Genomic DNA, 72,089 nt, shown 5'->3' with positions numbered 1-72,089 from the left:
CCAGTTTAAAAGACGACATTGCCTACAACTATATCAAAAGTTGGATAATTACAACATCAGTGTGTCAAGTATGGTTTTACAGACTGTAGCTTCTCAATTCCCATATGTTCGCATAGGAAAAAAATCTGAATTTTCAAGGTAAATCTGGCACCTCAAGACAAAGTTCAATCTCTCTGAAATTTTTACAGGGTCCATTTTTGGTCATTTGGAGATGTGTTGGGTAGTGTCACATTGCATTTTCTAAAATTCGGTTTTCGGGACCACCCTAATCAAGATGTATAAGGTGATAATCTGCTTTTATTCCAACGTTTTGTCACTCAGACATGACTCACTTCTTCAGTCGGAATAAAAAATTATCACATACATACATTTTTTTGATAGTTCAGATTAGATTAGTATCATGAGATTTAACTAAATGCATGGTGAACAGCCTTATTCAATTCTTAAAAAGATTAAGTTGCAGTGAAAGCTTTTACGCTGTTGAAGCCAAAGCTCTATGCAAAGCAAGGTGTCTTTCCAGCACGCCCTTTTGTGGAATTGCTTCGAAAGGATGGTTCAGTGGAGCAAACTTAGTTTTAAATCAACATGTTCACCGCTCAATCATTACTTTACATCATACTCCTACAAGAATGCTCCTGTGTAAATAAAACAGAAATTGATAATATTATGGCGTGATTGTATATGATAGAACAAAATAAAATATATTGGTTTGCTAAAAAAAGGAACAATAGTGCTTTCAAGTTGTCTTCTGAATGTTCACACAATGATATCTGCTTGAAGGACTCTTCAGTCTTCACCCAAGCAATTTGTTACATAAACTATTTCATTAATAGCAAAAGTTAGGACAATTTGCAAAAATTTGCAGCGTGACATGTCTTCCAAATAAATATTAAAAGTAAGTTACATATATATATGTACAGTACACTTGACCCTTGTATTTCTAAACTAAATAGTACAGGTCCCGGTCAAGACTCAAGATAACGAAAAAGTCCGGACAACACTTTATAATTATATTATGTAATGCAAATAAGATGGGTACTTTCTTGTTATAACTGACCACTGGCAAGAGGGTCAAAAACAGTGTTTTTTACCACTGGTATCTGAGCAAAAACACAATACAAAAATATACATGAGCCAAGAGGAAACACTCAATCCAAACCTCACCCCAAATAAAATAGGATATCGGCACCCCACCCAATATTAAATAAATTGTTTTTTTAGGACATTGATTAGTTAAAGGTGTGAATTTGCATAGGGAATTACGTCAACTATCAGCCATCCAGACTCAACATTTTATCCTGACAGTGTCCCGATAAAGCAAGATCTGGATTAACGAGGGTTGAGTGTATAATATATGATACAAAATTGTTAATAATGCTTTTAATTTTACAGCAAAAATTCCACGTAAACACTTATATATAACTTTCCTAGAGTTACTAAACTACTTCATATCAGAGAAGCTTGTCAAAAGTATCATCAAATAGAAAAAAATTATTACATCACAATTAGGGGAAGACTCCATGCGGGTAATTGACAACTAAAATTGAGCATAAATTACACAAGATATCACAACATGGACATAATTTGAAAAACCCAATACATATATACCGGTAATTCAGTATAGCTTATTGCCATTAGGGATATGGCTTAAAAATGGCTGGACGTTTCCCAATTTAAAATACTGTGATAGGATTTAGACCAAAAGGAAACAACTAACTTGAAAAGAAATTGTTCAATGGAGTTACACACAAATTTGATTGTATAAAGGTGACGAACATTGATAGAAGATTGCTGTGTGGCAAAATACTTCGTCAATATGGACTCTTTCGAAAAATATTTGGAATGGATCAGAGGAAAAGGACACGAGAGAACAAAAAGATACAAAACAATGTTGTACTGAAAAACACAAAGCTTTTTTCAGTTGTGATAAAGAGCAGTTAGGGAATCTAACTTGACAATTCACTAGAAACAGTGAAATGCAACAGTACAAAGTGAACACTTGTTTAACCAACAATGATGAAGATGCTACTACACTGCCACATGGTATTCAATAGCTGCTATTACAACGAAATTTGATCAAGTTTGTTAAGAAAATTATCCAAAAATTTTATTCTAAAACGGAATTAACTGAGTTCAATTTAACAGTGTTAGCTACATCAGCTAACGTTTCAAACAAGCTTGCTCAAAGAATTTGACAAATTTAAAGTTGAAAAACTTACGCACTGATTAGACAATTTAGGTGCAGTATATATTTTTGTAAAATATGACAAAAAAAACAGTAAAAATGGAAAATACATTAATGAAAATGAAATACATCAGAAAAAAAAATTAAATCGTTGGAATTGATCATAACCATCTTTCTAAACAACATTCCATGCAACCAGACACCATCCAACTTTAACCTTTGTCCACGCACTTAGAAGCAGCTTTGAAGCTTTCTAACAATATGCAAAAGCTTTCTGTTTGCAATAAGTGGGCATAAACATAAAGTGAATGCACTTAAACCATTCTTTCCAGTTAGCAAAACAGCTTCTGGTGATTAAAGGGCTGCCTACTACTTTCCACAACTTAATATAATGTGAGAAAAAATTATGTGCAGAAGTCTTCTTGTACATTGCGGTGAAATAGAAATTTAAGTGGACACATCTTTTGAAGTAGTAAAATAGGATTAGTGGAAAATGCTATCATACAGAAAGCCATGAAGTTTTACTGCTTTATGGCTTCATTGTCATACAAAGCCAAGAAGTCACTTCTAAATATTACAAAGCTAGGTTCAAGAATACAATTTGATAAAATATGGAACATCACATACCATTTTATGATATATTATACTGTAATTTAACGTATATAACTGCAGACAGAAAACCACTGTTTCGACCTTAACGAATATTATATTTCATGACATGTAACTATGTACTATATATGCACATAACGTATGTATGTACAACTAAGTACACAACAAAGAGACAACAATTGTCTAAATAGCTCAAAAGAATGTGAACATTCATGGAATGTGCTATTAGAAGTTGTTGACAAATATGAAAAATACAAGTCTTGTTTATGCCAAATCATCCATGTCTTCTACCATTTTTTCCAGTTCCTTAATGGCTTCTCTCTCTTTAGTTCTTTCCTTTTCCACTTCACCAAGTAAATTATCACGATCTTTTTGCAACTTCACCACATCTTTCTCTGCTAACTCACGAGCATCTTCGGTTTCATTTAACTTTAGTGTAAGACTACGAATTTCTTCCTCTGCTCCATCGACGTCGTTTTCAAGTGCATTATATGTTTCAGTCAGATTCTTTACTTTATTTTCCACCTCTAACTTTTCATCCTCTTCTCTAGCAACATCCGCTGTCAAAGCTTCTATTTTCTCTTGTTTATCAGCGACGGCCGCCTGCAAGGTCCGAATCTTTGACTTGATTTGTTCCATATTACTTTACAAATGTAATGTAATTGTAATGTAACTTGACAACTACAAGTCCTACAACAGAACATAAGCAAACTTATTAAATGTAAAATTAATGAATTATTATTACACTCAAAGCATTAGAGCAATTAAAAATGTATCCTTGTCCATAGGCGCCGACTTTTATTTTTGCACGGGGTGGCGGATAGCACAATATGGCAACCTAAAAACTTTCAAACTGCATGTTTTTGTTTGATTTTTACTAGGCTTATTACGTAGATGCAATTGTCTTTTCACACCTGATTTGTAGCTCGATAATTTACAAAGCAACTTTAAAACAAAGCACAGGATGTACCGTATGTATGTATGTATGTATAAATAGTAATAACTATATTTGATTTAATTAGCTCTGCTTTGCTTTTTTGCTTAGCATTGAGCACTTTTTGTAGTATTAATAGTTTTTATGTATGAATGTCTTGAATTTTATTGTTACGTTGCTGCTCTGACCCTTAACATTTGGCAAAAGTATTTTTGCGAACAGCAGCTCTTTCAATCCAACTGTTAATCAACTGGTCAAGTTGTAACCGTGAAGCTTCAGCTTGATAAACATTTAAAATTAGGACGTGGTTTGATCGATGTAGCATCATGGTAGATCGCAAGTAGGTTTTTATGCGCCTGAGTGCACTAAACAATCACTCCGCCTCGCAGGTGGTGGAAGGCAACGATAAGTATATTTTTACAATGCAGACCAAGTTTGGAAGCATTAATGAAATTGTTTCATTGCTTGCAAATAGATCAAGCAGTTGCGACATTGTTGCAAATCAGACAGAATGCTCTATCTTTGCATCTATCGTATTCTAGCCACGGGAATTCGCTCTCCCACGATTTTTGATAGCTTCTCCCTTCAACAGCGATCCTGCTCGTGCTCGTTTCTTCCACCTCCCTGATTGTGCTAACACCTTTTGGCAGTGGCACACTTTCGTTTCGTTCAGGCATTTGGTCACTTTCATGCTGGCTGAAATCCTGACTAGACGCAACAAAAATGACTCAATGGAGGGCTGCAATTTTGAACGCTTTTTCGGTGGCATCTTTAAGCTGAATAAAACTGGAATGTCGGCGAAAACTTTTACTGGACGACTTTTTCGTATTTTTTTCTATGATGTAACAAGCAACTCCTATGTCAGACCAATAAATTACCGCCTCACAGTTTGTCACGCAATATTACTGCATGAAGTAGATAACAAAGTAGAAATGAAAGCATGAAGTAGATGACAGTACACTCCAATTGAAATCGGAAAATAATTCAAAATGCAAAATCTTGAGTAATTGAAAAGGCTTGCTTTTATTATTGGAAATTGGCAGGGAGTGTAGCTTTCCTCGAATAGAATCATGTAAACGTGTAAATTTGCAGAACGTTAAAACTGCTACTTTACTAAGTGCACTTTTTAAATACAACTCAAAAAGTTTCGAAAATTGCATTTTTTTTAATGAAATTTGAAAATAGATATTCATTTAGGGCAGCGTTTCTCAACCTGGGGGTCGCGACCCCCAAGGGGGCCGCGAAGGTCATTTCATGGGGGTCGCAAAGATATTCATAAAAGATTTTCGAAATCGCAAAAATTTCCGTATAAATGAAAAATCTTTGTAGCAATCACTTTAGTATACAGTAATGTCGTAGCAAGTGACTAATTGGTTACACTGTTACGAAAGAGAACGCGTAGCTCGGTTGTAGGCCAATTTATCATCATCATAATCCATCATCGGTTTGTTCCCCACTAGTGGGGGTGGCCGATTGTGTTGTGAGTAGAAAGTATTGAGATGGAGGATTGGACTGTTGGAAAAAAAGTAGTAGTATTATACTTGTCATTTGAAATCAATATTTAATGATTCGAATATTTTTTCAGAAAGTAAGCAAAATGATGATTGCAAATTGTTGACATTGGCAGTTCCTCTTTTTCAAGTTCAATCCCAGTGTCACGATTTCTTTCTATCTCTTACCAGGAAAAAGACTTGGAAAGGTTCAATGACGTAGCCTAGTTTAATGGGTCAAACCGAAAAGCAGTCAATTAAATGTCGAATAATTCTACTAGTGAAATGATAATCTGACTTCTTGAAGAACTTTAACGAACGGCTTCTCAAATAACTCTAAATTCGAACACAATTTATATCAGCACCAATTCTCATCTACTTGTATTCAATTACTTCAAGTCTCAATCACCAATAATTTCCGCATCAACTACCAATCCACAACTCATAGCACAACTCTCATAATCAACTCATAATAATAATAATAAACATTACACAAACTACACCACTATTTATAGTTGGTTGTTCAGTCCAGTAACTTCGAGAAGGTTACGTAAGGTTACATCATAAAGAACCATTGTTCTATCAAGCAGCATTTAAATGTAAACAACAGAAGTCTCTAGAATGTCACGTAGGGAAAATGATTCCAGAAAACACATTTTACATAATACAGATTTCGTAATCAGAGGTTACTTCAGGTCATAACCGATAATAACACATCGCACCAGAATTCTACAACCAAAACAACAAGCTCGTTGAAGATACAAAGCAAGCCATCGCGAGGCATTGCACCTTGATTGTGACACCCAGATTTCCATAGAACTAACTTTGTTTCAGTTTCAGAAAGGTCAGACAAAGCTATGTAGCTGTCCTTACGGCTATACCATTTCAAATGACAAGTACTATTACTTTTTTTTCCAACAGTGCAGTCCTCAATCTCAATACCTTCTACTCACAACACCCACTAACTAACCTACACAGGGTGTTCTCAGACAAAAAACACAATAGGGAAGCAGTCAGGTTTAAAAGAGCAGCCATTTTGAACCTCAACTAACAGGCTGATTGTTAAGAAATAATAACCATTATGATGTCATTAGTGTGCCTATTATTACATGACACAAGAGCAACAATGTAAGGCTTGGAAATGGACAAATTCTGTGAAAACCATACTTTACTTTAAAATTAAATTAAAAAAAAAATAACAAAAAACACCTCTAATTTTTTTCTTTTTTGTAATAAAATACATCTTTGATTATATATCTTACAAAAAAAAATTTTTCACTCTACGTTAGGGTGTTGCAGGCGCCCCGGCCCTCTCGGATTTTGCTTACCTTTTTTGTGGTACTGTGTTTAGCTCAGTAGATCACAAATATGAAGTTTCATAAATTTTCATCGACGTTTACCTCCACCGCCGAGGCCATTTTGAGGCCCACTTTTTGAAATTTTTCATGTATTTTGTCACTAGAGGGCAGTGTATAAGTTTTGCAATATTGGGGGTACATTTAAAAGATGCTCTATGATGTTCTGAATTGTTTAAAAAAAAAATTGGAGAAATGGGATAAGTATATCCTAAAATATTCAAGTTTTGTCACTCATTTTTTGCACAATACTGCCCCTAGTGGTAAAAAAAAAGTTAAAATATCTTGAAAACTACTCATCAAATTGTTATGGAACTTGCATGCCCCCCCCATTTTCATGGGTAAGGAGTTTGATTTCAGCAATATTTTTGCAAAATATTACCACTAGAGGGCGGTAGTTCTAATTTTGAATTATTTTCCTGTGAAAAGGCGATATTGTTGCATTTCTTGAGCTGTGCTTCTGAAGAATACAATTTCATGGTTTATGCACAACAAAATTTATTCAATTGTAAAGAAACTGCATGCATGCATGTACTATATCAATAAATCTAAACAGGCAATGTGAGTCTTAGTTAACACGATTTCCGCAAAGGCAGTTCTGCATCTTCATTGTGTTGATAAATGGCGTTTTCTAAGATTTGGTATCTTTTTTCGATTCTCCTCCACCACTTGAATATAGTTTTGCAGATTTTTTTCTTGTTTTGCTACATGAAGAAAGTCGGATACCACTTTTACACCTCTCTCTGCTGAATCATTACAGACTCTGAGTGCACTTATGATACCATTAGCAGAAGCATAGCCATCATCTATTTCCCACTTTTTTGGGTGTTTGACAAGAAAAGTTTTTGAAATGTGCAAAAGTTCAAATAACATTTTGCTGCTGGCATTTGCATAGGAGCACAATGACAGTGAGTTACCATTAACAATGTCTGGCAGCTCTGGCTTACCGTATCCATTACCAAACCTGTTTGTAACCTGGCCATGGAAACTTGCATTTAAACGCAGCAGAGTTCTAGCCAAAGCTTCCTTTTCATCAATAGTGACTTGTTTGTCCCATAGAACTAAGGGGATCAGCTCCCCAGTTACATACCATGTGTGCCTACCTAAAGCTTTTAAAGCAGCAAGACTGATAATTTTGTCTATTGCAGCATAGCTTTTGATGTCACTTACCAGTTGCAAATCTTCTCGGGGTGCTGATGCAGCAATTGGACAGTTGAACCACCATCCATTAAATACAAAACTGCAAAGGTCAACAAATCACTCTATGTTTTGTATTTGTGACTTGGAAATGATTCCTTGCGGTAGAAAGTCTTGCAGCATTACTATCTCATAGCAATAGAGCTGCTCTCCCATCCACCTTGCTCGATGGACAGCAGAGAGAAATGCATGCAGCAGAGAAATGGCCTTAAAAAAGAGAAAAATTTAAAACAACAACACCCAAAAACTTTTTTCAAGCCATCTCTCTGCTGTATGCATTTTTTTTCAAATAAAGCTAGACAAACCACTTCTCTGCCAAGCATGCAGAAAACACATTGGAGAAGTTATACTTTCTCATGTGTGGGAAGCCCTGTAAGTTGAAACGTCAAGATCTCCAGGCATTGAACTATTCGAAAGATTCCGGAACAAAGGATTCAATGCAACCCTACATGCTGCAGCTGTACTGCACACCAAAAATCCTCAAGAGTTGGGAGAATTTGTAACAACTCAAAGCAGAAAAGTGTAAGCACATGAAATTTGAGAGACTATATGCAAATTTATCAGAGGGGTGATTACAAAGAACTTTTAGACCTGATGACGGTGTAGATTGGAATCAACAGTGGACAGTACAACTTCATGAAATGTGGTACAGTCCATCGAACAAGGTGGATGGGAAAGCAGCTCTATTGCTATAAGATAGTTATGCTGTAAGACTTTCTACCGCAAGGAATCATTTTCAAGTCACAAATACAAAAATTAGAGTGATTTGTTGACCTTTGTGCTTTTGTATTAATTTAATGGATGGTGGTTCAACTGTCCAATTGCTGCATCAGCACCCCGAGAAGATTTGCAACTGGTAAGTAATATCAAAAGCTATGATGCAGTAGACAAAACTATCAGTATTGCTGCTTTAAAAGCTTTAGGTAGGCACACATGGTATGTAACTGGGGAGCTGATCCCATTAGCTCTATGGGACGAACATTCGAACAAGTCACTATGGATAAAAAGGAAGCTTTGGCTAGAACTCTGCTGCATTTAAATGCAAGTTTCCATGGCCAGGTTACAAACAGGTTTGGTAATGGATACGGTAAGCCAGAGCTGCCAGACATTGTTAATGATAACTCACTGTCATTGTGCTCCTATGCAAATGCCAGCAGCAAAATGTTTTTTGAACTTTTGCACATTTCAACAACTTTTCATGTCAAACACCCGAAAGACTGGGAAATAGATGATGGCAATGCTTCTGCTAATGGTATCATAAGTGCACTCAGAGTCTGTAATGACACAGCAGAGAGAGGTGTAAAACTGGTATCCGACTTTCTTCATGTAGCAAAACAAGAAAAAAATCTGCAAAACTATATTCAAGCGGTGGAGGAGGATTGAAGAAAGATACCAAATCTTAGAAAACGTCATTTATCAACACAATGAAGATGCAGAACTGCCTTTGCGGAAATCGTGTTAACTAAGACTCACATTGCCTGTTTGGATTTATTGATATAGTACATGCATGCATGCAGTTTCTTTACAATTGAATAAATTTTGTTGTGCATAAGCCATGAAATTGTATTCTTCAGAAGCACAGCTCAAGAAATGCAACAATATCGCCTTTTCACAGGAAAATAATTCAAAATTAGAACTACCGCCCTCTAGTGGTAATATTTTGCAAAAATATTGCTAAAATCAAACTCCTTACCCATGAAAATGGGGGGGTGCATGCAAGTTCCATAACAATTTGATGAGTAGTTTTCAAGATATTTTAATTTTTCTTTTCACCACTAGGGGCAGTATTGTGCAAAAAATGAGTGACAAAACTTGAATATTTTAGGATGTACTTATCCCATTTCTCCAATTTTTTTTTTAAACAATTCAGAACATCATAAGGCATCCTTTAAATATACCCCAATATTGCAAAACTTATACACTGCCCTCTAGTGGCAAAATACATGAAAAATTTTAAAAAGTGGGCCTCAAAATGGCCTCGGCGGTGGAGGTAAACGTCGATAAAAATTTATGAAACTTCATATTTGTGGTCTACTGATCTAAACACAGTACCACAAAAAAGGTAAGCATGGTGAAACCAAGATTTAAATTTCATGGGGCGCCTGCAACACCCTACTCTACGTGGATTCCCACAAGGCTTTTTGGGCATCTTTTTGCGACCACCTAAAAACAATAGAAGTTGCTATAACTTTTTTTGTGATAGTAATACACAGAAAACACTTGCATTTTTGGAATCCTCATCCTTAAAAATAGTGAAATCGAATGTTTGATCACCTCTCTATCATCAGGGGGCGCAACAAATGACATTTTTATGTTTGAGAGCTCATCAGCGCCACCAAGTGATCAAAAAATTTCAAAATGGCATATCTAGTGAACCGGTTGATCAATTTTCATAATTTTTTTTTTGTTGCATTCAGAATTTCATGCACATCAACATATTTAGAAACAAAAAAATTCCAAGAGGGGCGGGTTGCCTTCACTTGTTGAATTATAATGGAATGACCCAGTAAGGAATCAGCATCTGTACCAGTGGTGAGATGTCCTGGCACAGGTCAGCAGTGGTCAGTTGTCTGGCGGCAGGTTGGCCGCGGCTATGAACTACATATCATATACATATAAAGTGGTAAAATATTCAAATATTAGATAGTTGGGATCAAACTAGGGATGGGAAAAATAGAATACCAACTATAGAATAACTGGTTGTGAAGCCTAACCGGTTTCAAAATGCATATGAAATCGGATAATTGAAACCACTTTAACACTTTAGCTGCCAGCGTTTTGAAAAAGTGAGAGGAGTTCTCCTCTTTCTCTTGTTGCCATGGTAATGAAAAAATAGGTTGCCAAACTATTGAAACGCACTTTGAAATTTTGGAGCAAATCGGTGTTGCAATTGATCGTCGAAATGACGATTGCATTTACAAGCGCGCCAGTCAGCAAAACAGTTTTTATTTGCATTGAATCAACGTGTTCAGACGTGAAATCAATGTAAAGAAAAACGATAGGCCGAGTGATTCAACGTATTCAAACATTGAATCAAAGTAAATACAAACTGTTAGGCTAATTCGGTTCTTTGAACAAATCGAATGGCTTTTGTAAATATTTTTCAGTTGCAACCTATACCTGGTCAGCAAAAGTTCCTTTTTTACACGATTTCAAAGCCTGGCGACGTTGAAGCGATGTAAAAATGACAATTTTTGCTGGCCGGTAGCTAGGCTACTGTACGGTACCGAAGTTTAACTTAACTAACTAGGCGATTGCAAACATATTTCCTTTCGGTGAAACCTATAGGCTACCACGTTTGGTTTGCCTTTACATTACATTCAAAAGTTTTGTTGACATCATAGCATAGTCATGGCCTATATTCATAAGAAAATGCTTGCTTGGATTTTTTTAGCGACTAGGGTTAGATAGCCTTTTCATGAAATGATGCGTGAAAAAACCTGACTTCTATTACGTTTTTTACTTTCATAATAGCTTGTTGATGAGTCTTTGTGACGTCAGCCGCAATTCAATTTAAATCTATGCGGCATCAGGGATTGCTTACATTTATAACACTGAAGATGAAGACAGTATAGTTTTCGAAACGTTTGTTTGCTGAACATGAGTTTAGTATCTACATTTTGGGCTCTTTATGTTTTGATTAGATTAACCAGGCGTTCCAACCATTTTGCTCAAAAGTAGAATTGTTTATCGATTTCATGCAATCCGGAGTAGGGAAAACGCACAAGTTTCATTGTTTGCATTAAACAGATCTTTCTTGTCAAGCACTTTGTAGTCCTTACAATCTTGCGGAAGTATGTACGAGTAGTCGGATAGTTGGCTTTGTCTTAGCTTTTACTATGCCAGTACAGTGACATGGACGACTTGTTGAACTGTGAGATTTGTGCATTTGATGCTATATGCAGTAGTGAAGATGAATCAGCAAATTTGGCTTCCCCACCTTCAGAAATAGCTACTTATCTCACGTTGTTGAAAGCATCCACTACATCTGTTGAAAACGCCCAGGTTGTTTGATGGAAAGCAAATAAAAACCAATTTTGTTTATATCAGCAAGTTTCAAAATATTTTTGTGTACCTGCCACATCTGCTTTTTCAGAGAGATGTTTTTCCAGTGCAGGTTTAACTGCCACCAAGTTGAGATCCCGTTTGACTGGTGAACATATAGAAAGCCTAAATTTGTTACACTGCAGCCAATAAGCAATTTTTGTGAGAGCTGTGATGTCTATGTATGAGGATGCAAGAACAAAAGTGAGAGTTGGATCAAATTATTCAAACGAGTTTTCTGTGAAGGTTGGTGTACACCAGGGATCAGTTTTGTCACCTCTGATATTTGCTATTGTGGTTGACGTTGTAACTGAAGGAGTGAGGGAGGGCTTATTGAGTGAAATTTTGTATGCAGACGACCTGGTCTTGACAAGTAATAGTATGGAGGGAATGGAGAGAAAGTTTGAGAAATGGAAAGAAGCATTTGAAGCCAAGGGTATGAAGGTGAATCTTGAAAAAACAAAAGTGATGGTGAGTGGAGCAGAAGGAACAGTTGTTGAGAGCAAAGTAGATCCCTGTGGAATATGTGGCAAGAGAGTGATGAGAAATTCAATGCAATGCAAGGAATGTGGAAAGTGGATACATGCAAGATGTGCTAATGTCAAGAGAGCCGCAACAAGATTGGCGAAGTGTTTTGTTTGTGGGAAATGCAGTAAAGGAAGGAATGAAGTGGAAGGCCATGATGATGAGTTCTTCCATGGCATCGAAACAGTGACAGACTTCTGTTATCTGGGTGATCGGATAAATGGAAGTGGTGGATGTGAAGCAGCGGTGACAACAAGGGCAAGATTGGGCTGGGCAAAGTTCAGGGAATGTGGGAAAATGTTGCATGGCAGAAAATTTTCACTAAGGATGAAAGGAAAAGTATATCGGAGCTGTGTGCGGCCTGCAATGCTATATGGTAGCGAGACATGGGTATTGAGAGAGAGTGAACTGGCAATCCTGAGAAGAACGGAAAGGTCAATGGTGAGAGCAATGTGTGGGGTGAAAACGAGAAGGGAAAAAAGGACTGAAGAATTGTTGGATATGCTAGAGATGAGAGAGACCATAGACCAACTGGCAAGGGCAAATGGAGTAAGATGGTATGGACATGTGATAAGGAGGGAGGAAGGAAGTTTTCTTAGAAAGGCACTAGATCTAAAGGTGGATGGGAAGAGGAAACGCGGTCGTCCAAGAAGAACGTGGAAACAACAAGTGAAGGATGAGTTTAAAAAAGTCGGACTGAAGGAGGAAGATGCAAGGGACAGGGTGAAATGGATAAAAGGGATTAAGACAATTGCTGCGCGGAAACAATCGGCCACCCCCACTAGTGGGGAACAAACCGACGATGGATTATGATGATGATGTGATGTTCATTGTTTTTGTAAACTCATAAAAATTATTAAAATGTGTCAATAGTAAAACCGGTCAATTATTCTAAAACAGTGGTTCTTAAACTGGGGGGCGTGCCCCCCTTGGGGGGCGTATGAGTTTCACTTGAAAAGCTCTGCATGAATTATGACTAAACAATAAACATGTCTTCACAACTACGCTGGACAGTCGATTGTTGAAGATGAAATTTTGTGTTACAACAGTAGGCTACCAGTGTTTGTAGAGCGTGTTTTTGTCACATCTCGCATTCTTTGTGATGTTTTGGACGTTGCTAAGTGTTTCTGCGACACCTTAACTATCGTACCGGTACCACAACGGTTTTCTGGCACAGCAGCCTCAAGCTCTAATTGTAATAAAAATGGCAACGACTGACTGACAAGTGACAGCGGCTAGAAGTGCAGCAGTATCCCGAACTCTACAGCAGTAGCCTACCATGCGTAAACTCTTTTTTTAACATTGATTTAATTAGGTTTATTTGTAATTAATCAATTCTATTGACATACAGTAAAAAGAGTGGAAAAAAGAAAAAGTAGGCTATGTCGAAGATTATCTGAACTTTGACTTTATAGATGCCATAATAAATAAGTAATAAATGACCAAGTTGTAGGCTACCACGATGCGTCATATGTTTTTTAAATCTGAGCAACGACGCTTTGAGACCAACTTGTTCGCAGCGTCATCTTGAGAAAAAAAAAACGCCTTGACCATCAAAATAAACCTCTAGCTTTTTTCCAATGCAAGAGACTCTTTTAAAAAAATAAAGATTGCAAGTAGCAAATGCTTTCGCCAATCGTCATCGACGGAAGTTGTAGTAGCGTCTTTCGGAATTGCTCACATATGTTAGCTCGGGAGAAGAAACGCCACAGACAATTTAGGCTACAAGAGGAATTCTTGGAGCTAACTTGAAATTCTACTGAAAGAGACGACTTTGAAGCAATGCCACTAACTGAGTTCTAGGTGAAACTGAAACATATACAGATATTTACAAGAGTGTGGGTGTGGTGGCTATACGCACACTTCTTCCATTGTCATCCACTTACTTGTGCGGAAATGTTTTTTCTACGCTCATGAACATAAAGACAAAATCTAGACACAAACTTGACTGTGAAGCCGATCTGAGATGTGCATTTTCTGCTGCTAATCCTCGAATTAAACATTTAGTATCCAAAAAACAGTCCTTCGGATTAATGCAACTTACCTGGAAACGAATTGCTGTTCTGCTTAATAATGTTTTTTAATTTTGAAAGAAGGTGGGGCGCTGTTATAGTCGTCATTTTATTTACGTTGAATATATGTAACTCGTGACCAGCGTCACTACATAATCACAGTTCAGCGTTTTCTGGTACAGACGTTGGAATTGATTACTACCGCACTGCGCGTGTAATCAATTGAGCGTTCTGTACCACGTTCCTTAGTTGATTGTTTTGCGTTTCTTTCTTACTATATATATATTGCGTTGCTTTTATACACTGAGTCAGTAAGTAACAAGAGGTAAATGGTTTTCTCACTTGGTTGGCTATCGCTACAATTATTATTGTTTATTTTATATTAAACGTCTGGAAATACAACAGACATTTAACTGGCGTCGTCGGCAGGATCTTTACAGAATCTCTACAGGATTTTAGAAAACATGGAGAAGCTGATCGAAGTCCTGCAACAACAAATTGCCAACCAAGAACGCCAGACGAAGGAGCAAATTGCCAGACAAGAACAACGTCACCAAGAACAAGAACAACATCATCAAGATCAAATTGCCAACCAAGAAAAGCGCCACCTTGAACAACTACGAGAAATACGAGCCCAAACTTCAAGACCACAACCAACAACAATACAACAACAGGTATCTTTACCTAAGTTCGTAACGTTCAATGCCACCACTGAACTGTGGGCAGACTATTGGAAGAGGTTTAACACCTTTGTAGCAGCACATTCAGTCGCACAAGACAAAATGCCGCAGGTTTTTCTCACCAATCAATCACCTACAATCTACAAAATGTTAACAAATTTGGCTGCGCAGGAAACAAACCCAAAAGAAGTCAATGATCTCACCATGACGGAAATTACAAATTACATGGCTCAACAATTCGACCCAAAACGCTTCATCGTGAGGGAGCGATTCCGTTTCTGGAGCGAAATGAAGCGCAAGCCCGGTGAAACAGCTCAAGAACTAGCCATCCGCATACGCCAGGCAGCTGCCACCTGTGACTTCTCGTCCATTTCAAATCCATTGGACGAAGCTTTACGTACTCGTTTTATTTGTTCAACAGGTAACGAGGCGGTGCTTAAGGCGTTATTCAAAATCAGAGCTGATGAACTTACTTTCAAACGTGCGGTGGAGGTTGCATCAGAAACCGAAGAGGCAGTCAAGGTGGCCAAAGAAACTGTTTACGGCACTCCACCAGTACCAGTTGCAAAAGTAAGGCCATCAGCAAACCTCCAAAAACTAGGCAACTTACAGGTACTTTCTTTTCTTCTAAAAATAAAGAATGCTATCGCTGTGGTAATTCCAACCACAACGCCAATGATTGTAGGTTTAAGAAAGCCACTTGCCATTTCTGCAATATTACGGGACACTTACAGAGTGTTTGTCGAAAGAAAGCTAGACAGTTCAAACCTTCTAAGGTAAATTGTATCGAGGAAATTAACATGCTTTCTAGTTCTTGCAGAAAACCTCGAAATTCAAAGTTGGAAGTACCGATCTCCATTAATTCGGTAACCACACACTTAGAACTGGACACTGCTACAAATGGAAATTTTCTTTCCAACGACGTCTGGACTCGGGTAGGCGCACCTCAATTGCAAGCACCAGTGTCGCAGTTCCAATCTGCTACCAAGCACCTAGTACCAATCACTGGTTCTTTCACGGCCCAGGTAACTTGTCCTTCCACGGGAAGGTCAGATAATATTCCTTTTGTAGTCACGACAGTCAAATTTCATCTTTAGGAATTTCTATCGATAAATTCCTTCTGTCTAACTATTCTACTTTACAGAGTATCCAGTCATACGACAAGCCTGATAAGAGTCTGGAGAAAGCATGCTCCCTCTTATGTGACGAGTTCAAAGATGTTTTTAAGCCTGAACTCGGGTGCTTACGAGATTATGAACTAGACATAGATTTTAAGTCTGATACTAAACCTGTTTTTCTCAACCTAGGCCTGTACCTTTCGCGCTAAAGGAGGACTTAGCACAAGCCTATGATTCGGGCATTGCACGTGGTGTATGGACACCAGTTCAGTTTTGCGATTGGGGCACACCGGTTGCTCCAGTCCGTAAGCCTTCAAACTCTTCAGAAGCGAAGGCCAAGTTACGCATATGTGGCGATTATTCAGTCACGGTGAACCCTTCCCTGGAGACCCATCGTCACCCGTTACCCTTACCAGAAGACTTAATGCAAAAGTTGGGTGGTGGGTACGGTTTCAGCAAGATAGACTTGGCTAATGCCTACAATCAGATTCGACTTGGTCCTGACAGTCGAAAACGACTCGCATTAAGCACTCACCGTGGCGTACTTTTACAAAATGTTTTACCTTTTGGCATATCTTCTGCTCCAGGTTATTTTCAGAAGATCATGGACGACCTTACAGCCGACCTTCCAGGGGTTGCAGTCTACCTAGACGACATTCTTGTCAGTGGCACTACTGCTGAGGAGCATCTCCAGAATCTTAGACGGCTCCTCGATCGACTTCACTCAAAAGGCCTGAGGTGTAGGAAAGACAAGTGTAAGTTTGCACAACCTCAGGTAGAGTATCTCGGACACATTTTGTCCAGGCAGTGCATCTCCAAAGGTCCCAAGGTAAACGCCGTACTGGAGATGTCTGCCCCCACTGACGTATCTTCTCTTCGTTCGTTTTTAGGTTCCTTACAATTTTACTCGAAGTTTCTACCGTTGAACGCTTCTACTGTAGCAGAACCACTATACCATCTCACGAAAAAGGACATTCCTTGGAGATGGGGAAAACAAGAGGAAAACTCTTTTGCTCAGCTGAAGCATCATCTATCTACTGATGAGGTTCTTACACATTTCAATGCGTCACTTCCGGTAGGTATCGCATGTGATGCTTCTAGTGTGGGCATTGGTGCTACTTTGTTTCACCGTTACCCAGATGGCACAGAACGGCCTATAGCAAACGTTTCAAAAGTATTAACAGCCTCTCAGAGAAACTATAGTCAAATTCAGAAAGAGGCTTTGTCGATAATTTTTGCGCTAAAGAAATTCTATCAATATCTTTTTGGTAGATCATTCATTTTGGTCACAGATCATAAACCATTGCTTAGTCTTTTTGGCCCGACCAAATCGACACCTTCTTTGGCAGAAAATCGTTTGGCTCGTTGGGCACTCTTTTTGTCGCAATTTACATACACTATTGAGTACAGGAAGACAAAGGATCATCAAAACGCTGATGCTTTAAGTCGCTTACCAGCAGGAGGGGATAAAGTCTTCGATGAAGAGGAAAGTGCGGATGACATTGATATCGTCTGTGCTATCGATGCTTTGGATTTGCAGGTCCAGACCCCAAATGCCGCCTCACTGCGTAAAGAATCTTCTAAAGATCCTATCATTTCCACGGTAATGCGTTTCATTCATGAAGGAAGGCCGGCCAAGTCTTCTCCACAAGACCCGGTCGAACCGTTCCGTAAGTACGCAGACTCTCTTTCTACTTGTTACGGATGTCTACTAGGGTGGCTCATTTTCCTTGATGTTCTTTAAAATTTTTGTCAGTTTGGAATAATGTTCCATTTTGCTCACTGATATTTGTAAACCAAAAAATTTTGTTGGGTTTTGACCTTTGACCCTGGTTCACCCAAGGAGAAATTCTGAATTTTTCTGAAAATATAGTAAATTTTGAAGTGGTTTAGAAGTATCTCAAGAGAGGATTTCTCAAAATTTGACCACGTGATTTTGACGTCACTTCCTCTGTTAACTTCCACGTGGAACATCTTCACCCTACTCCAAGTCTGAGAGTCACTAATAGTGCATGCTTTTAGTGTCATTTTAGTTGATTTTACAGTCTTTTCGCAGTCAGTGAATCTATAACGTCGTAGACCAACAAAAAAATTTGGCATAAAAGATGAGAGTCATTTTAGAGTATTTAAGGGCCCCTGATTCCGAAAATGCACTTAGTTTTTTCGAATTGCCTCTAGTTTTCGAGATATTCGACAATGAAAATATTTTTGAAATCGTTTCTCAAAAGCATTCAATTAGCAAATTACTTATTTTCAGCCCTGGTTACCATTATGATGTCATAATTGCATTTGTCTAGTTCAATTGGTTCATATTGCACAAAAGTTCAAAACGCAAGCAAAGGTTGAAATGAACTGTGTTTAACGTAATCAAAAGTGGGAAGAACTAACTGGAAAAGGTGATCTGGTACTATGACACTTCCTCAAATGGGCGATCTACCTAATACAGAAAGCATATCACTAAGAAAACAAATCAATAGCTTTTTTTCCCTAAAGTCTGAACCTTAATTCATTTGTCCAGGCAAACACTCACAATAGTATTTCAATAAAATTTAAAATTTAATTTATGTCGTGGAACCGGTTTTCGTTCATTAGAACTCTTCAGCACAACTGGATCGAAACAAAATTACTTGAAACAAAAATTAGCCTACAAAATTATTAATAGATGTCACTGTCAGCATAACTGTACCAAAACGAACGAAAATTTACATACGGTATTAATTAGATAAAATGTTCATGTCTTCCATGTTCTTTTCTTTTTTTCTTTTCCTTTTCTTCATTTTTCATTTTTTTTTCTTTTCCTTTTCTTCATTTTTTTCCTTGTCACCTATTTCTGCCGCATTGAATGCTTAACCTTTTGCGTATGCTAGTTTTGCATGATGATGTAATAGAAGCGTTTGTTCTAGCTTTCACCGACAAAGCATTTCTGTTATCCTCCTGATTAGTAAATTTTATTTGAATTTTCAACTGTTTGCCTTTACTTAATCAAGCTAGGTCAAATTATAGTATTCGAAAGTTGCGTTTTTGCTAAAAAATGAAGAAAAGGAAAAGAAAAAAAGAAAAGAACATGGAAGACATGAACATTTTATCTAATTAATACCGTATGTAAATTTTCGTTCGTTTTGGTACAGTTATGCTGACAGTGACATCTATTAATAATTTTGTAGGCTAATTTTTGTTTCAAGTAATTTTGTTTCGATCCAGTTGTGCTGAAGAGTTCTAATGAACGAAAACCGGTTCCACGACATAAATTAAATTTTAAATTTTATTGAAATACTATTGTGAGTGTTTGCCTGGACAAATGAATTAAGGTTCAGACTTTAGGGAAAAAAAGCTATTGATTTGTTTTCTTAGTGTTTAACGTAAGGGAGACATAAATACTCAATGAAAACAGTTGTGAATCAGTAGGCCTACATCACTAGAAAAATATCCCGAAAGTCATGTGTTTATGAATGCAGCTTTATATTGAAAAGGTAGGCCTACTGAAATGGATACTTGTACAAATGAAGTTCTTTTCCAAGCCTTTGCTAAGGCCAAGTCTTTGCTGCAAGAAGTTTTTTTCTGGTCTATAGGTTAAATAAATGGCATATAGGCTAATAAAATATGCCTTTGACAAGTAGGATGCTGTACAAACAACCCAGATATATTTTGCTGCATGAAGCAACGCAGAGGACCAACACATTTTGCGATAGATACAGCGCTATATAAAAACAAGCATTATTATTATTACTTTGACATGAAGCTGGGTGATCAAGATAAGTCCTGGGTTCCTCCTAAAGTATGCAAACATTGCACTCAAACCCGTTTCTGGGCTCAAGGCTAAAAAGTTCAGAGTGCCATGACATAAAGAGAGCCGTGGAATCACCATGGAAATTGATACTTCTGCACGGTGAGGATGTTCGAAGGAAGTTGGAACATCATGTTTACATGGAGTGTGCAAGATAGTCATTGCATGGACGTTGCTATTTCTGTTTTTTGTTTGCCCTCTCTATAGTTTCAAGTGGTGATTTGCTTGAAACAATAGGAAAACGGGCATGACTGAGAGTAACCTCAATACCTTCAGTAATGTTTTGGAGCAAGGTCAAGTTTTTTTCTCAAAACCATTTCTACCACCTACTGTAGTAGTTAAAGATTTAGTTATCAAAAGTGGTAGCTGCAATCTTGGCTCCTCATCTCGATCAACATGGCATTCTTGACTCCAAGGCCAAGATTACGTTCTTCCGCAGCAAGGATAAATGCAGCTACTTTACTGAAGAACATAACTTTGTATTCTGTAATTATATAAATGGCCTTCGTACCTTGATGGGTGTTGCTCAGTAGGCCAATCATAATAAAGAGTTGCGTTTGTTCATTAGGGTGGTCCTTATTTTTTTACTTTTGAAATTTTAAGGTCTCACCCTCTCAAAAGGTTCCATTTTGGATAAAAACACCCTGTGTGAAATATTTTTGAAAAATATTAATGTTTAGAGGTTCCTCAAGGCCCTTGAAATTTCCCGATACACTATGTATAGGGGGTGTGATGCGGTATGAAATAAACTTTTTGAAACCCCTCTAGACAACTTTGTGCAGACATGAAAACACCTGAAAGCAATGAATATGATTACCATTGAGGAAGACAAACAGTTCCTTATGGCACAACGAGAAAAGGGTCGACGTGGATGTATGGACAAGATTGATGGGGTTTTATTGAGATAGCAGAAAAACGTAAAAGAGAAGTTTGAAAAACAAAAACGACACTTATTAGCAGAAAAAGCAGCAGTAGAACTAAAATCGATGGCAGTTCTAGAAGATAGTTCTACTTCTACAAACAATGATTCTGCAACTGACTCTGAGGATGCCACATGTTCATCCAGATCTCCACATCCAAAAAAACGGAAGCGAAATGTCAGCTGATCTTGCAATAAATTTAGACCGTACTAATGTCTCTGATCGTGCAGCTATGTTTATCATCTCTTCAACAGCTAAAAGCCTTGGTCATAATATTAGAGACCTTGCTTTGAATCGGTCAACAATCAGACGAAGCCGCCGGCAGCACAGAAAACAGATGGCGGAAGAGATCTTACAAGATTTTTCTCCTACTGCATCTTTGACTGTGCACTGGGACGGAAAACTTCTTCCAGATTTAACTGGCAACAAAAGTGTCGACCGCTTTGCTGAACTAGTTTCTTATCATGGACAAATGCAGCTTCTAGCCATACCTAATTTGCCATCTGGGACAGGTGAAGCCCAGGCTTTAGCAGTTCGCCATGCAATTAAGCACTGGGGTCTGGAGGAAAACGTACAAGCAATGTGCTTTGACACAACTAGCTCTAATACCGGCCGTATAAATGGAGCCTGTGTTATTGTTGAGCAGACCCTTGGTCGAGATCTACTGTATTTGGCATGTCACCATTATATCATGGAGCTTATCGCTGAAGCTGCCTAAAGGCAATGTCAACAACCTCTGCACCAGATGTTCTGCTCTTTAAACGGTTCAAGGAGCAGTGGAAGTACATAGCTCAAGAGAATTATGAAGATTCTTCCATTGATGAAGAAGCTGCAGCTGGTGTTAAAGATATCAAAGATGGCCTTATTCAGTTCATTCATGTTGTATTGGCCAAGGAAAAGCAACCTCGTGATGATTATCGTTAACTAATGGAAATCTTATTGCTTTTTCTTGGAGATACTACACTGGGGCAAGCTAATTTTAAAGCACCTGGTGCAAGCCATCATGCACGGTGGATGATGATTTCGAAGTCAGTTTCACCTGACGTGCCGTGAGTAAAACGGTTTCCGTGACCTATGTGTGGTTTTTACACGTATCTATATCAAGGCGTGGATTACAGCTCCTTTGGCTATAAAAGCTCCCAACAATGATTTGTCCTTATATAAAGAATTGGAAGCTTATAAAACTGTTAACAAAGGTATCTACAAAGCAACAACTGAAAAGATGAGTCGTCATCTGTGGTATCTTTCGGAAGAGCTTGTTGCCCTTTCTCTGTTTAATGATGATGTTGCAGCGAACATCATAGAAGAAATAGTGGAAAGGATGAGAATTGGAGAAGAAAATTTGGAAGCACCCAATAAAAGAGTCATCATGACACTTGACAGCTAAAACCTAAGACACTATCTTCATTTTCCAGTACAAACACAAAGTTGTTGTTCAAAAAATTAAGCCTTCCAGATTCTTTTCTCCATCTTCCTGTGTCAGAGTGGGAAGAAAACAGTGCTTATCAAACTGCTCGAGAACTATGTAAATCTCTAGCTGTGACCAATGATCATGCAGAAAGAGCTATAGCACTTATCCAAAACTTTTCTGGGCGACTCACTAAGGATGGGTTCAGTTGCAGTACTTTCTTCAAGCCGTTTCACAACATCAAAAATGCATTTGTCACAAGTGCAGTACCTGTGGCGAATATCAACCGCAATCAAAAACCCAGGTCCAATCATGGACGGTTCCAGAAGCACCGTGGAGTCGCTTACACATAGATCATGCGGTAGAATTCATGGGTTACCATTGGTTACTCAGCATTGATGCTTTTTCTAAATACCCTTGTATTCATGCTACTACTTCCTTATCTTCAACAGCTACCATCAACCTGCTAGAAGAAGATTTTGCTCATTTCGGCTATCCCCATACTGTAGTTACCGATAATGCTACTACTTTTAAATCCACAGAATTCCAAACTTTCTGTAAGGAGAGGGGTATGGTGCACATCACGGGTGCCCCTTACCATCCGGAAACCAATGGAGCAGCGGAGCGCCTCGTACGTACGTTCAAGCAAGCACTTCGCAAATCTTCCCTGGCTCCGAAACAAGCCGTCTTGAAATTCCTACAGCAGTATCGACGCACGCCCACTCCGAGTGGCTACTCTCCAAGCCAATTACTCAACAATCGTCAGATTCGAACCAAGATCGACACGCTTCTACCCACACCGTCTCAAGTGGTACCCCGACAAAACCCTCACAACACGGACGCCTCTGAAGTTACAAAACGACATTTCAAACCGGGAGATCCCTGTTACGCGCTATCATTCACTCCACGACGGAGCCAGGATCCTCGTTGGGTTCCAGCCGAGGTGATTAAGCGACAGGGTAGCCGAATCTTCCTGGTACGTCTGCTGCCACATGGTCCGACGTGGAGGCGCCATATGGACCAACTGCAACCTCGCTATGCATCATCGGAGGACCAGGAGCCGGGAGAAACTCCTGCACCAACAGTCGACTCCTCCGCTGTCTCCACCTCAGCTCGAACGGATTCGGACGACACACCGACTGTACCGGAATTCGGGCCACACAACCCACGAAGGTCGAGCCGTCGCCGCAGACCTCCGGCCCGTTACGGACTTTGAGAGTTATTGTTTAATTCGGTGTCTTGTTCATATTTTTCTTTGTGTATAAAAATTATCAGGGGAGGTGTTATAGTCGTCATTTTATTTACGTTGAATATATGTAACTCGTGACCAGCGTCACTACATAATCACAGTTCAGCGTTTTCTGGTACAGACGTTGGAATTGATTACTACCGCACTGCGCGTGTAATCAATTGAGCGTTCTGTACCACGTTCCTTAGTTGATTGTTTTGCGTTTCTTTCTTACTATATATATATTGCGTTGCTTTTATACACTGAGTCAGTAAGTAACAAGAGGTAAATGGTTTTCTCACTTGGTTGGCTATCGCTACAATTATTATTGTTTATTTTATATTAAACGTCTGGAAATACAACAGGCGCGAAGTTTGTTAGTATTGTAAAAGGGAGGCGTGTCTCAAAAAGTTTAAGAACCACTGTTCTAGAATAGATATTAGAGTGCATCAGTTGCCCCGATGTTGGAATTTTTGATCGGCCCTTGGTAATTTTGTTCCAAATAATGAAAAAACACAGGATGTAAAATATTTTGTCAATCGAAGTTGGTTGAGGGGTCAACATCCAAGTCAAAGTTTGATGTTTAAAGCTATTTTGTGAATATCCGTCGGTCAGGTTGTGGAGTTTTCCTGCAATCTGGCCCATAGTACGTCACAATGTTTTATTGTCTTTGAACAATCAACAAACTAGTCGTTGTATATTGTATAATATGCAGTTGAAATAACCGTTGTTTGATAATTGATTTGTTTGCTGTTTAGTTGGAGTAATGCTTGCTTAATGGTTTCTCGAAGCTAGCTAGATAGAAGATAGATAGAAGCTAGAAGCTTGAAGATAGATAACAGCAACGTAAATTAACTTTTATAAGACAGTCTTAACTTTTACATCGATTCAGTAGAGAGAAGTGACCATAGTTGCACAAATTCAACGTTCGACAATGTTGAATCGTTGTAAAAATGATGAATTTGGTATATAACTACGTTGGTGTGAACTTTTAAGTTTGCTTTGAAATATGTGCATGTCTGAGCTTAGTTAACGACTTTACTAAAACTTAATTTGGTCTATGTAACGCGTTCACAGACCTGGAGCATAGTCAGTAGTCAAGTGCTTCACTGACGTCCAATTCTCTAATTTTAATGACATCACTTCAACATTTCCACCTCTTATATTTTGTTTTATGTACACACTGATTTACGATGTAAACAGCCTGAGAAGCTGGTATGACACATAACCATAATATGGAAGTTACAGTGTAACTGTGTATATATTTATACCACTTTTCTTTCCTTACTTTGCTGTACATACTGTGATAACAGATGCGTTAATTTTCCAAAATTTCGAGTTCACTGTTGACCCCTTTAATGAAGTTCAAATTCAATAAAATTTTGGCTATGACGTTTTTTGGTGAATGGGAACAAAACTACTAAGGGCCGAGTTGAAATTCCAAATTTTCAAAAATAAAGGGGCAACTGAAGCACTCTAATAGATATATCTGTATTTTATAGTCGGTTTCAGTATTCTAGAATATTCTACAATAGCTAATTATTCTATTTTGCTCATCCCTACCTCAAATGATGCAAGCTTTTTTTCAGTAATGGTAGGTTTAAAAGGTGTCGATAATTACTTACCTTTATAGGCAGATGTCTGAAATTTTGAATTGGAAATTTTAAAAAATGCATGAGAAATTGGACACATAACCAATTAACCGTATGCAATATGCATAAGAGATTGAATTTTGATAAGTACCAGCTCCAGCACTGTAAGTAATATCTCTGAGCAAAGAAATTTCAACACAAGATATAAAAAACAAACAAGCCTCTTAAAGTCATTTGATTACAGCATAAAAGTGTTGCGGCATATGATGACAAACCATCATCACCAACGTAATCCAATGAATGGAAACTTCTCCTTCAATGCATCTTTTAGATTCCAAGCTGCTCTTGTATAATTTATGTTTGCAGAAATTTCTCAGTATTATATAAGAAAATATTCAGACCACATCCATAAATATCCACATAAAGAGAAAATTACAGTTTCATGAATAAAACATTTTACAAGCATTGCATTGTAAACAAACTCTATGAAAACCTTAGACACCTGAATATATGAAACAATATAATATAATGCAAGATATAAACTAAATCAAGTTTATCTTAATTCAGCTGCAAATACACAGTTTCAACACATTTTGAATATATATTTCTTTAAAAACAGGATATATTTGAGATTATCAACAACTGGAAGAGGATGGGTGGCCCATGAACATTGCAGCTTACAATGACATTACGGTTCATTTGCTCACAGACACATGTACTCAGAATGCATTGACTGGGGCTGTAATAGTGCAAAGATAAAAAAAAAAATTCTTATATACGGTATATAATTGTTCTCATGTGAAGGAAACAAACTGAACGGAAACAGCCAATAGACTTGATTGCCTTAGTGTAACTGTTGATTCAAAAAAACACGGATGTTTTTCTTTCAATAGGACTACACAGATTGTGATGGAATGTCATAGATAGACTATTTTGTGGAATTCAAAACTGTACATTGCATAAAAAATTTGGTTGAAGTTGGTGATACGGTACTTTAAATTTAGGAAACACATTATCAGTTGGATAACAACCAAGTAAAATAGACAAAGCAGTATATATATCCCATTTTAAGTGAATCTACTTTTAAAGCTGATTAGCGATGTCCTAAAATCATTATCGAATAAAAATTAACAAATTTCCAGTTGCTCATTTCAACTAACAATACAAAATCAACATGTGGGGTGGTAGGCTACCGGTACTATTAAAGACACAATATAAAAATGGCTCCATTTTTTTACCTTAGATAATTATTCAAATAATTGCTTCAATGAACCACACAATAAATCAAGAGACAATAAAATTATTCAATCACCCATTGCAATACAGCATTGCAGTGACTAACACTGAAAATGATATCTAAGTATAAAGAGATTGGCCTTTCCAAGATTCCAAACCTAACTCCTTCAGCATAATGCTACAAGTATTCAGGTAACACTTGTAAGCATTAGATTCAGCGAGAGTCAATGTCATCACCCACAATCAGAAACTTTGCGGCTCATGTTGACAAAACACTGAACATGTTTGTCATCTGACAAAGTAATCTAATAAAAATAGTACATAGTTGTGTTCTTAAATTATAACTATAAAAAATCTTACAGGGATCAATCTTTCAGACTGAGCAATATTGAAAAGAATATTTCAATGACTAGGCTAGCTTGGTAAATTCATTGCCAGCTGATGATATATAATTATACTTGGACAAAATTTGCAAAGTATATTAAACAAAAAGTTATGTAAACTTTGTGATAAAGCAAAGAAAAAACCAAAGGCACTTTTCAAAGTTTTAAAATATTTCCTACATTGCTCTTTTGTTGTTAAGACAAGGAATGAAAGCAGCCAACTTATGACAATGAAGCATATAACTTTCAATTAATCATGAAAAGTGTGATACATGATAGGATTGCAAAGCAAAGGGCAAAGCATTACTTCGTAAACCAGTAAGATTTCTTGAGAACATATGTTGACAACTCTTTTGAAACCATATGGAGTTATATTTCTGCATTAAACCAATCTTCATTCTTTTACAATTAAAGCGTCAAGCCAACAGTTGATCATTTCTGTTCCCATAACTCAAAAGCGTTCATATCAATCCGGAAGTTTGTTACAAAATAAAATGTAATGGCAGAAGAAATAACAGAATTTTCTACAATTTACACAACTTTTAAAGCTAAAAGTCACTCTTATTAATGAAAAATCCAATGTCTACTATGGTACATCGTTAAAAAATATCATTTAGGTTTAAATTGCAAGGATATGCTTTAAGACCTTTATCTACATGATATGCATAAGCCTGCAATTTAGAAAGTAGGCTGGCACAAAATGTACAAAAAATGACACCACAAGAATTATCACAATCCCAAATTGAAAAGTGTCATGTTTGCATATTGCATAACATTAGGCAATAGAATGTTTGCTTGCTTTGAGTAGAATATCAAATTTCATTAAGCTTGTGTTGACAAATCATGCTTGTTAACAAGGATAACTCAAATTTCATTTAGCTCAGCAAGAGTAACTTCATATTCTCGTTCTGCTTGCAGTCGATCTTCTTTTGCCTTTTCCAAATCTATTCCAAGATCATCAATTTCTTGTTCAAGCTCTTGAAGCTTCTTCTCTGCCTTATCACGTGTTTCCTCACTATCCGTCAATTTTTGTCGGAGATTTTCAATCTTGTCTTCATGTTTCTCCAACATTTCCTCAGACAGCTGGATTTTGTTCTTCAAACTGTTTAATTCTTTTTCAGCAAATTCTTTCTCTGCATTCTCAGTTTTTAACTTACTTTCTAATGCCTCTATTTCATCGTCTTTATTTTCTACTTCCTCTTTCAAGTCTGTAACTTTTCTTCTAATTTTTTCCATTTTACTTGATCAAAACAATAACAACTGGATAACAGAAGAAATATTTAAGGGTTACAATCACAAAACTGGGATAGGCCGATCGTCTAGCTCAGCTTTCAATCTTTAGAAGTCACGTGATCAATAAATGTTTCCAAGGTGGAAAAATTGCAAAAAAGGAGGGCACTCATAATCAGACAGTAGGAAAATTTATTTCAGTAGCCTACATAGAATTATAGCCTATCTAATTTCTATATTCTAATAACTTTAACAACATCTCGGTGTCATATTTTTCTATGAAGAAACAAAAAGCACAAGTACATAAAAGGTGTTGCAACGGTGCCATATTTTAAACTAACTGTCCTGTTTCGGGGTCAAGTTTGGTTTGGTTTTGAATCGTTATCCTCGGACTGACAAACCTTGATAGGTTTTATTCCTGGTAGTTTTGCATACTTGTAGAGGGTCTTGACGCAGGGCCGGTTACCGAGATTGGCAGAGTGAAATTTCCGATTGTTAAAGTGTTGTTGCCGGGGAATTATTCCATTCACTAAGTGTTGCTGAATGGAGAGCAGTCCTGAAATGCGTTGCTCAAGCGCACATCTCCAGAGTCGAACCAGCGCCGCGTGATCTTGAACCGGGCGCGTAACCACTGAGCTAACGGGGAGAATTCAAGTCAATTTATTTTGTTTCAATAGCGACGCACTTTATTTAACAAAGTAAACAAAATATAAAAACAATGCATTAAGTTACAGCAGTTGGTTAGATTATGGCGCAATCAGGATGGTGGCGAAAGACCATAAGCGGTCGCCGGTCATTCACCACACTCCCAAGTCCAGTAGCCTACGTGATAAGCCAAACGTTCGCGTTTTGTCGCTTCTAACTTTTTCTAGGCCTCTGCTAGCCTATACTTAGGCTTACCATACGTCCCGTTTTAGGCGGGACAGTCCCGCTTTTTAACGTCTTGTCCCGGCGTCCCGACCGGTAAGCCAAACGTCCCGCTTGGGCGTTCAGCCAGTCAGGATTACACGAACATTATCAATTAACATGTTCTCGTTACTGTTGTTGCTGTTTAGCGTAGCCTACCGGTAGCCTACTTGCTGAAGGTGAATGCGTGATTTTGTTTCTTTCGTTGTGCCGACAACTGCAACACTAAGTTTGGAGGTGTGAAAAGAAGAGGGCAAAATAATGTTTTCCTCAAAGTGAAAGAAAGGATTGAAAGAAATCTGACAGGGATCGGATGTGCAGCTCATATTGTTCACAACTGCCTCCAACATGCTGTGGATAGCCTACTCTCCCTGTATGTGTCGAAAGTCTTGGTGTGAAAATCTATAAATTTTTTCACATTTACACTGTTCGAGTTACTGAGCTGAAAATTTTTTGCGACTTTGTAGATATTGAGTATCAGCGTATCTTGCAACATGGCAATACAAGATTTCTCTCTTTGCTACTAGCTTTGCAAAGAATACTTGAAATGTTTGAGGGATTGAAAAGTTACTGCAACTCCCAAGAAGGTTGTCCAACTCTCATCAAAAGATGCTTCGAAGAACTAACACAAGAGCTCTATTTGAAATTTGTTCATGTGCAGTTGAAATACTTCAACGAGACTATTCTAAAGTTAGAAAAGGAAAACGCTAGTGCCGTAGATGTGGCACATGTTCTGTGAGAGCTAAAGCTAAACTTACTTGAAATGAAAGAAAACAACTTCATCCCATCTGCAGCATTGACTCTCTTAGGCAAGCTAGAAGAAGCAGGCGAAGTAAACGTAAACTTGTTTTACGAAGAAGCAAGATATTTTTACGATAAATGCTTATCGTATCTAGATCTGTATGATGGTTCTTATAAAGATGTGCTTTCTCATCTTTAGATCGACCTAAACAAAGAAATATTCTGGGTGCGAGTGCGTGAGTCTGCGAAAAAGATCAACATGATGTTTGGGAAGCAGGTGATCAACAGCGACTCTCTTTTCGACGCACCAGTAACTTAGGCCTACTAGTGAAACGGCACATGTCTGAACGTTGTAAGGAAGAGAGCTGGCAAAATGCGTCTTTGGAACAAAAGTGGGTGGAGATAAGTTATTCAAAGAATTTGAAAAAAATGCATACGCGTTTCAAACTTTCAAAAGCTGGTAAAGTTCATATTTTGTTTACCCGGAACATCCGCACCCGTTGAAAGAATTTTTTCCATCATGAAGAGCATGTGGTCTGAGAGCAGAAGCAGGATGCTGGAGCAGAACGTGAAAGCCGTTATCAAAAATACTGATTGGTCCTGCTCTGACTTTTAAGAGAATGTAAAATTGAACAATGTCTTTTTGAAGAAGGTGTTATCTACAGAAAGTAGGCTATGATTGGGCGAATAAGTGAATTTGCAAGTGCTTGTACGCAGTGTTGGGTAAATTCAGTGCAATTGGGAGTTACTTATCGACTTGAAAACCGCAGGCTATTTTATTATTCTTTCTTCCTTTTACTTTACAGAAAAGATCTAAATTCGAATTAATTTGTATCGTTAACATCAATTCCTTTTTATTTTTCGAACTGAAACCAATATTTCGACAGAGAATATGCGCATGAACTCTCGATGACAATACGGTCAATGAAGACAGCCGGGATGGCTTTAAATGTAGGCTAGGCCTATGTACTAATAATATGGAAAAATGTAGCCTAAAGTTAAAAAATTACAGCTAAGTGGTCTTGGTCTTTGGAGGCGTTCCGTTTTGAAGTCACAAAAATATGGTAAGCCTACCTATACTGTATTTGACATTGTTTTCCCTTGTGATGGTCAGAAATGAAATTAAACTGAACTGTTTTACTTTCTTTAAGATACTTGGTTTGATTTTGAATCTTTATACTCCGACTGACAAAAGCCTTGATAGTTTATTGCTGGTAGTTTCGTAGGCCTACTTGTAATGGCTTTTGACACACAACTTTTCCGCACTATTAATAAGCGATTAAGAAAAAAAGTTGAAAAACGATCCACCCTATTTCACATGCTTCTAGAAAATGTATGCCAGCTTGGGCCTGGTGCTATACGAGGTTTCTATTGCCTGAGATCTGGTGGAAGTCAATTCCTTTGCCGAAAAACATTTTAACAAATCACATAATAAGTTAAAATATAAAAAAGTAAACATTTGCAAAACTGTAAACGTGTTCAGAATACGACAGTCAAAGAATTTTTCATCGAATAAAGATGCAAACACGATTAGGGGCGCCTCGCGTTTCATGCAACAAATGACAAAGCGCATCACCGCGCCAATCGATCGACTTCTTCTGATGATATCTTGCGGTTTTCTGCATCGACTTTGTTACGTCATAAAGGACCGACAGTTTGGTGACGAGGCAAGGGAAAACTAACACGACAAGTGCACGTCGCGGGTTGGATCCTTTTATGTGTCCAGAACTGCGAGGTATTTTCTTTCGATGATCTTTGGAAGAAGTTTATGTCTAAACATGACAAAAACATGAGTAAGAAATTAATCCAGCCAGTCACTAAGCAGGAGGCACAACATTCTCAGCCACTAAGCAGGAGGCACGCTCTTTCTCATTTAAAAAAACAGTGGGCTGGAGAGTTAATACTACTATTATAAGTAGTAGCACTGTTAATATCTCGTGTTTAACTGTTATTACAAAAAATTTGCAATTTCAATTTGTATGTTGTATATGTTCTAAAAACAGTACAACGGCGCCATGGTCTTGTAATTTCGACAAACTTTTAAACCCTCGATAAGTTGACAAGAAACAGCTTTGGAACAAATCGTAAATCAAAGCGAATTTTGGATCAGCACCAATTATCTGCATTGTCTCCGCGACTGCTGCTCCACTCTTGAGGTCGTTAAAAATAGCAGTTGGGTCAGAGATATAAAACACCTGGCAACACTCCTACTTGACGTACTCTGTTTCAAGCGTTTTGTGTTTATAGTTCTCGTAATCTTTAGTTTCATGTTAACAAAAGTATTTATGGCTTCAGGTTTGTAACCCCCCTTGTACATTAGCACCATCTAGCGACCTGATTGGCAGCAAGAGGAGGATGATGATGGGGAAGATCATCTTGAGGTAGAAGAGATCGGCGAATCCAAACACGGACACAACCAACAGCTGCAGGACTTGGCAGATGGTGAAGAGATGTAACTTTCTCTGCGGTACCTTCCTCACGTAATGGTTGGGAGGATACGAGCTCTACGCGAGTAATTGTGATGTCATAAACCAGTAGTGTCGTGCAAAAAAAGATTCTGTTAGACGAAACTAGTCACAAGGTTTCGTCGCAAATGAAGAATTTCCGTAGAATTAAAAGTAATTAAAATAAAATATTAAAATAAACAAATTAAAAAATTGCCTACAATTGCCGAGGCATCTACGCAAGGACTCACCCCTTCCGTGAAGAGGAGCATCATCCGATCAAACATCTGGTTCCCGATAAATGAAGAGATTCCAATGTAGAGGAACAATCCCTGGAGAAACAAAAATGGAAAATAGAGATAATTTGTCTGGGGAAGATGAAAGATGCGAAGTTTTATGGTTTTGTGGAAGGACGCACAGAGAATGATGGAACGTGAAAGTTGCGACAATCCAAATGGAACCTCTCAATGAAATCTCATGTGAAGACCTTATGACGTTAATCCATGACGTTAATCCAATCAAAAAATAAAGAGCCCAAAATGTAGATACTAAACTCATGATCAACAAACATTTATAGAACTGAAGATGAAGACAGTGTAGTTTTCGAAACGTTTTCTGTTTTCTTTTCAGCTTTCTATTTTTTGATTAGATTAACCAGGTGTTCCGATCATTTTGCTTCCAAGACTCCACGTTCATCCCTGAATGAGAGCTCTAAACTTCTCTGCTCACCTGCAACACTGCAACTGGAACATATTGGAGCACAGGAATGATGAGGAGAGAGAGTCCGATCAAGATGTGGGAGATGATGCCTGTCATCCTCGTCTCCCGGACGTTGACGATCCTGAGAAGATTACGGAAGTGGTGCAATAGCCCACAGTTACAACCAAATATACACAAAGGCAATATTAATCAACTTTATTTAGACTATTAATTTGTTCAAGCAATTCTCTACTATTCTCAAGCATAATAGATCAGCATCCGGTCAATTGAAAGTTTGCCATTAAACATCATCTTCGAAGTATTCATCGTTCAAATCTACAAATATTCCATTCGACACTCAGTGGGTGAATACCGGTAATGACATTTCAACAACAATCGGAAACCCCCCGCTCTGTCAACCTACTCAGTGACCGGACCTGCGTCAGTGGCTCAAAGCCTTTACAAGTAGGCGAAACCACCAGGAATATCACAGAGAAGAGACAGTTTCAATCCCATAATGAATATTGCTTCAAAGTCGGTAATAAACATGTTTGATTGGTATTCTCTGTTTTTAACATTTCATCGTAAATCCAACGTTAAAAAACGTCACTTACTCGTCTTGAACCACTCCGACGTTGGAAACGTGCTGTTCGACATCAGCGAGGGCTTTGACGTGCATGGGGGAGTGGGGGAGAGAGGCGTGGACCCAGGGAAGGGTAAATATGGAGAGGACAATGTTGATGAGGCCCACGACCATCAGGTCCCAATGGTAGGCCGGCCCCTTCTTCAACCTGGGGAGGAATCGTTGGTTAGTCCCTCACATGTTGCACATGGGAGTAACCTGTCTCTTGTGATTGAAACAAAGGCACCAGCTACAACACACGATGCACCATGAACAATGAGCAAACCCCAGAACAATGAGCAAACCCCAGAACAATGAGCAAACCCCAGAACAATGAGCAAACCCCAGAACAATGAGCAAACCCCAGAACAATGAGCAAACCCCAGAACAATGAGCAAACCCCAGAACAATGAGCAAACCCCAGAACAATGAGCAAACCCTAGAACAATGAACAAACCCCAGAACAATGAGCAAACCCCAGAACAATGAGCAAACCCCAGAACAATGAGCAAACCCCAGAACAATGAGCAAACCCCAGAACAATGAGCAAACCCCAGAACAATGAGCAAACCCCACAAGTTGAAAGCGGACATTATCATTCTTCTCACAGGCGATCCATACGTGCTTGCGTCATTATTGCGTCACTCATGTACATCATGACGTGCTGATGAGTGCCAGAATCGTACGCAATAAGGTAGATGACGTCATTTATTGCCGACAAGTTATAAACTACACGCAACAATGAAGTTATACTAAGGCAATAAAGCCACTTCGTAAACATTACTTTTGCAGCATTTTTGTCTTTTAACCCCGAATTCTTTGCATTGATTTAATTTTGTTTCAACTACGATTTGGGCCAAAAAATGTTTCGAACAGTCCTGACTGCAGCATTGGAAATTCATAATGTTCACCCACTTGTTCTGAGGGGAGTTGACCAAGGCGGCCGATACGTTCTGGTCGACAAAGAAAAGGCAGCTGAGGCATAATCCAAGCCCCAGCGCTCCCACATGGGCGAGAGGGGACAGGGCAGCAACATCGGGAATAGTAAAAAGATTCCTCCCAGGGACGTACTTGAACCTTTCCACTGAAAACAAAGAGTTATGTGACCTCACGAATCGTTCAAACTGGCCCCTGCTGGGTGTGGCTGGCATTATCACGTTATTGTTGAGAAAACAACAAAACGAAATTAAATTTATTGCAAAAAGAACTGATTTAAAAACAAAATTATTGGGAATGCTCAATCTGAGTTAACAAAATGGGGCTAAAGTTCAAATTTTGATTTGAAGCCAGTGTAGTTTTGTCATCTTCACTGAAGATGAAACCAGTTTAGTTTTCGCATTTTCAACTTTTTTCTGAGACAAAAGTCATGTCACAAGATTGCTTGGAAGAACGCACGTGGGATGGCAAGGAACAAGTAGGATCCGCAAAATGAGAGGGCGATGACGGCGATCGGGAGGGCGTAGTCGGCCAGTATTTCACGCTTCGTTGCCGACAGGAATTGTCTGCGAAAACGTCATAATGAATAGTAACGAATTGTCATTGACAAAATGGGTGGAAAGTGGTATCCCAGATGTGAAGGCGAACATTGTCATTTGAAAGCCCCGATAGCTCATTTGGTTAGCGCGTGACTTCTGGAACGAAGACGCTTCAAGATCAAGCTGCGCTGGTTCGACTCTCGGGGTGTGCGTTTGAGCAACGCATTCTAAGGACTGCTTTCCATTCAGCGGCATCTAATGGATGGAATAATTACCCAGCAACAACACTTTAACAATCGGAAAGCTTCACTCTGTCAACCTCGGAAACTTGCCCTGCGTCAAGAGCCTCTACAACAGCGTTTTTTAACCTTTTCTGACTCTAGCACCTCTGCAAACAGGCCTGAACAGTCTAGCACCCCCTAACTATCGTTGATATACGACTACTACAGACTACAGTGCCGACCAAAAGTTTAGCAGAGACCGAAATTTTGACATGCCTTCAGATTGCTGGCGATATATTTTGTAATGAAGTCTCTTGTTGTTTAACAAACTGTGCAGTTTTTTTAACAAAGTTGATTTAGGATTTGGTATTTGACTTTCATTCACCAACAGAAATTCAATTATAACCATACAATCAACTCTCAACAACAGCACAGTTTGTTAGGAGACAAAAAAATACAAAATATACCGCCAGTGATAAAAAAGCATGTCAAAATTTCGGCACCGCCATTAAACTTTGGCCTGCACTATTGAAAGGGAAGCGATGTACAAATTAATCATTTTGTTTATTCTTCAAAACTACTGTCGTCATTGGCTCATTGGTGATAAAAGAAATAGAAAAACCCGAAAATAGTGAAAGAACATGGAGAAACTTAAGCATACTTATTACTTAAGTTATCCAGTTGGGTAACTAGTTACACATGTAGCCCCTGATGTAGCCTATCAATGCGATTTCTGTTGTTGCTGATGTGTGACCAATTTCTTTATTCGAGGCTTCGTGTTGGTCAAAGCCACTCTCATACCGTAGAGCAACCCACGTTGAAGGCGGTTCCGGCCAATGGTTTTGATTTGGAGCATGGTGGAGAACGCCTTTTCACACAGGTAGGTAATCGGAAATGGAACGATCAATTCTAATGCTGCTCGTGCCAATGCAGGATATGCTGTCAACTGATCACACCAGAAATCAGCAAGCGGAAGTTGACGAAATTTTGTCCGACAGCTCTGATTCATCTGCATGTCAATCAGCTCCTTCTTTAGTTTATTATCATCACTCATGTCTGCCAAGAAGGGCTGCTGTATCCACTGTGGATGTAAGTGATTTATGGGAACGTATTTTGCCATGGTGGTTTCTGGAAGCGAGAGGTGAGCAACAATATTACAACAAAGCACCCACCAGGTAAGTTTGCATAAACTACTCAGGATCAATTTGCCTACTTGACTGGAAGATGACTACAATAACAGCAAATCATGTAGGCTATTTCGAAACAGCAATCATTGATATGACAACTGCTGATACTGGCAGTAAGACGAAAAAAGCAGAAAAGTAAAATGGCATTTTTTTGATATTATACTGCATGCATTTAGCACCCCCCACAGTCTTTTCCAGCACCCCCGGTTAAGGAACGCTGCTGTACAAGTAGGTGCGAAACTACCAGGATTAAGCTCTGCAAGAAGCTTTCCAAGTCCGAGGATAAAGATTCAATCAATCAATCAAGTAGCCGCCAATTTAATCAAAGTCTGAAATTATCTCCGAAAAATCATCGCATTGAATAAAGCCTACGTCACAAAGCATCGATGACGAAGACGCGGCTTCAGACTTTGTTTCATCAAAAAAAGCCGCCATTGATTTGTTGCTTCAACAAGAAACACTAGCCCTGAGGTTCTAAGCATCAGCATGGAAACGTGACGTCATACATTACGTCATATTTCATCGGATGTCGTCATCTTGAGGCGGATGTTGTCATCTCTTATGTATCTCTTATGTATCATCGGATGTCGTCATCTCTTATGTAAATATATTATAATATTCATCTTACGATTCGTCGAATCTGAGAAGTGTGATTCCCAACCAGAGCGTTCCCAGCATAAGGAAGAGAAACAGAATGGAATTCTCCGGGCGGTAGCAAAAGTCCTCGGTCAGACAACCAGTTGGTAGCGCACTTGTGTTGGTCGAGCTGTTGAGGCCGACTGAAAGTGCAAGCCACGTCATAATCACGACGCGATTCTACAAGCGCGATATTGTTTGTGCAAGTTTTTTCAGACAAATTATTTCGCGAAATGTTTCCATTTACTTTAGTCAAGAATGCCGACACCAGATTATGATGCAGACCATGAACAATTCTTGAGACCAAAATGCATCACCCCACCCAGCCGCTTACCCATTCCATTACCTAATCAATCCACCCACATACCACTTTGCCCACCCCCTGTATAACTCCATACTGCGGCTGTATCACTCCACTCACCCCCACATCAGCCAACCAAGCCCGGTGTAACGGAACAATCCAGGAGAAGGAAAGCTACAAGTTTCAACTGGAATTTCAAATAACGAAGGTTCCAGGACCAACCATCGGTGCTGGATCAAGTCGCGACAACTGACGTCATTTATAAAGGATAACACAGGCACAAGAACTCACCTGCGGTGGAATTGATTTGCCCGGTGTGGTAATTCTTCTGAAAATCTAGACAAGCAAGAAAATGATACGAAATAAACGAAGCATCAATGTCTCATTAAAACAACCAATGTGAACCAAAAACACAGTATATTAATTACGCAAAGTGGCACTAGATCCCCATTGCATGGTCGCAGGGCGACTCCCAATGGGCAATCTTTAATCTTTATCCTTGGACGGACAAATCTGATAAGCAATTCCTTGCAGTATCGCATGCTTGTAGAGGTCTTTGCCACATGGCTGGTTACTAAGATTGACTGAGTGGAGTTTCTGATATTGTTGAAGTGTTATTACCGGGGAATTATTCCATCTACTAGGTGCCGCTAAATGGAAATCAATCTTTAGAATGCGTTGCTTAAGCGCACACTTCAAGAGTCGAACCAGCGCCGCGTGTTCTTGAGTCGGGCGCGTAGCCACTGAGCTAAACAGGGCAGACCACTACTCACTGGCTATCGTCGCCTTGATGGCATCCGCGGTGTAAGCGAGCGCGATAAAGAATCCGAATATCTCCTCTGTGGATCTGAAAGACAAAGATGGGAATCAGTAACAAAAGGAGCGAGATTCGTCATCAGTAGATGGGCCAACCTCCGATCAAGTGAAACAAAAGGTTAATGTCCGTAAGCAATGTTTGTATCGATGCACCTTTAAATAGAACTGTGTTTGAAACCAGGTCAAATCATAAGCAGACAAAAACCTTCAACCTGAACGTAAGCGAGCTTGTAATCTAACTCGCACACAGCTTGTAAACTAACTCGCACACAGCTTGTAAACTAACTTCCACACAGTTTGTAAACTAACTCGCACACAGCTTCTAAACTAACTCGCACACAGCTTGTGAACTAACTCGCACACAGCTTGTAAACTAACTTCCACACAGTTTGTAAACTAACTCGCACACAGCTTCTAAACTAACTCGCACACAGCTTGTGAACTAACTCGCACACAGCTTCTAAACTAACTCGCACACAGCTTGTAAACTAACTTCCACACAGTTTGTAAACTAACTCGCACACAGCTTCTAAACTAACTCGCACACAGCTTGTGAACTAACTCGCACACAGCTTCTAAACTAACTCGCACACAGCTTCTAAACTAACTCGCACACAGCTTGTAAACTAACTCGCACACAGCTTGTAAACTAACTTCCACACAGTTTGTAAACTAACTCGCACACAGCTTCTAAACTAACTCGCACACAGCTTGTGAACTAACTCGCACACAGCTTCTAAACTAACTCGCACACAGCTTGTAAACTAACTCGCACACAGCTTCTAAACTGACTCGCACACAGCTTGTGAACTAACTCGCACACAGCTTCTAAACTAACTCGCACACAGCTTGTGAACTAACTCGCACACAGCTTCTAAACTAACTCGCACACAGCTTGTAAACTAACTCGCACACAGCTTCTAAACTGACTCGCACACAGTTTCTAAACTAACTCGCACACAGCTTGTAAACTAACTCGCACACAGCTTATAAACTAACTCGCACACAGCTTATAAACTAACTCGCACACAGCTTGTAAACTAACTCACACACAGCTTGAAAACTAACTCGCACACACGGTTGCCAGGTTTGGTCTAAAATTCGGACAGAAAATGAAAAATTCGGCAAACTGTAAAGGCAGGAATTTATACGAGTTTTTTTTCACTACATGTCATAAATATAAACTCTGTGTATAAAATCAAATTGTCGATTTCTGTCCAAATATCAGCCACCTGGCAGCGGTGTTTGTTCATGGAAACTTAATGATCACCTTCTAGTGGGGTAGGAGGTTGCAACTGCCGCCTGGGGGGATCCGCTTCGATAAAAACATAAATTAACTCGGCCCACGAAAAAGAAGACCATTGTGAAAGTGTCAGCATATCACTTCAGAAGCGGATCAAAGTCGAAGTGTGGATGCTGATTCTACCAGCAGCCGATGACGTCAATGACGATGGAAAAATAAACTTTTGTTGTGGATGTTGTAAAGTAGTTCACGTTTCGGTGCGATCTCTGCAAGCTTCCTTATTTCTACGATTGTAATGTCATACTCAGGTTTCGCGCATGCGCGTTCTCACCTCGAAGAATACTTCATCAGCTTGCTGAGGTTGAAGAGGGATTCCAGGATCAGGAAGATGCTGTTCCACAATCCGGTCATCGTGTACATCGCGCGGAAGTCGAGATCAAAAGTGGTGCTTACAATCATGATCGCTACAAAGAAATGACGGAAGTGCTTACGTCACAGTGAACAGCATTGTTGCAACACAAGCGTTGAACGTCACTTCCGCCAATATATCCATATTCTCGTATCACTAAATAAATCCACAACCGAGACTGCAGGAGCAAAAGTAAATAAAAAATTCTGTTTGTTTTACAAGAAACAAGCTTGCTCATGAGCTAGTTATTCTTCCACCACTACTTCCGATGGGCCAGGGTTCGATTTCTGATAAAGTTAAAATCAAAACTTCCCCTCTTAAAACGTTGATTCTGTTCTATCTTGTCCATGGTACATGGAGGATGGCAAGTGAACGAAGTGGACACGGCCGCAGCAATGGTACAAAACAACAACCCACAGAGACATCACAAAGATGTTGTCACCTTTAACATAGAGCGCCAGGGGAGCGGTGGTTAGAAGGATCAGCATTGGTTGGCCGCTTATCAAAGCGAATGTCAATCCACCAATCATTTGCGAGATAATGCATGACGTCACATCTGAAACAAGCAGAATATTCCGATGAACGATCGGAATCTTTGGAAACGCGAAATCTTCCAAATTATTTTCCCAACCACATGAAATAATGAGGAAGTGCCCTAACATAAAAAGTTACCATTTTACATCGTTTTTACGTTTAACGACGTTGAAACAATGTAAAAAGTAGCTTTTATTAGATGACGTTCAAACATACTCTTGTTAGATTAATCTGAAAAACGTTCACTATCAATCTGTGAGATGGAAGTTTCCAGGGGTTTCCCAAAGAAAACCAATGAAGACGTGCGTTTCTTCCGCCTCACATTTTCAATTGATTGATTGAATTTGGTTGACTCACACAAAAATTGATTGCTAGATTGAATTCCAAGACGCGGTCGGCAGCCCGCGGTATTTGTTAAATGCAAGAATATTTCAGAATCCGACTCGACGCCAGTGAAGCGAATCGCGTGACGTCAGAGAGAAAGCTCTCGGGCGCTACAAAGATAATAAATTTGAGCCGCCAGTTTGACCCAGCAATGCCAGCAATACCCACCGATGACTCCATCCGTGCTCTTCTCGTAGAGCGTCCCAAACGCGATGGCAGGGAGGAGACAGACAAAGTAGAGGAAGAAGACAGTCGCCACCAGCTTGTGGATAGTATTCTTCCCGACAAATCCTGTCAATTTCGGATGTCAGCGAAACGTGTACCACAGTGTGTTTACTCACCCAAACAGAAAATCAGTCGCTTTTTAAATGGATTTAACGTCCGCACATGTTGAATCATGTAAAAAGTGACTGATTTTCTGCCTGAAAAAAAAAGGTTGTCGGACCACTCGGCATGCGACAACTCAGCCAATACACTTCAACTACTGTCCAAGTCAACAAATGAGATATTCATCTAACATCGGACTTGCTTGGTCACCACTTGCTACACTAATTTTGCTAACTTGTGACATGCCAAGTTTCAGCAGTTTCATGATTTGCCAACTACAGCCACTTGCTGAAGTGTTGCTAGCTCAGTTGTCACTTGCTTAACTGCCATTTGCTCAGTTCACAACTGCTTAGTTGCAAATGCTCGTGGTCCAACACTTTCTACAAACGATCTAATAAAATTTTGAATGTTTGGAAATTTTTACTGAACAATATGAAGCCATTCGAATCCTCATTTAACTGAATTCATCTCGTTATTGTGGAAAGATTATTATTGTTTCCATGCAATTATGATGCCATACCGTCTCTGTAATCCGACCAATAATGCGGAAGTCGCCGCTTGATGTCGTCGTACACTCCCATACCGATTTGCCAGAAGGAATAATCCTGGGACAACATATTGAGTGAATCAAGCAAAGCAAAGATTTTTCAAACTTACAAACATACGCCAAGTGGTTGAAGATTTAGATTAAGGGAGAGGGAAAACACAGAAGCCAATCTTCGTCCTCTAATCATGTGCTTAAGTGTGTTGTCGATACACAGCTTTCGATGGGTGTCGAACTGAGAACCTCCCAACGTTGAATCACACGCAACAGACAACAACGCATCGTGGTGAGTTGAATGGAACTTATTCAGAGATCATGAGTTTGATTCTCAGCCAACTTACAACGAATTCATCGTCCAGGTTTGCATCTCCTTCTTCCTCGGCTGCATCCATGGCGAGCTTCTTGTACTTGGAGCTCTGAAGGATGAGGACATCTTTGAAAGCTTCCTCCGTTCTTGCGATGGTGAGGTTGTGTCTGAAGGAAGAGTTGAGCATCATTGATGAGAAAGTCCTCCCAATCTCCATCGCGTTCTTTGTGAATTTCTGGAAAACGAAGTTTATCAATCAAGTTGTTATCTTTTGGGTGACACACAATGAGCGAAGCTTCCATTGTCTCAAGGCCATCAATATCTACCGTCGTTTTATCGGGATGATCGCGTTGTCAATCTCCAGTGATGTCATTTTAATAAACAAACAAGCGATGACACTGCAACTAAGGACCCTGCTTTTGATGGAAACTCCCCTAACCCATAGACCTACCTCTTTTCTGGGGGCGACCACAGCGATGATAAACATGACTTCTTCGCACTTGTAGCCAAGATTAAGGGGGTTACGCAACCGGGCTATTCCCACGTGACTCCGCTTCAAGGTGGGCAGGGAGCACCTGTCACAGTGACGTTATGTAAATACGCGGCAATTATGACATCAAACCTCGAGAAAATTTCATTTCCAGGCAACAAATCAGTCTTTGTTTACATTTATCAACGTCTGCAGACGTTACATCAATTTTATAAACGACTGATTGTTGTCTGGGTTATGACGTATGCGATGACGTTATGAGCATGCTAAACTTGTTTTTTCTTGTTAGAAACAATAAAATGCGCAAACAAGCAACAGAAAAGTGAACATATTGGAACTGTGCGAACGATTGAAGTTGAGTTGGACTGACAAAGCGGTTGGACTTACAAAGCGGTTGGGCTTACAAAGCGGTTGGACTTACAAAGCGGTTGGGCTTACAAAGCGGTGATCGTTGGACTTACAAAGCGGTGATCCACGTCCCCTCATAGTTGGCCCCTTCCGGCTTGTAGCGGACTCCTTGGATCGTCTCCTTCAAGTGGTCCACAGATGCAACTGGAACCAAGCACCGCAATTGTTAACATTGGAGTCTGGAGTCCCATCCAGTAAGGTAATCCACAGACACAACATAATCCAAGATAGTAGATTTCGGTTATTTGGTTTGATAAACTTATCGCTAGCAGAAAGTGACGTAGATGAGATGACGTTGCTGGTTGGTCTCAAACGTCAGAGTGTTTCTCAACAATATGAAAGTATGGTAACCCCGAAAAAAGATAACTACCAAGCTCAAATAGGTATTGGCGAGTGTGGCAAAAAATTAAAAATTGATTTATAAATCCAGTGGTCTGTTGTTCGATTCCCCGTCTCATCGTGTTCTTGGGCAGATCACCACGGGTCGCACCTCGACTGCCACCCCCCAACTAAAGGTTTATTATGTTAAATAAGTTGAGCGCGCGCACTTGTGTCCTCATGCTGTTGCTGGAAGGTGAAGAAGGTCTTCATGGATGCTGGAGTGATCTTTTCATCAGGTTCCAGATCTTTTTGAAGTTTCAAGATGAGATCTTCGAAGATGAGATTGAGACCTAAAGGAATGAACATCATGTGAGTAGGAGGATGTTGCACCAGATGAGGCTTATTGGCTCCTAAAGATTTCTTATTGAGACCAAACGGCACATCCACGTTCAATAGGAGCGCACTTACCTCCTAGAGCAGTGGTTCCCAAGCTGAGGGCCACGGACCACAAAGGGTCCGTTACAAAGTTTAATTACGGGGTTCAAGCAATGAGTTGATTTTAGGAAAAGTTTAGAAAAAAATATTAGAAAAAAATTCCAGCACTAAATGTCACTTAATATAGCCCAGTGTTGGGGGTTACAAATAGCGTTTTAAAGGTTTGGTCAATAACATGGCTGCTTTCCGCCGAAACGAACCAACACCTGTTGATCGCCAGCAATTAGTTTCAACTTTATGTAGAATCTGTAGATCATCTATTTGGTTTCGTTTTTCAAAGATTATTTTGGTTTGTAATTGTCTTGTGACATTCCCCTCCCATCTGCACCAAGAAAACAATTTCATCTTAATGGTGAAACGTAAATAAAAAAGTGTGAACGTCATAATCAAGCATTGTGACGGCTTCACTGCTTTGCTGCGTGCAATTCATCAACAGACCCCGACTCCATTATGAAACGTTTATTGCCAAATAATTAAAACCATTTTAATCAAGATGGTGACGTCACAATCTCTTTATTCTATAAGCTTCCCGATTGACCAATGAAAGTGCAGTCAGCTGATCAGCTGATCGGAGGCTTTCAAGCTAATTGCAGGATCAGCAGTTACTTAGAGAGGAAACAATTTACTCGAAAGTTGAAATGAGTTGCAAAGTTGTAAAGCTCTAACTGGAAACTTGTGGAAGGGGCTTTGCTACTTCGCCAACACAAAAATCAACTTGTTTTACCTAAAAAACTTATTTAGATAAAACTGACAACAATAAAATTTGACTATTTTTATGTCACATTCCAAAACTGTTAACTATGATGTCACATCGCACTTGTGTGTGAGCAGTCAAGCAGAACGGCAGGGGACACAAGAAACTTTTCCAAGTCCCGACTGGCTCTGATCTCGTCCTTGAAGTCTTTGACGGGGAGTGTCTGTGAAAGGCAATGCATCGTTGTGACGTATCACTGCTGGTGACGTCACAATGCATGACATCATGCCAGGAATCAACTGCACAATGTCTCATATCAACAACATCAAGTAATTCTACACATGACGTCATCAAGTAAACGGTGGTGTTTTTACAGTTTGAAACAGAGAGAACTCGTTTATCATTCAGATCAGATGAGAACATCGAAGACGTTTATTTCTTTAATATGAAAGAAGGAATTCAGTTTCCTTCTAAAACATAAAGCAGAGCAGTTTATTCTTTTAACTAATAAAACTTTTCTGCTTTTAGTGAACCACCCAGCAAACTGTCCACTTGAAGCGGTTGACTGTCTCTTATCTTTAGTCTAGTCCTGTTGCTCAACACAACAAACAGTGTACCAGCCTCATTTTTTTAATCAAATATCGATTTCGCTTTTAAAGCATCTTCAGTTTGATATTGTCAAGAGCAAAATAATAATAAAAAATTCTTCAAAGGTTAAAAGTTTAGATATTATGACGTAACAATGCATGTTGCGCCACCATGGAAACAATGAAACAAATTATATGATCTATTAGTACGTAATTACTAAAGAAGAAACGTAACATGTAAAATTAAATAGCATGAAAACCAAAAGAGTCTACAACTTTTATGAAATGAAGTAAAAGATAACTAATAAAATTCTACACTGTACATTCGTAACATTCGTGACTGTTTGTTGTGTTGAGCAACAGGACTAGACAGTTTATTCTTTTGCAATAATTTTATTTTTCTAATTAATTATCCAAACAATTGTTTCTTATATAAAGTAAACAATATCACACCAAATCAGAAGAATCGGTTTATTTAAATACAGAGCTTTCGCCACACAAGTGTGGCTTCATCAGTATAAAATATTTTTTTTTTTTTGTTTTTTTTTTTTGGAATTGTTTCTTACCTTTCTAATCTTCAAGATCAGCTCTCGGTGGAAGAATTCGTCTTCTTCTTCTGCAAAGCGAAGCGAATGTTAATGGTCATTTTATAAATTTAAAATATGTAGCAACAACTCTTTTTCTTAGTTCGAAAACAAAGATTCTCACCACCAATGAATCGATGCAAGATTCGGTCCAACATCATAATTGCATAATTTAACTCGTCACGAAACAAGGCCAAGTGTAATCTACCACAGCCCACAACCTCCCAGTGTGATCGGTAGGTTGAAAGTCACACCTCAGCAACAATTTACAATTTTACAAACCAGGTGAACAGGAATGACAATCTCAATGTTTTGACAATATGCAAAAGCGTGTGGGTGTTATTGTGATGGTGCATTGCCAGTCAAGAAATCAATTCCTTTTTACATTGTTGCGACGTCTACAGTCGTAGTGTCAATGTAAAAAAAACAACAATTTACTGACTATCTGCAAGCTCGCAACTCGCTGTAGCGAACTTTGAAAGCTTGTCACAAAAATAGAATACTGCGCCTGTTTGTGCGAAACGTCTCTGAATATAGATGAAAACCATCAAAGCAGTTAAGTGTAATCCGAGTTCAGTCGAAATCGAAACAGAAGCAATTGTCGTGTTGTGCTCTGCCCAAGGTCACACCATACGTCACTATGAGGTCCTTGTGTGGCAACAATCCCATTGTGACGCAACAAAGATGGAAAGAATAATGTCCAAGAACAAGAGTCCGATGCCACGATAAGTGAAACAAAATACAACAACAAAGTAACATCCAACAACATATACAAAGAATTTGTACCTCAACCAACGCGGGAGTGTGAGTGCGCGCGAAACCCTTTGTTGGCCAAACAACCACTATTGTTTGTAAAATAATCAGGAAAAAGTTTGTGTTAATTTTGAAATTGTAGATTTTAAATGTTTTTACTTCAATGTTGAACAAATAACAAAGAAGATTTTGCCGCATGAAACGTCCTTTGCTGGTTTTCAACAGCATGAAACATTCAACACACAAAGCTTATGAACAATCAAAAACTTTCCGAATGCCAACTTCTTACCTTGGCCATCATCTCGAGACATGCGCCTTCTCATCAATCCCGACTGCCTCCTAGTGTTGAGATAGTTGGCTGAGGGGGCCTTGGGCTCCCCCAGTGTGTCCGAGGTTTCCGCGAGCTCTTCGGCGGTCAACACGTCATCATAATTGACGCTGCAAGCAGGACTGCGGAAACTGAAAACACAGGAAAATATTTTCGGTATGTCATTGGAAGTTGCAATGAGACCAAAAGTGTCTGGTTTTGGATTTTCAAGAAGATCAAGCGGCGCTGGTTCGACTCTACGGGTGTGCGCTTGATCAACGCATTTCAGGACAGTTCTCCATTCAAAGAAACCTTCTCAGTTTGAGGATAAAGATTCCGCAACCACATGAGTGGCCACAATAATATTCCACCTTCCTACTAGCAAGAAAAAACATAATTGCCATCTTTTTAATTTTTGGCATGCCCCATGGGTTTCGAACTCATGACAACCACAAGCGGATGAAATGACACGGGCCAGGCACTGCAGCATTGTTCACAGTTGCCAGGGTTGGATGGATTCGACCATGAACAAATGCTTCGTGCAAACAAACCATTCATCTATTGTTAGGGTCTTTCCTGTAGCGAAAATAAACATCACACATTTTATAATCGCGATTTTAAGAACAAAATAAAAAAGCTTGTTGAAAGTTGTTTGTACGTGTGCGACCCTGTAGTACTTTGTGTGACATAACTCTAACCCAAAAATTTGAGGAGCGCCACTGGTGGTGTGGGGACAACGTCCAGTGGCGCCGCCAGACCTTCAACAATGGGGGGGCAAAATATTGACAGTGCAAGACAGTAGCGTAGTCAGGAATTTTGAAAAAGAGGGTGTTGACGGCCGATGGCGTGTTCGCCGAAGGCGACACTTAGTGGTGGGGGGCCTCCCCCAGAAAATTTTGAAAAATCACTTTCAGTTTGGGGCATTCTGAGAGCATTTTCAACAAAATTGTGGGTATAAATATTTCTGTAAAATGGTGCTGTCCGGTGGCATAGCAAAAGGATAAGATCATGTTTTCTTTGGCATTTTTCGGAAATAAAGCTCAGTCTCCATGTTTTCTTGTTGCTAATTCCAAGCTGAGATATTTGAATGTTTGGTATTGACAAAACTCGCTCTTTTAATGCAGTTTCGTTTAAAACTAGGCAAACTTTGTTTTAGAAACGTAGGTTGATTGCTTTTTTTGCGAGATTATTACAGTTTTATTATTTATCAATTTTCTCCTTGGTTGATCCAAAAAGCGATCTCCGGTAAGTCACTAACTTTTATGCTCTGAAGTCAACCCAAAGTTTAGAAAATGTAACGTCATAGACGTCATACATCTTGATGAGTGTCAAACAAAAAGCTTTGAGACAATGAAGTTACTTTATTTCTGATATATTCAAGTTTTGCAATAACGAAGAGCTGTTTAGACGTTAATCTAGATCGAACAAGCGATCTCAGCAGTTACAGATGGCTTGCATCCTTGCACAGTTTGACGTGAAATTACATCATAGGCTAAAGCTTTTTTTGCAAACAATGTATTAACATTAGTAAATTCAATTTGAAAGGTTAAAACCCCCAATCCCCCTCCCTTAGCTACGCCACTGGTGCAAGACATGCAAGACAGTGATATATTATTTAATTTCTCTTGTTTTCTACTGCTATTGTCTACTGCAATATAGCCTACCAAAAGTCCCACATTTTTGACATGTCTGATTTGTTGAAAAAAATAAAATTCAAAATAAATCACAGTTTGATTCCGTATGGGACTTGCAACTGCCATGGCTAGCGAAATTCTGCGTCGCTTTTTTCCAGATTGAAAAACCATTTTTTACAAAATGCACTTTCTGATCATCCAACAGTCTGTTAGTTAAATATGCCTCATGATTTTGTCTAGTCTGTTAGTTGACAGAGAAATTATCAAATACTGTACTGAAACGCTGTGAAAACGTTTTTCCGTGCTTGGAAAATACAAATGTCAAAACATAGTAGATATATCAAACGCAGAGGCGGTCACATGCGCACTGCGTAGCCTATGACATTGTGAGGATTGAGGCTAATAAAAGTTAATGGAATAAATATAGCCTACTGTGACGGCCACCGAGCGTAGTTCAACTGCAATAAATACTCAGCCGCTGTTAAATGATTTATTATTCTTAATATTTCTTCTTCCTATCCACGAAGATTTCATCAGAGAAATGCACTATTTCAAATGATAAGTTTAAAACACAACATTAGAGAACAATTTTTATATTTCTTATTAAGATACCAAAAATGCAGTATGACGGAACAATACAGTTAAAGTCAACATGTTTCTACGTTTATTAGACGTAAAAACAAGCTTCACGGAAAATAAAAATAGTCAATTAAAACGTCAACCCCAGCCAGCTAAATCTGCTGATTTTACATCGATGCAACGTTGTAGGGCGTTGAATCGATGCAAAAAATGCACAATCTTGCTCGCGCGGATGCAAGTTTTCCAATTTAAAGGCAATAAGCAACGCAATATCCTCAGAAATAAAAGAATGAGAAAAGAATTTTACTACAAGTGAAACGTATTTTAACGTCTAATAAACGTAGGAACATGTTGATTTTAGTTGCATTATTTCGTCATACTGCATTTTTTGCATCTTAATACGTATAATTGTTCGCTCATTTTGTGTTTTAAACTTTATCGTCAATATATTGCACATGAAGTCTTCGTGGATAGGAAGAAGAAACGTTAAGAATAAAAAATCTATTAACACCGGTGGAGCATAATTGCAGTTTAATAGAAGAAACTTTAACTAATATTAACAGGACTATAACATGCCTAGCTGTTGAAAACTCGACAGGGAAAGCAAAATGTGGCATCCTTAGCTTCTGAATACTCTAGCCAGAGATAGTCATCAAACTACTGGTTACTTACTTGTATTATTTTAGTAGACTTCGTTGAGTTAAATCTACATTGTATCCTTGAAACATTGAATGACCCACTGCTGTATGCACTGCCATCACTCAAGTACCAAGCAAGAGCCCAATCTGCTGAACAGCCGGTAACAACTGTTACGTGACAGGCAGCAGGAGAAGTGCGTGAATAGAATCACAAAATCGTAATAATAAGAGCAGCAAGAAGAGCAAGTTTAAAATAAAAGAGAAAGCTTTTACCCCCCTCCCTCCCCCCCCCCCCCCCCCTTGCAACTTGAGTTGACTTCAGGTTGGGATTCAAATATTTAAAAAAAATAACAATATGTAATGATTAGGGCCATTTAAAGTCATTAAAGTCATATTTTTTTCTATGCATCAGTAAGTAGTGAAATCAATTTTAACGCAAAAACCGCATCCCTATGAGGTATATTAAGAAAGTTATGAAGTCATATAAAGTCATATTTTCCTGGTTAGGTCATAAATCAGCTTTTTAAGTTATATAGTCATATTTTTGAGTTATAAAGTCATACCGTTGTATACTTTAAATAAAAAATACCAACTTAAGCGGTGAAGCAATTAAGCACTAAGAAAGTAAGGCAATTTCTGATTGAACAAAGGCAAACTGTAGTAGGATTAGCCTACATGACACTTACAGTCACAGACCTATGTTTTATGAGGTCACACATTGAGGTCAACTTAATACTCAAAATGGAAAGTTGTACGTACACCATCAAAGAGGCCCATGCTGATCTAAATGCCCTTGATTTCGGAAAAGATCCGCTTGAGCTCAAAAATTATATTAAGAAGCGATTGGACAAAAACGATGTGAAACAAATTATTTATGGAGCTACAAAGACAAGACAATTCACCAGCGCTTTATGCAAAACTGCAGAAGTGTCAACCCACATCAGCATCTGTGGAGCACTCATTTTCCTTACTAAAGTCAGTTTTACGTCCAAATCGTAACTTCAAAGACTCTAACATTCCACACTACATGAAACTGTACTACAACAGTGGTTTAAAATAAAAATGGATGTGTATTACTGTTATGTTGCGTATGTTTTACTCTTTAGTTCCGTGAGTGACGTTGTTCGTATGTAAAAATAAACGATTTTCACATAAAGTCATATAAAGTCATATTTTCCAAAAAATAAAGTCATATTCTTGATTTTTTAAGGTCATATAAAAATGGCCCTAGTAATGATATAAAAATTAAAAAAATGATTCCCAAAACATTGGGGGGCAGCTGCCCCACCTGCCCCCCCTCTGCCGGTGCCACTGACAACATCTGCTCCAGTGCTCCACTTCGGTCTTGAAGTGTCTTAGAGCGTCAACAATAAGACGTTACCATGGCAACAAGGCACTTGTGCGAGTCAAAAACATCAAACAAATCGAGTAATCCAAGTTCAATCATTAAAACCGAACGCAGTTTTACGCGGGTCCTCTAGCAATGTGACGTCCACAATCTCGTGAAACGACTCCTCTGTTCAGGGGAGCACATTATACAAAAGTGGGGAGGTGCAGGATATCATGAAGTGGGACATTAACTGCAGCAGTGAACAGATCAATAAAGCTTGGCAAGGTGCCTTGATGGGGTATCTTGTTGTATAAGAAGCAAATGAACCATGAAACTTCGAAAGCTGTGCATGATTATAATTTAATCGTTAAAATACAAAGAAATTTATCGAAGAATTTTGAATCCCACCAGTTCCTCAAGAAATCTAAATATGCACAAAGGGATAATTAACAAAAACAATTAAAGCTCGCTAAACATCACCAGCAATGACAAAGTGTATGACGTCAAATGACGCGCATGACAGATCTTGAAGAACTCAACAAGGAAACAGCGCATTTGAGGTGAGCATGGCAGCTACAACGCGTAAACAAAAACATAATCGGAGGATATGCAACAGAAAAGGAAACCAGCAAACGTTCAGTTCGTTGCTCAGAGAGTTGATTTGGCCTCGATCTCAAGTTTTCCTCCCGATATAATTGGGGATTACCCTGTTAACACATTGCTTCGATGAGTTTGCTCTTCAAATAGCTTGGTTTCATGTTGGTGCACTTTTACTTTTAAGTCAAGTTCGGGTGTTGCCAGTTAACAAACGTCTGTTCGGCACATCGATGCATGGCTACTTCGCGCCAGAGGCAACTTCAGATGCAAATATCGGTCAACTATGATTTGCGCAACGAACAGAGAGTCTGGAATGTGACAAACTAGACAGCTCACCTGCTTTCTTTAAGTAACTTCTCAGCATTTTTATTGCCTCTGACTGCTATGGAAATGACGTCATCAAATCGTGAGGTCATTGTGACGAAACAAACATAAGCGTACAACGGATTTAAACCTTAACCAACTGCACACTGCCCTAAACAAGAATAAAACCTTGGTTTAGTGAAGTTACGTGCTTCCTTCCATTGCTGCAATGCCTGTTGACAATATCTCCAACAATAATAAAGATTCTAGAACTGATTCTGTGTAATCACTGGCCGTGATGACGTGCGGTTGTGATGTGGAATTAATTGCTTGTGACGTAGTCTCCTAGGGGAACTTGCAGCAGAGTTGTGTTGATCTCATCGTCGTCAAAGTAACACTTTCATGCCTGGGCTAGGGCATCTCATGCCTTACGAAGTTTTAAACGCTGAAAACCATACAATAAAACTATTCTAAAAAGCTGAAATTTCATGACTTTGTCACAAAGTTCATACGCATATTGGAGATGCTACTCAAAAATTTGTATCTCAGATACTTTTTGAAATACAACGTGGTTTATGACACCTTGTCAGAAACATTTTTGCAGTTTGCTCTTTTTAGGAGCAAAAGTTTCTCCTGTTGTTTCTTTATTCACTGGTGATACGCGCCGGCGCATAGCACGTGCCCAACTTGCAGAATTGAATCTTTTATAGAAACATCACCCTATTTGCATTGATTCAACGCCAGTAGACGTCAAATTATTATGAGCGTCTCCTTTTCGTGCCTCGCCTTGCGTAGCTTGTGCAGCTGTAACCGAAATGATCGCGCCGCTTTTACAAGACATACACAACATCAACAGACGTCGAACGTATGTATGTAATAGTTTAGAGTGAGCTTTGTAAATTGTGGTTGGTGAGAGATCTCTGGTTGGGTAACAACAAAAGATGCAATTCTGCGCTGGCAAAGCTCTTCTGAACTGTGAAAGAGTTTGCAACTTATAACGTGGACGCTTCATTGCGAACGGCGAAGACAGTGTAGATTTACAGCCAAGCGATGCGTCTTTTGATGTGTCTTACCCCATCTTCCGATACAGCATCTCAGTGGCGTAGCCAAGGGGGGGGAGGGGGGTTGGGGGTTACAACCCCCCTTTGGCATGCGTGTGACGTCACGATATTCGATATTCGACACGGGCTATTTTAGCCCCGTGCTAATTAATCGCTAATAACGGGAGCTATGAAAATCACAGAGCTAAAATATTTTGCAAGATAATAGCCATGTGTATTGTGCGTGTAGAAATTAAAATTTACCCCACAAAGTTATTGAAATAAAGTGTTTGAGATGAAAAAACGATAGAAAGTAGGTTTTTATTCTAATTTCCCGAAAACAGCTTCAAAATTGACCGTTCGAACGCATATTTTTGAATTATAACATGGAGTAATGCCAAACTAAACAAAAATTTACTTTTCCTGATAAATATAAGGCATTTTTGGGCGTTTTTACATTACAAAGAAATTGCACTAATATTTATAATCTACCATATAATTTGTTTGCTCAAATATCAAGCACCGAAAGGTCAACTCTGGTTTGCCGCTCTTGCCCTGACCTAATTCTCATCGTAGAGAAATAAGCACAGCTTGATATGTCCTATCGTGTCATTGCGAGTGCTAACAGCTTATAGATACTTTGCTTATGTCGATACAACGTTCAGCGGTGTTGCGATACAACCTAAGAAAGTCATGCGTTTGTTTCAAATTGCATTCCTCTTGAATGAATGCTTTTTTGTTACGCAAAACTTTCGCAGGAAATATCGGCCGCTTTACAACGGTTCACCATCGTCAGACGTTGAAACAGTACAAACATTTGATCTGTGAAAGCAATGCCTATCAGTGAAAATGGAAACACATAATGTCATCCAGGCACTGTTTATTGAAAATGAAGACATGCAGCTCGTCATTGCATTGAGAAAAACTGACTTATCAAAATTTTTCGAAGACAAGAAATTCCAGTCACAAAAAAAATATGACTTGTGCGAAATATTGTACAAAACAGACCGTATTGCAAGTGTAGTAAATTAGCATCGTCAAGTATAATGGTAATGAAATTGAACCGCACAGCTTTATAAGTAATATTTCGATCAATTAATAGATAGAAAAATACCCCGCTTTTGAATAAAACGGTGATGACCAAATCATCATCATCATCGGCCATGCCTGAATAAGGCGTCGGCTACCGTGAGTCTCCACAACGATCGATTGTCCATACTTCTAATTAGATTTTCAAAATTTTGGTTTGTCCACGTTGAAAGATTTTTGAAGATTTTCAAACGTGGACGCCCCTGGTGTCTCTGACCAGGAAATCGCCCCATCATTGCCGAGTGTTCAATTCCGCGTTTGCGGTAGACATGCCCGATAAATGTCATTTGCCTTTTTTTGATAGTTGTGATGAGGACGCCAGGGGTGCACCCAGAGCGTCTCCACACTTCTTCGTTAGTGATTTTATCCATCCAGTTAATTCTCATCATTCTATGAATGAACCAAATTTCAGCACTGTTGATCTTCTTCACTATCTTCGGGCATACAGTCCAGGATTCACAGCGATATAGCAGAAATGACCAAATACTGTGATTAAAATATCTAATCTCATAATCGACGATAACATGATAAGAACAAATCTTATGATAGCCCGCTATTTCATTATGAAAACCACTGGTAATAGCAAATTTGAGTTTGCTGTTAATCTATGGTTTCGTCCCAAAAATGTTGACATTGTATGGCGGAGTGACCTACGTAGAATAGGTACATCATCCAATCGTCTAGACATGTGTGGTTTGACTAATGACATGGCTAGCTGCCACCCCTCCACAAAACTTTCGTCTCCCTTGGCTTGCGAAAAGGACAACTCGCGGTTCAAGTAACTAGTGGTCATCGCATTGACCCGCGCAACGTCTAAAATGTAAGAAAATGCAGACACAGTCCATTTTGCTGATTTCGGCTTGACGCTATAATATGCCATCTTCTGGTCGACGACATCAGTCCCACCCTTGGTAAAATCGTAGAGCTTGATTATTGCAGGTTTTTCCTTTCCGTCATCTTTGGTTACTCCAAGGATTGGCTGCATAGTTGATAAGACCAGAACATTGCGTTTACCGGTAGATTTTGGTTTGACTGCGTACGACGTAACGGTAATGTGGTTTCTCGACTCTTCCCAGTAAATTTTGGTACTGAAGGCTTCCCAATCAGTGAGAGGTTTTAACTCGCTAACCCCTTTTCTATTGCTTTGCCATTTTCCAACTAAAGTTATGTTTTTGTTCCAAAGCCATTCTGCTTAATCAAGTGAAGTGTAAAAGCGATCAAGGGATATGTTTCGTCCTTGAAGCGAAGAAACTCTGTCCAAATTGTGTACCAACGTTTCCACATATTCCATAGTGGAAGTCAGATAGTGTGGTCCTGGTACACCTACTGGCTTACCCGCATAAGCTATGGCGGTATAGGTGAATGACATACGCGCACTATTTATGCTTCTTAGCAACAAATCATATTTAGCAGGCTTATTTTTTGCCTGAAGCTTATTGCCTGAAGGACACACCAACGCGGGATGGAAACAAAGTCTCATCCAGTGAAAGGAAGTCTTCTGGTATTAAAATCTTTTCACAATTTCCAGTAAAATATTGGAAAAGTTCTCTGATTGCTGTAAATCGGTCACTTTGCCAGCGATTGGCCCTAGTGCTTTTATCATCAAAACGAATATTTGCAGACAGAAATTTGAATCGGTTCAACGACATTGTCGCACTAAATATAGGATGTCCATATAAATGGGAAAAGCAATCTTAATTCGGTAAAATGTTCGCTTGAGTAGTCCTCTAATACACCACAATCCAATGAATGCTTCTAGTTCCATGGCATCAGTTTGCTGAAAATGTGAAGCATGCCAAGATGTTCGTTGAGCCTCCGATATTCGCGATAGCCTCTCTCGTATACATGTGCTGGTGCTTGAAACAATGATGTAGATCATCTCTGTTGTAAATAAGAAACGCCATGCATCATACGACGTCGTTGCATATTGATAATCGCGCTTTACTCCTGGTAAACTGTGCACCACATTAGCAGAGTTTTGTCTTCCTCTTATTGATGGTTGCTTGGTACTCCAAACAACTTTCACTCTACTTCTTTAGTCAACAACCACCGACATTCGCTCCTCTTCCTGGTCAGGCAATGTATGGTAATTTTCCTCATCCAAGGCGCTATCTAATGATTTGACGGCATGGCTCCTACGACGTTGGGACTGTCTATGTCTGACGGTCACGACCTCATCTTCGTTACTCTTGTCAGATGTTAGCGGACCACCTTCACCATCAGATAAAGGCAAATCAACATCACTATCCGAAAAATTTGCATCACTTTCATCTTTGGTTGCTAATAAATTTTCCGTTTGCCTTGCATCATAATACACATTCGAAACCATAATTTTGAACTGTGGTATAAGGTACACACGGGCCACTTGCTGAAACAAAATGACTTCATTTTGCAAGAAAAATAAATTCAACATAGGGTGTGAGAAGATTTTTCTCTTCAACTGTTCGTGTTTTGAGCAATTAAGAAGTTAAATTTAATAATACAATAATTGGAGGAAAAAGCAGACATTCGTTACAATTATTATTCAGACTCTATACTATCCCTTGCTGGCAGAGTCAGCCATTTGCATTGATTCAACGTTGGCAGATGTTGAATCGTTGTTGAGTGACTGATTTTGATAGCCGAGGTGACTCAACTACTGTATCGCATTTTTCGCTCGATTTTGCCATTGTAAAAACATAGCTTCATTCTTACTTTTGACTGAGGATGAAAACAGCAGTTTTCGAAACGTTTGAATATGTTCGCTAATGTGTTAGCTTTGATATTCATAGTCCGAATTTCCTCTAAATCCTACGGTTATGCTCCGAAGTTTATTACTTTACTTCTGGCCTTTTCAATATCAAATTAATTGGCCCATAAAACATATTTTTTTCATATAGCTTAATGATGTAACCTGACTTGTCATATCGCCATGGTATTATGTGCATTTCTACATTACTCCTGTACGCAACGTTGGTCTTTAGCATACTAACATCACGTAAATGTCGTTTTATTTGGACAGTTGCTCATAGTACTCCCAGAGCTAAATACTGCAAACGTGTTGCAGATAATCTATATCGCACCTTTAGAGGAATTCATCAGTACGATTTTACATAATTCAAGAGTTTGCCGCAATAATCAGGAATGCTTTGTGTCTTATTCAAAGTATTCTTCATCTCATAAATAACAAAGTGCCATGAAACATCAAAATGACGTAGAATAGCTGTAAAGTTTATAAGTTTTGCGCAAAGAAATTAAAATGAGCCAGGATACTTTGTATTCTGTCCGATATAAACTCATCTATATTTGTCTAAATAGGTTGAATGACAGTAAATTGGCATAATTTGATTGTTACAACCGATTACACAAATATGTGAAACGTATAATGATTTTTAGCAATGATGGGACCGCTTGAAGTACCTCTCATTCTTCATTGTAGGGACGCTATGAACTCATAACAAAAATCAATGACCTAGAATTCATTACACCGTGGTGCTGACAAAACACGTTATGTATGTAGCATGACAGGTGTTATATTATATTGTATCGACGCTCTACGAGATAAATACAAGTGAATATACTTGCAAGAATCTAGGGTACTATAAGGCGTTGTGAAATCAATAATCGAGCAATTTTGTTATGATTATGGGAATACAACATGCATCAAAAAGAATCAAATCAAAAATAAATCTGTTGCTGTCAAACGTCGTCGTAATCACCGAATTGACATAGTTTGTTTGTTGGCCGGCCAAGCGTAACTAATCAGGCGACAATACGTATTCACAGTTCAGTTGAGGTTTGTTTTTATTTCTGACCATCACAGCGAAAAAGAGGTCTAGAAAAAGGCAAATGACACGAGAGTGGGAAAAACGAAAGGTTTGTTTCTTTATTATAAAAATCAGGCAGCTTTCAAATTTGACCCGCGTTCATAAACACGTTTATTAACAAACTTTAATAATATGTATTACAAACATGTTAATATTATTTAACGCTCAAAGGCCTTACGATTGTTTTTCCAACGGTAAAAGATTCTAGTTCATAACTAAAAGAAGTTATAAGCGGTTAAACTTTAAGGCACTTTGTGTAGGCCTACCATATTTTCATCACCCAAAAAGAGGACATGTTTAGTAAGCAAGTAAAATGCAAGTGGATTTTTACGTTTAAACAATTTTTACATCTTCTTAGATGATTATAGGCCTACGTAGCAGAAGTGACAAATTAAAAACATAACATATTTATTTGTCAGATTCAGTCAATGAACATTTTGCTGTTCGTTTGATTTTCTTCACAGAAAACATGCGTTTTGCATTTTGAGCCATAGTCTGTTGCATGCTCGATTTTTAACAATGCTGGATTTTTAACAATTCATTAAACAAATCTATAGTTCTGCAATATTTGAACTGTTCTGTCCATTTTCTAATCTGCCATCATTTAAAAAAAAACTAATGCAAGCTAGCTATCAGGTTTAAGACTAGCTTTGGTACAGTATTGTTCGAATTAATTGAAACTGGGATGTTTATGCTAACTAGGAATATTTCTGCTAAGTGGAAACTGGGAAGGGTGTTTTGGGGAAGTTTTAGCCACAGCGGGGTTGAATCACTGTTTTCGGTGAAAGGAATGACGATTTCTGAACGATATATCGATGTGATCACAAAAAAAGTTATCCCAGACCTGCGAAGGGCATTTCCAGAAGGTGGGGGCATGTTTTAGCAGGACCTCGCGCCATGCCATTCTTCTGAAAAACACTAATTTTTTGAAAAAAAAACAAGATTACCGTGTTAGATTGACCTAGCAATTCTCCGGATTTAAATCCTATCGATAATTTGTGGAGCATAATCAAGGCACGATCACGCAAGAAGGACTGCACCACCATAAGGAAGCTCATGGAGGCCATCATTCAGGTGTGGTTTTGGATCCAAAAAATTGTAGAGAACTGCAAAAAAACTAACCGAATCCATGCCAAACCGTGTTCGTGCAATATTGAAAGAAGCTGGAGGCCATATTAGGCATGAAACTATACACATCTGTTAAATTATCGCAATAAACCAAATATAAGATACACAAATTCAGCCTGTTTTCTTGACAGTTTCAATTAATTCGAACAATACTTATAGATCGAACAGTTTAACATCATCAATGCCAACATTTTTCTCTGACAGATACTTCCACACACCGCTGAAAAGCGTTATCCTATTCTTTGATCTTCTTCATCGTGTGTCACACGGCCGTAGCCCAGAGCATCACGCAGGCTCTTGCTCTATCGTTGAACTCGGCCAAATCTTGTGCAGAGCACCTTGCTTTTAGGTCAGGGCATTCGAGTAGATGTTGCATCGTTTGCTACTGTCTGCATTTGCAACTTGTGCTCTCCATTGAATACCCCCAGTGTCTCATCAAGGTTTTACACCTGCCAATACCAGTTCTTAAGCGGTTGAGGCATCGCCAATACTTCCACGGTTCACGTTTTCCGGAGGAAGGCTCTCCATGGGTGTGAGCTCCATATTGGCCAATGTCGGTCCGGCTGCCAGTCTCTCCTGCCATAGTTGAACCCGCACATTGGCGGCGACATCGTCTTGACCTAATGGGACAACTGAAGCAAGGAAACTTTTTCTTGACTTCAGACGCCTGTGTGCTGGAGTTTGACCATACAGTGGATGTCTCAAATCTATGTCCTGACAAGATCTTTCCTTTCTGCTGGTCACGCTTCTTCTAATGTTGGGGGGAGCAATTCCAGACAGAATGTGCAGCGACGTGATGTTGGTTGGTTTGTGACAACCTGTAATCAGACGGCAGCTTTGGTTCAATATGGGGTCAATTTTCTTGGCATGGGCTGAGCTTTCCCACACTGGGCAAGCATATTCTGCAACCGAATAGCATAAGGCTAAAGCAGTTTACCGTATTGTGTCAGGGAGGGCACCCCAATCAGAGTTTCCGAGTTTCTATAAAATATTATTTCTAGAAGCCACCTTAGCTCTTACTTTTTCGATATGGGATTTGTATGTGAGGGACCTATCTAGTTTGACACCGAGGCATGTTGGATTGATGCAGTGTGCCAAGTTGGTTCCATTCCAAGAAATGTTTAGTTGGCGTGATGCATCCCCGGATCTAAAGTGGAATGCGCAGACTTGAGTTTTATTGGGGTTGGCACGCAGGTGGTTGTCCGTGTAGTATGTTGTCAGCCCATCCAGAGCATCGCTAAGTACTCTCTCCGTGGAAGTGAAGTGTTTGTGTTGTGTTGTTATACACAAATCGTCAGCGTATATAAAGCTTCTTGTACCAGGATGGATTGGTTGGTCGTTTGTATAAATGTTGTACAAGATGGGGGCTGAAACACTTCCTTGTGGTAGACCATTTTTCTGCTGTCTCCATCTGCTATTCTTTGGTGTAAGACAGCATAAGCAATAAGCATTCAATCAAAGGATATGAACTCGGAAAATGAAACTAGTGGTCGAGTCTATTCATCCAAATAGGCAACACAAGAGTCGAACTATAGAAATACATCTGACACGGTCATCGAGAAACACTGCCTTCGTTTGCCACAGAAATAAATGTATCCATCATATCTACAGCAAGCAATGTATTGTCAACCTCAAAGTCAATAACCCTAAACACTTTTCTTAAACAAGGATAGCTTACTGTACTTCTGCCACAACTCACAGAAAACATACTTTTCTTTTTTGGTATGGTTGCTTAGCCTTATTTAGCTTTCGCCAACGTTACATCAAAATAAAACCTTGTTGAAAATGATAGCAATGCAAAAAAGAGGACATTTGAGCATTTTCATGTGTCCTCGGAGGACAATTCATTTTTTATGAAAAAAGAGGACAAATCCTCCTAAAAGAGGACATATGGTAGCCCTAACTTTGTGCCCCTGCCCAGAAAAACATCGTCTCAAAAAGCCCAGATATGAAAGAGTTAAGATAATGGCTCGGATCACAATGCGGCCAAGCAGTGTGGTCATTTTCAATTGGTTGCTTTCTTGCAAATTTGACTTGGCAGATGACAGGAAATTGCAATCATCTTTGAATTATTTAAAATGGTTTGAAAATTGAAAAAATACAAAGTTTAACTTTTAAAGATGGCGAAAATATTCTTTTGGAAATGTGAAATTAAGGTGATGAAAAGAACGCATCAATTTGTTTCGTCATAAAATGAACAATTTATGAGAAGCAGGCGAATGGACCCTCCAACGAATTTGAAGCATAAGCGAATGTCATCGTGTCGATATCTGTTGAAGGTGACCGCGTATCGTCATGGTAACAAACAGAGATGACGTCAGACTAATGTCCATAAGCCACAGGAAGAACAAAGAGAAGCAATGATCATGGTTAGTGGGGTGTGTAGGATTGTACGCCACTGCTGATGGTGCGTGGTAATCGATTGCATGGAACAATTAGATCTCCAACATCTTGTCATCGTAACTGTGACGTCAGCTACCACAACATGGAAAAATTACAACCAGCTTTATTTCCTTCATTTCGTCATCCAGTATGACTTCATCAAGTGGCTACACCAGCGCTCCTAACCTTTGTCGAGTCACGGGCCATTTCTGCTATCAAAAATTCTCGTGACGTCACTGTGGAAACTTTGCAATAAAAATATTCAGATAAGATAATTAATACAGTAATAAGAAAAATGAGTGCAAAATAACGTCAATAAACAGTTCCCATAATTGGCGATTTGATTTTAAAATACATCCTCAATCTACTTTGTTAGAAATGCAAATTTTTTTATTTTTTGCATCTACCTCCCCTCTCCTGTCTTACCCTCTCCTGTTCTCCTCTGCCCTGTCTCTGGCACAAACTAAACCATTCTGATAATGTGGTTGGAATGCGATGGACCAATATCCAGTCCGCGACATCCTTCTAGAAATCTTCAACGAAACTGGAAAGCAGAATCGACAACGCAAAATGTCGACAAATTGACAACTCGTTTAGATCAATCTATAAAACTAGTTGATCAAAACGCGTCGGCTTCTTGAACCAATAGCTTCAGGTTCACTGCCCGACTTAGGTGGTGAAAGATTTATTGTATTCCATGAACAACACCAAAAGATTAGATACATCTTCACCAACGCTACTCAGACAGTTCTTTACGCAAAACTAACGTCAACAACTGAGTTTGGCAGCGACCTGCAACTTGGAATCGAAGACGCGAAGGTTTGCGTCCAAGTGTGACGTCACATAGGCAACACAATAAAACGTGTTCATTAGCAGGCATTGAAAGCTGCTGTCTGTTTGGGAATGTAAAAACGTCATTTGATCATCATTGCCGTCATAATGATGCACTATGACCACCAGTTGGGATTGACTTATCCATTCATTGGCATCACTGCCACCCGAGAGGATGGGCCGAGTGCTTCTCCTCGTTGTGATTGCAAAACTGACGCAACAAACGTCATTATGACGTGACTTATCTCAAAGTTTCAAGTAGTTGGTCTGTCTGCACCAGGGTTGTCAGATTGGCCCTTTTGGGGCCAAATTTCACAAATTTGGCTCTTTTTAGAGGCAGTTAACTCCAAAAAAATTTGTTTGGCCCCTTGGCCCTTTGTTTTCAATATTTGGCTCTTTATGGAAGCAGTTGGCACATACTATCAAACTAGCTATTTAAATAAATGTCTTTCGGAAATTGAGACTGAAAAGTGTTATTACGATGTTTTAGTTTGACAGTGCTTGGTGTATTTTATCAAAAGTTATCTGGCAACTCTTATCTCCCGAAGGTAGGTCACAGGAATCGTTCAATTCAGTTTTCGTAGTTTTGTAGTTGTACCATGAGCTAGCTAACTAGTACACCATAAGCTAATTCAATTTATGAGTATGGCATCTGCAAAGTGAAAGAGCAGTTATGATGAAGGGCGGAAGTACTGTACACTGTAGTAGATGAAGATTTGGAATTGTTCTTGTAGAATGTAGACTGTGTTGTTGCAATGTTGTGACGTTATTGACGTTGTTAACATTATTATGTTTTATTAGCAACGTTATTAACATTATTGAACAATTTGGCTCTTTTTTACCCAGTTTGGCCCTTTTTTCGACATTGGCTCTTTTTCTCAAAAGCTGTCTGACAACCCTGGTCTCAGTGATGGGCATTATCGGCGATAATTTATCGGCGATAATCATCGGCGATAAATTTTTATCGCTTATCGTTATCGCTCAATTATTTTTTCAGTTATCGTTTAACGATAAATTGATTATCGCCGATAAATTTTATTTCGGGTCAACACATGTGGAAAGACCATGAAAAGTAATATTTTTACTAGCCACCTAGTTAATGAAACTAAAATTGAAACCAGTTCTTCTTCAGTGCCTGAAGTGTATGTGCACAGGTCGTTGTCAAGGGAGGGAGCACGCCCCCCTGCAGCAACGGCCCTGACAACACAATAATTTTTAGAGTTGCAAATTGCAATGCAATGAAATGCATGCAATAAGTCTCTTGTTGTTTTGCTGCAATCGGCAATCGCGAGTGAATTTTACAATTAAAATGTAAGCGCACAGACAGTACAGATTCCTTTGAAGCGAAGCGAAAGAAATTGGCAAGTGGTTTGTGAAAGTGTCGCAATACGAGGCCGCTTTTACATCGGAAACATGGTCTTTCGCGCCACCTCACGATCAACTATTTTATTCTTGTGTTTTCTTTTTTCGTTGGAAGTGTTAGATTTTAGTAATTGTCGTAAAAAATGAAATCCCTCTCATCAAAACCTGAAACTTACTGTTTTAAGCGCATTAAATCTTTAGATGAGTAGATTAACTAAAATTGCAAGAACTTGCCTTGAGATGTGCGGTTACGTCACAAACTCAGTTTAAAAGACAAAATTCACACACAATAACAACACAAGATCGGTTATAGACTGTAAGATCGATTTTTTTCTAGCTTGGCGATATAACTTTAATCCAAAAATAATAACCAAATTCGTAAGTGCCATTTAACTTAAAAAGTTAGCTCATTTGTGCCGAAAGTGAAAGTAGCCTACTTAAAAAAAATTTTCGGAAAATTTAAATATTGCATAATTATGACCTAAAAAACATATCACAATTATTTTTTTCCTAATTGTGTTTGTACTTTTTGAGAGAAAAGCCGTCCTATATATAAGACGCTAGGCAAATCCGTCATCAAATTTCACAAGTTTCTTGTGCGTAATGCTTTAAGCGTTATTACATTTTACTTATCGCTCAAAATGATAAATCGGAAATGTCTTGTTCATGTCTTGTCATGTCATTATTGTCATCGAGCATTTTATTAAAATAAAAGTTCAAAAAATAAGCAGATGAAAATTAGCAAAGTAACACAATATCACTGAAACAAGTCATTTCGGAATATGATATTGCTTGAAGCATTTGACATGCAGACCGACATCACATTTTTTGCATTTTGTAGTAGTTTTTGCATGACAATAGGCGCATCGAGTTGCGTGGTAAAATTATGCTAACTACAGTATAACCTTTCTGATTTACAGGGACGTGCAGTCAGGGGAGGCAGGTGAGGCAGTGCCTCACCTGCCAACATCTGGCAAAGCAAAATTTATATCAAAGATATGGTTATCACAGAATAAATATTATTTGTTAAAAAGTGGTAAATATTGCACGTTTTTAGGTGCTTTTATTTGTGTGAATTGCTGTAGTCGTGCCCCCTTTCCCCCAAATTCTACGTTTCTTTACCCAAACAGTGCTTTAATTTTTTCTGTTTCTGTGGCGATATTCATATCGAGCGTTCACGTGGTCAAAATCGTTGAAATACGCGAGGAGAGGCAACGCCAAGCTGTGCCTCACTTCAGATCAGAAAACTTCTATACACTGCATTATGCGTGCCTTTTTCTTTTGCAAAGTCGCCCAGAAATCATCATGAACAATTTAGCTACGATTTGAGGCTTGCCTCAAATGTGACGTCACAGCTATGAAACCTTTTTCGTCAAGCTGGAATGCCAGCATAGCACGTGGTATGTGACTTCTTGCAGTGTAAAGGATTGTTTCTTATAAAACTTAACTAAAAAATGGAGGAAGATTTAGTATCAAATCTGAGAGATTTTTAAAAAATAAACTTTCAATTTCCAAAGTTGAAGTCATAAATAAAGGAAGACCGGTTCTAAATTTATAAGGTTTGCATCAGACGACTGAACAAAAAAAAAATAACTTGCAACTTTCAAAGAAATTGCTACTCAAAAAAGAAGTGGCTGTGGGGCTATGCTTTAAAAATTGCCTTTTCTGCTTTCCCTGTCTCTTGTTTTCAATATCTAGTGATAATGTTAGGACTAAAGAAGGGTCTGTATAACAAAGTCACAAATATTTTAGTCCAAAAGGATAGGCGCATGGATTTTATTTTTAATAAATGTAAAAACATGCTACTAATTTTTTTGATTAGTATGATACCATTTTGTTGTTAAAAATTTTTATTGTAAAAGTGACTTGAAAAAATTAGTGCCTCACCATCTAGAAACCTCACCGCACGTCACTGCTCATTTACCTATGCGACCAAGCTTACCTCAATCAAATATTTTTATTCCCACTAATACAGTGCCTAGGCTATATCATAATTCTTATCTCAACAACTCAGCGTTCTGTTTGGTGTTAGAAGTCTTGTCTCAGATTTCATAGAATTTAGACATACGAAGGCGAGCGTTCTGCCATTGCTTTAATGATGGTGTTCACAAAGAAAGCAAAAAAAAATTATCTGAAATTATCAGTAAATTAAGATAATTATGTTATTGTTCTTAAACAAACACGACTAATTTGACAAGCTTGATGGATTTCACAGTATGCACATTTTTACTACCAATAACGCTTAAGATTACTGATAAATTTTCAAGCATTTTGCGTTTTTGGGAAATTTTTCAATTATAGCTGACTTTGCTGTAAACAGCCCTTAAGCAGAAAGCAAAATACAAAGTTTGGAATTTTTTATGGTATTTTCATTTGATTTAATTATTTTGCCTACTGCACGTAAGCGGCAGTGTAACTCAATTGATAAAAGCATCCAACTGGTATCTGAAGGTATAATTATAAGCACGGCGGTTACCTCAGTGGTTTGATTCTGGATCAAGAAGTTGAAGATTCGATACCTACTGCCGCTGTTGTGATTCTATTCATGCATAACTTACAAAAAGTTTTGTCCCTTTACAGTATATTATGTTTGATTTTTCGTCATGTTGATGAAAACAGTTCGTGCTGCATGAGATGAGGCAGCGCTAATCAAAAAAAAAATTATCGTTATCGGACATTATCGGCGATAATTTATCGCTTATCGTTATCGCTTAACTTTTTTTTGATTTATCGTTTATCGTTATCGCTTTAGGCATTTTTCGTTTATCGATTATCGTTATCGCTTAACTGAAAAATGAGTTATCGCGCCCAACACTGCCTGGTCTGCACTGTCTAAGTACCAAAGGATCGGTCAACAGTGGTGGATTTCCAAAAAATTAGCTTACGGAGCGCTAGTTTTTTATTTTCCAAATGCACTAGGTGCCGTAGAAGAAATTTAGAAATATGTCTTTATAAGACTTTAAAACAACACACTTGATGTAGGCTACCTAAAACGTTGCTAAAGTAAGTATCATGGTCTATAGATGGTACAGCGTTGTTCAATGCAAATATTCATATTTTAGAGAAACAATAATACAAAAAAATACAAATTATAGCCTAGAAAAAAAAAAGATAAAAATTTGTTTTTAGTTTTTTCCACTTTTGATTTTTGATTTTTCAAGTTATAGCCTACAATTTTTAAGACACTTATCGTATTCAAAATCATAAAACCTCTGGCGACTTCGGGTCTCAATTGCCGGGTTACGCCCATGGCGTAATCAGGATCCAGCATACTTCGCTGGTTAAAAATTTCTCAGTGGAAGACGGATCATTCGTATAAAGAGTAAACTTGAAACAGTTACAGTGTGTAGAGAAGAAGCACGGTCAGATGTCAGTATGAGGTTCATTTGTGAAAATCCGCGCTCACACTCGCTCGATGAAATTGGAAGGGATTATAGTGACGTTATCAAATTTTGAAGACTCTGGGATCTTCTTTTTGTAGTTCTATATTCACGAAGTCCTTTCACAGCAGCTTCGCGTTCATCTAAGCGCAATCTCTTTGCCACTTCAATGATTTCGTTTTCTCCTTGTGTCATTAGGCTACTGTGTCCTCTGGCCAAATAGTTGAATCAAGTATTTTTCGGCTGTTAATAAATGACAAGTCTGTTGAATTCAACAAGCGATCTTGGATGAAATTTCCTAAGTGATTATACACCCTTCTCTGTTGGGTGAAAAATATCACCCTTTGGTAGGGTGGAAATGACCATCTTTCCCAATAGGCTATGTAGTGGGAATGAAAAAGTAGAAGTGGAATTTTTAGACCACCCCTAGAAGTGGTTAAAACTACACTTTTTGATTTACAGTGTAGAAGATGCGGGGATTGAATAGCGGGCTATTTCTGCAATTGTTTACATGTAATTCTACACCTTTGAACTCTAGTTTTCTTCAGAATCCTTAGCAATGCCATAATGTCGTCCGGGTTCGTTCCTTCGTGTTTCAAATAATTTTGCAAGATTATTAACTTTGTTATCTGCATCTCAAATAGTAGCCTACATGCTCTGTTTTACAATTCAAGGCTTAGGCTAGTTCGGATAATTCTTGCAAGTATTCGTACATCAAAGCCCAGTTCCAACAAGAAATCCGTGGATGTTATCTTCGACAAGAGTCCTTGATATTTCGCACGTTCCCGAGAATCTCTTGTGTCGCTAATAGCCACCTTTTTGAAAAATTCGACAAGTGCTGAGAAATCATTCCAGACGGCACTAACTGTGCGGAAACTCGAGGCTGCCCAATGTGTGTCCAGTAGGCCTACTCTTCCGATTTTCAACAACTGTACTTCAACAGCCGCTGCACATTCACCCAATTCCCTGCTATTGTTGGGAGAAGCGTGGTAAAGGCTATAGCGTTTGTCCATAAAAGATCGAAATCGATTCGAATTACTGACTGATTTTACAGCATGACTGTTACGGACAATTTTCATATCAAACGTCACATATAACCGTTGTCTACTAAACCTGGAGTCTTACGTCATGGACTGTTGCTAGAAAACAGCAGAGATTACATCATCGTTAAATCTTAAATTGCACAATCGCTTGCAGCTGCAGCATAACATTACATCATCGTTAAATCTTTAATTACTTAAACAGGTGTAAGCCAAACTTGAGCAGGTGTGAGCCAGACTTGAGCAGGTGTGGGCCAGGCTTGAACAGGTGCTTGAATAACTTATCATTGCCTATCATTGTTACATCACAGTAACTGCTTACGTGCGTTTGAAATATCGTAATTTATTCTCGACATTTTAAAATTGTTGCTTGAAGAAGTTGGTCGCAAATTTAACTGTTTTGCTTAGTGCTTGCCAGCTGGACAAAATTTCCGTCTTTTATCCAAGTCATTTGCACTGTAGTGACAAGTTTAGTGGTGTATCGCGTTGCACCCCAATTTCGACAGCCGTGGGCTATTTTTACAGAAATACACTTTTTGAATTGACGTTTTCGGAAGAGTGTTTCTTTTCGGTTATTACATACAGACGAACGGATCCGGAAACTTTATGTTACAATTTTCCCACGAAAAGATTATGGTTTACCGCTGTGACCAATGACGAACCGATAGTTCCAATATATGGTTGCACGTTACCACACCACAGTCCACAATGTCTGAAAATTCATCACGAAGCAATTTTGCTACACCATTTTTGCGACCTATCATCACAGCCGCGCCATCACATACAACACAACCAATCCAACAAGAAGATAAAAATGTTGTAGACATGCCATATGATTTTAGGCAGCTCTTCAGGGAATCATAGATGCCATTCGCCGTAAGACTAGCGAGCTCAACAAGACCAACAAAATTAATACATTCACAGGTTCGCTTCCGTCAAGACTGATACGAAGATATATCAGAGTGAATACCCGATTTAACGTGTTCGACTCATCAACAATTATGGATACTTTTACTGAACAGGGCAAAGCATAATAAGAGTATAAAATATTTGAGCTTCCGGAACGCCGTTCCGGAGAAGTCTATTTTTTGATCGAGCTTCCGGAGCGGCGCTCCGGACCCCTCCGGCTGAAATCCAGCCCTGTCGGTTAACAGTCTAAATACTTTATTAGAAATTTCTAAGAAAGTATTTAGACTGTTGACCGATCCTTTCGTACTTAGACAGTGCAGACAGACCAACTAAGTTAGTAATGGACAAAGGATCGTCGCAGCATAGTAGCCGCTCAGATAGTCAGGCAGATCTCCTCTATCAGTTTACTACTAGAGAACTTCAAAGTTTCAAGTATTTTTAAAATTTGAAAAAGTTTTTATTTGTTGGTCTTTGAGCCAGACTTTGTCAAAAGGATTCTAATTCTTTCTTGGTTTACCTCGACCTAGTCTGATCACATGAACGGCAAACGAAATAGGGGCAGACCACCAAGAATTCGGACTAATGATATTGAAGTCTGGTCAGGACTTAACTACAAAACAGCAGTAGAAAAATTTCCCAACAGAAAAACTTGGCGTCTCATTGCCTCCAACCCTCGACGAGAGGAAGGAACTTAATGATGATGAGACTAATGAAAGTTTCAACTGCTCAGCAACCAAAACGTTGGACTCACCTTTTCCTGTTCCGTGCCGCTTTTTGTTTGTCCTCTTCTGTTGCTCCAGTGTTTTCCACTGTGACGTCATTGTTGTCGTCAATAACGTCATCTTCAAGTTGCTCGTTGACGTAAATAGGATTGTGGTAAGAAGTGCTGACTGTAGTGACATCCATTGTATTATATATTCAACTAACTAACGTGGCAACACTGCTGCTAAACTAACTGAAGCAACACAACACTTCATTATTTGTTTGAACTAGCACATAACTATTGCGTTGCAGATTGCACTTTTAACCTGGTGTCAGTTAATGCTTATGTTGTATCTCGGTTCTTTAAGTTATTGATGCATGAAAGGCAGGAAATACTGATGTGGTTGCTATTTTGAGAAATTAGTGATAGTGCTATGTTAACCTCAGACAATTTATTCTGTCCCTTAATCCAGGGCAGTATTAAGGGGTAGAGGGGGCGGTCATCGGTCTTAAAGGACCCACTTTAGAGGGGGCGGTCATCGGTCTTAAAGGACCCACTTTAACGTTCCAAGTTTGTTTCTTTAGTTGCTAAAGTTCACTGCAGAACGAACGAAGAGTGAGTTTTTCTCACGTGATGTGAAACTTTATTCAGTCTGAAAGGAAATTATTTCGGTGAAACTTTATCCAGACGTGGAATAACGGAATAGAAATGTTTTGGCTAAAACTTGATTGCTGGAAGCACTGGGTAGTTTGACTGAGCTCCCCTCCCCCACTTACATCGGAAGCCTCACCGTCAACTTGCAAAGTTGATTTCTCTGAGCTCGCCATGGTTCACTGCCTGGTCACGTGATATCGATTAAATGATTGAAATGACCACGTGACTGCACTTGACGAAGGGAAACCTGAAAAAAATGAAAATTTTGTGGCTTTGATGTAAAATAGTTTGCTAACATTCCATCAATCATTTTATATTAAAATATTGCAACAATTTTATTTCCAGATGTAAAGAGGGATATCTTCCATGGAGGGGGACCTCCTTGACCCTTCTCGAAACCCCTGAGTGACAGCCATTGGTGCAAACATTCAAGATTCTCCTACTCAAATTCTGTAGCAACAAATTGTTCTCACTTCATGGGAAACCACAGGCCTTGCAGCTTTTAGAAGGCCTTGCAGCACAAATCGGAGTTGAGAACTACTCTACTTTTACGTTGCAGTTTAGCTCTAATTCGATGGTCGCATTACAGATCAGTATATTGTTCAAATGACATCTTAATTTCTTAGGGGTGCACCATGGATGGATGGTCATTTGCGTCGGGATTTAATAATCGCGATGAAATATCATCAGAGATTAATCGCTGGAAAATGAAGATTAAATAAAATCAATTTAACTTATAAAAGATTTTCACTGAAAATGACAGATCTAAGTAGCTGACATGTGGGCGTGGGAGACAATTCTCTGACAAGCTACATGTTAAAACTGGACCCTCAAAATAGAAAATATTCCTAATTAAAAACGTTATTTTGACCAAAAACGTGGCCAACGTGGCTTGCCCTTGGTACAAACTATCAGCAACGTCATTGGTTCAAACTCAGCATATATGAACTCACCTGTCAAATTGTTAATGTTTTCAACTTTATTGGTTCTTGCTTTCAGCGTTCTTATCTTTTCAGCAACGAGCAATAAATTACCCTATAAGTGGACACTTGAGACTTTCAAATTTCTACACCACCCTCAACAAAACCAATACTTGTTAAACCTTGACTAATTGTGACGTAACAAAACATTATGTTACAAAACAAAAACATCCTTTGAAACGGTTGCGTACAGAATGTAGGATTAGAAGACGGACGCAAACGCTTTGAAATCTGTGCTTTGCTGTGCGCTGGTGTTATTTGCATTTCAAAGCAGTTCACATTTTAAAGCAAAAACTATGCACTAAGACTAACATTAGTAATAAAAGGTTTCTACAAACTCTTAACCTCAGAATAAATAAAGTAAACAATATCACACCAAATCAGAAGAATCGGTTTATTTAAATACAGAGCTTTCGCCACACAAGTGTGGCTTCGTCAGTATAATCTGCAACAATAATAAAGAATGAAATACTGTTAAGATGATTATAAAATTTAATGAAAGTGTTAAAAAAGTAGATAATATAGTAAAAAAATAGAAAAGATCAAATATTATACATAACTATAAGACTTTAGGTCAGTAAACTAGATAATAAGGCGATAATCAACATGTAAAAATTCAAATCTATTAAAATTGTAATTGAAGAGAACTTTTAACTATAAAACTAGTTTCTACGTATTATAGCTCCTATCATTTGTCTGACTTCTAAAGATGACATAGCCTACACTATTTATTATCGTGATAGCAAGGAATAAAAACAAACTGAACCGCTAATTCAAACAGAACTAAATTCTAAGAATGTTGAGATGCAATGACATTGGCATAGCAACGATAGGTTAAAAGTAAAAATGCATTTCAATAATGATGTCATAATGAAAATTTTATATTAGAAATGAATTAAAAATGAACAAGGGAGTAGTAAAGAAAAAAACGTATTGAAACGTTTAAATCAATTAGTGAAAGAAAAAACTTAACCTCAGATCTGGCTTCTCGGTGTTATGGGAATTGCTAATCATCAATAATTGTAGGATCCATGTGAGAGGATTCAACCAAACGTATAATAATCAATAAAAATTCAACCAGGTTTGGTAACTACAAAAATTTATTGGTAGAGCTTTCGCCGCCGTAAAGGCGGCTTCATCAGTACTCTTATTCAAATAGAATCAAAATATTTCTATTTTAAAATCATTCTATTTGAATAAGAGTACTGATGAAGCCGCCTTTACGGCGGCGAAAGCTCTACCAATAAATTTTTGTAGTTACCAAACCTGGTTGATTTTTTATTGAAGACTAACACTGTCTAAACACTAACACTGGTTCCTGAAGTCCAACACCATCGCC

General features: G+C 38.7%; 2 protein-coding genes across 4 annotated transcripts; both read right to left on the bottom strand.

The window, feature by feature from the left end:
* Positions 1–25,583: 25,583 nt before the first annotated feature.
* Positions 25,584–28,015, bottom strand: LOC145781350 (uncharacterized). The gene has a single exon (XM_082593133.1). The coding sequence runs from the start codon at positions 27,934–27,936 to the stop codon at positions 27,565–27,567; it is 372 nt and encodes a 123-aa protein (XP_082449259.1). The 5' UTR covers positions 27,937–28,015; the 3' UTR covers positions 25,584–27,564.
* Positions 28,016–30,461: 2,446 nt separating this feature from the next.
* LOC145780767 (solute carrier family 4 member 11-like) lies at positions 30,462–71,503 on the bottom strand. 3 transcript variants are annotated; one of them, XM_082592395.1, is made up of 24 exons: positions 70,724–71,503; positions 69,907–70,017; positions 69,165–69,303; positions 46,348–46,517; positions 45,288–45,337; positions 44,258–44,357; positions 43,173–43,295; positions 42,678–42,768; positions 42,178–42,301; positions 41,761–41,961; positions 41,396–41,480; positions 40,717–40,839; positions 40,073–40,186; positions 39,553–39,685; positions 37,936–38,009; positions 37,454–37,498; positions 36,854–37,004; positions 34,738–34,844; positions 34,258–34,426; positions 33,335–33,511; positions 32,751–32,862; positions 32,273–32,353; positions 31,912–32,081; positions 30,462–31,349 (listed from the first exon to the last, which is right to left on the bottom strand). In XM_082592395.1, the coding sequence occupies exons 2-24, from the start codon at positions 69,941–69,943 to the stop codon at positions 31,292–31,294; spliced, it is 2,634 nt and encodes an 877-aa protein (XP_082448521.1). In that variant the 5' UTR covers positions 69,944–70,017; positions 70,724–71,503; the 3' UTR covers positions 30,462–31,291. The 3 variants fall into 3 exon arrangements, with proteins under 3 accessions (XP_082448521.1, XP_082448522.1, XP_082448523.1); XM_082592396.1 differs by lacking the exons at positions 69,165–69,303; positions 69,907–70,017; positions 70,724–71,503 and adding an exon at positions 51,480–51,612; XM_082592397.1 differs by lacking the exons at positions 45,288–45,337; positions 46,348–46,517; positions 69,165–69,303; positions 69,907–70,017; positions 70,724–71,503 and having other exon boundaries at positions 44,258–44,375.
* Positions 71,504–72,089: the final 586 nt, after the last annotated feature.

Source organism: Aplidium turbinatum, chromosome 12 (genome assembly GCF_918807975.1).
Source record: "Aplidium turbinatum chromosome 12, kaAplTurb1.1, whole genome shotgun sequence".
Taxonomy (NCBI): Eukaryota; Metazoa; Chordata; class Ascidiacea; order Aplousobranchia; family Polyclinidae; genus Aplidium; species Aplidium turbinatum.
This window is presented reverse-complemented; position numbering and strand designations above follow the sequence as displayed.

Excerpts from the sequence above, each read along its gene's own strand:
- LOC145781350 (XM_082593133.1), bottom strand. The coding sequence starts at position 27,936 with ATGGAAAAAATTAGAAGAAAAGTTACAGACTTGAAAGAGGAAGTAGAA.
- LOC145780767 (XM_082592395.1), bottom strand. The coding sequence starts at position 69,943 with ATGGCGAGCTCAGAGAAATCAACTTTGCAAGTTGACG. Across the intron at positions 41,481-41,760 it reads ACCTGGACGATGAATTCGTT|GATTATTCCTTCTGGCAAAT; the intron begins GTAAGTTGGCTG and ends ATGTTGTCCCAG. Across the intron at positions 34,845-36,853 it reads CTTCTCAGATTCGACGAATC|ACAATTCCTGTCGGCAACGA; the intron begins GTAAGATGAATA and ends ACGTTTTCGCAG.